The 72,089-nt window shown below is 38.6% G+C and overlaps 4 long non-coding RNA genes across 7 annotated transcripts; 2 read left to right on the top strand and 2 right to left on the bottom strand.

Moving 5' to 3' along the window:
- Positions 1 to 27,104: 27,104 nt before the first annotated feature.
- LOC138896427 (uncharacterized) lies at positions 27,105 to 49,499 on the top strand. The gene is made up of 2 exons (XR_011409525.1): positions 27,105 to 27,322; positions 49,324 to 49,499. It is a non-coding gene; the product is annotated as an uncharacterized lncRNA (long non-coding RNA).
- LOC108945094 (uncharacterized) lies at positions 27,330 to 37,763 on the top strand. The gene is made up of 2 exons (XR_001969228.3): positions 27,330 to 27,690; positions 37,362 to 37,763. It is a non-coding gene; the product is annotated as an uncharacterized lncRNA (long non-coding RNA).
- Positions 38,376 to 48,334, bottom strand: LOC138896428 (uncharacterized). The gene is made up of 2 exons (XR_011409526.1): positions 48,205 to 48,334; positions 38,376 to 38,604 (listed from the first exon to the last, which is right to left on the bottom strand). It is a non-coding gene; the product is annotated as an uncharacterized lncRNA (long non-coding RNA).
- Positions 49,500 to 60,283: 10,784 nt separating the features above from the next.
- Positions 60,284 to 64,760, bottom strand: LOC138896426 (uncharacterized). Of its 4 annotated transcripts, none has more exons than XR_011409522.1 (3): positions 64,074 to 64,760; positions 62,644 to 62,954; positions 60,284 to 60,554 (listed from the first exon to the last, which is right to left on the bottom strand). It is a non-coding gene; the product is annotated as an uncharacterized lncRNA (long non-coding RNA). The 4 variants fall into 4 exon arrangements; XR_011409523.1 differs by lacking the exon at positions 60,284 to 60,554 and adding an exon at positions 61,511 to 62,187; XR_011409524.1 differs by lacking the exon at positions 60,284 to 60,554 and having other exon boundaries at positions 61,511 to 62,954; positions 64,068 to 64,760.
- Between the last annotated feature and the right edge of the window lie 7,329 nt (positions 64,761 to 72,089).

The raw sequence follows: 72,089 nt of genomic DNA, 5'->3' as shown, positions 1-72,089 counted from the left end.
ATAATTATGTGGTCTTGTACATTGTTCATTATTGTGATGGCATCGCTGGAAACTAATAAAAGTTTCTTTTAGTTTTGCTAAGCATGACCGCATCAAGTGGTGTGATCAAGCCAATGGAAATTTGAATGGAAGCTTTGACCGTCGCATAACTTCTCCAGTGAATGTGTTTTCATCCGATGATACACACAAATAAATTTTCATCTGTGTTCGAAGGTTAGTAGAACTAGTACTACTAACACCGATTCGTAGAAGCAAGGATGACGGTTCCTTTTCTGATACACGAAAACTGTGAGAGAAAGGCCCATAGCGGAGAAAGGAATTAAGAAATTCTTCCTTTATCAATCCATTGACATGCTGGATAGAAATATGGCAACTAGTTGTATTGCTTTCTGCCAAATAATGTGAGATTTGGACCAATTAAAGGATCGATGTTGTGACTTCTATGGTGGTTGACCAGTGAAAGTGTAATCAAATTATGCAAGTTTATTGTTAAAAAACTTGAGAAATTATAGAACATGCTTCAGTGCTGTAGTTGCACTCCACGACCAACACCGCCACCTCAATACACAGATTTATACGGACAACGAAGTAGCCAAGATCTGTGCTATAAAGAGAAATTGGCTTTGTCCAGTTTTGGTCCATAAGAGTAAGGCTGATCACTCTCTTTTCCCCAAGGTTTGGTTTTGAGAATTAAAGAAAGGATACATTTGCTCTAAAAGAAAAAGAAAAGGAACAGAAATTGCTCTCGGACTCTCGGATTCGGTAAACGCAATGGGCATGGGGTCTTCATTGGCTCCTATCTGCCCAAAGAATGCTCCTTACGAATGACGGTCGTGCTCGTCTTGGACTTGGCCGTGGCCTTTGGGTCGGCCATGCTCATGCGGTGCCGACGTCAATGAGGAATGCTACCTGGTTGATCCTGCCAGTAGTCATATGCTTGTCTCAAAGATTAAGCCATGCATGTGTAATGTCATGGGCGGCTTTCCAGCCATGCCCCATGATCCCTTGGACGCGCCCCGTGGCGTCCTGGCCAGCCTCCCAACGCCCGTCGCCACGGTCGGCCCCGTGGTCTCGGCAGCTCCAAGTGACAAGCGCGCATGTGCCTCTGTCGCCCCACCGATAGCCATCGCCAGCGCCCAGCCACAGGCAAAAGCCAACAGCGCCGCGCGCGCAGACAATGCCGCGCGCGCAGACCCTGATGCTAAAGACAAAGTTGCTGCCAACGGACTTGCTGCTGCTTTGTAAAAGACTAAGTCCTTTTCATTGTAAATATAGAGTAGTTTTGCTGCATTTTCTTTAAGTGTGATTTTCCAGCTTTCATAGGTCTAGTCATGTAACTTTGGTTTATTTTTTTTAAGCATTATTAAGGGGGACCAAGCAATCAAAACTTTCAAGCAAGCAAACAATTCTCTGTACTGGTGTCTCTCCCCCCCGACACCGTCTTGTTTTCTGTAATAGTTTTCATTCAATGCAATCAAGCTTTCTTTCATTCTCAATTCTCTTTTCTGCTCTCTTTCAATTGCTCATGACATTGGTTTTCCCGTACGGCACTGACAATCTAGTCTAGCGTACGGAGGGGACCTCAGTTGGCGGACAGCAACCGTACTGACATCGGTTGCCTAGCCTTACGTCGCCCTTCCAAGGAACTTCAGGAAGGCGCCGCGTAACAGTATACGTGGCCGTCAAGTAATATAGTAGTGAGTAGAGTATCGTTCCCACGAAAACTTATGATTAACTTTTGACTAACTCAAACTCAAGTAACTTATCGATTCAAGCGATTTCTCACAAAATAGATAATTTTCTAATTTGCTACCTAAAAACTATCAAGTAATGAAATACTAAAGATCAACCACGACACTTAAATGATTTCGAATAACAATCAATAGGAGATAATATTCCAGGGTCACGGGTTATCTAACAATCATGTTGCATTCTTAGCTTAAAATAACTAATTGATTTATCTGGATTGTTGATTGATAGGGTTGATATTACTCATAAGAATTTGTCGAGTTCTTACTCGCCTATTCAAGCTAACTTAATGCCTATATGTCTATAGAATTAAGATTAACAAGAATGCATTTACACATCCTGTATTTCAACCAAGCAAGACAATTAGGTATATTTCTATCCTAATTGCGAATTCGTTCCCCGATGCCCGGGTTCAAGAACTTGCTTTATTTAGTTCTATATACAATCTAGAATTCTCACTTTCGAGTTCAACTCTAGATTCGTAGATAGTAATTCACGGTTAGCTACTCAACAAATTAATTAAAAACAGAATTAAATAAACAACCCAATATGATAAAATCAACTTTGTCAAATTAAACTTCAAACATCAACATTCAGGTATCGCCCATGACCCTAGAATAATAGGGTTCTTAGCCACTCATGTTCATGCAATCATCAAATAATTCACAAGAGTGCATAAGAATCAATAAAAGAAGGAAAAATAAGAACTCAAGATGAATTCCGTGGTTCCCCAGCTTTGTCGTGGCTTTTTTTCCCTTCCCAATATGTTAGATGATCTAAAAGAGGCGTTTTTGGTCTATATATTGCGTACAAAAGTCGTGGGACAAAGTTCTCCTATTTCTAATCCAACTCAGCTTCAGGGATTGATGCTGGGGTGGATGCGTCGCATCCACCTCGTCCTCCACTTCTCAGCTTCGCATGCTAGGGTGGATGCTTCTCATCCACCCTTTGTTCCTCCATCTCAGCTTTTCCCAGGTGCGGATGCTAAGGCGGATGCTATGGGCCGACTTCACTGCTAAGGGTGCACGAAATCTGATTTTTTATTAGATTGGATGCGTCGCATCCAACCCCTCTTCCTCTAGCTAGAGCACCTTTTCTTCATATTTTTGCACTCCAAACACCTTAAATCATCACACACAACTCAATTTATCATAAAACCAATAATTAAACTATGTTGGGCATTTTAAAGATCAAATAGCATCAAAAAGCGGTTAAAATATGGGTAAAGTAACATCAACACATATCGAAATATGCCCAATATCACCACCCCATACTTAAACCTTTGTTCGTCCTCGAACAAACCATCATTATAGTAGACGAAACAAAATTAAGCTCTTATCATTCAAAGCACACTACACCTATGGCCATGGTTATTTGTTACAATTAGGCTCTAGAATATGCATCACATACACTTCCCTTTACTTATGTCATTCTTTAAAAATATTCAAACAAAGACAACAAGCTCACAACAATCCTAACCTCAAAAACCGACTCAATGTCACAATGCACTCATGGCTTGAACACCCAACATCATAGAGAAGTCTAATAATGTTACCTATCCCTCGTGAAACCATGTGCCCTCACAACAAGAACAAGAGAGCGAGTTCAATCCACACATTCGAATCTCATGATCAAATATATTTTAATGACTCACATATATCAAAGAAAATTGCTCACTCTCACAAAGAAGTCACATGCATGCAATTGGTACCATAGGCTTGCCCTTAATGTAAATCTCTACTAATGTAAGCTCGCTCAATCTAAAATCAATTAGGACTTTTTCATGGTTGTAATGTGGGCTAAGGGACGGGTAGGATATATTTAAGGAACAGTGACTCACCCTCCTAAGCACTTTAATACATCACAAAATTACTTTAAGTGTATTTTCTTCAACACCACTTCAATTTCACAAACAATATCCCCCCCTCCCCCCTCCCTCCCCAAAACAGTCCATTCTTCTTTAAGCACTACTTTAGTTCATACCCACTAGCAAGAACAAGACAATAATTTATTCATTTCTATTTTTTCTTCTTTTTTTTTTTTAACTAGTGGTGTATTATTTTACAAAACAAGTGCACCTTTCTTTCTTTCATTGGTTCCACTCAAAAGTCACCCCACACTTAGTCCCTTCTTACTTCTTTTAGCGCTCATCTAACAATTAAAGTGCTTTAAGAGGTAAAATGATCAAAATAATGTCAATTAAGAATAAAAAGGGTATAGGCTTGTAATGTGGGTACCAAATAACAGGTCTACAGGCCCAAAAGAGTTAACTAGGGATTAGATTTTATTTGTGATAAGCAATTAAGCTCAAAAAGATCAAAGAAAGCCTAAAATCAATTCTCAAACCGAGCATCACCTAAAATTTTGCTTCAACTTACATACCGGACAAGTTCTAGACACAAGTACAATACATGGACTACACAAAAATCTCACCACACATGGCACATGACTCACTAAGGACGATCACATTCCGACTCTCAAACAATGTAAGTATTCACGGAGCCACGAGATATTAAGCATTAAGCGCAAAGTGAACACAAGTCAAGAAAACGAGAAATAGTCGTCACAAAACATGCTATCCAATATATAAAGGCATCAAGATTAATATCAAAATATATGGGAGATACTACACATGCCAAAGCATAAATATGCTACTATGAAACAAGTCAAGGGCGCTTAGGTTCATCATTCTTCCTCCTTTTATTTCCTAAATTCCTAATCTACTCGGAAAGAAAAAAAGCTACCCAGTTCAAACTACATCCCATGGAAAAGAACCGAGGCATAAAGAAAAATCACAGGGGATTAGTACTACCTAAAGAAAGCTAAAAGACATATTTTTGGATTTTTGTTTAGACTTTAATCCCTCAAGAAAACTGTCTAGGAGATCAATCGTCGGGAAAAGTCCAATTTTTCTACTTTTTTCGTTTTTTTTTCACAAAAGCTACTACACTTAAGAATGAGTACTACAACTAAGCTAAAATAGCACAGAAACTCATCCAAATGATCTCCTCACCCCACACTTAAAATTTTGCAATGTCCTCAATGCACACTATAAATAATAAGAGGGTAAACGAGACTCCCTGGTAGGCCAAAGGCCAAAGCAATAGCGGCTCACGAGGTACTCAGACTTCCCCCAGGCATCGTCCTTTGTGTGGGTACCCCACACTTAGTCCTCACCATCTAGCTCGCTTTTGCACTCTTCTAATGTCTTTGCTTCCTATGCTCATAATTCTACAAAACAAAAATAAATACTACAAAATAATAAAAATAAAATAAAATAAAAGTAAACAAAAATAAAAGAAAGCAGTAAAGCTGGGTTGCCTCCCAACAAGCGCCTGATTTAACGTCGCGGCACGACGTAACACGTTCTTCACGCCTCCACCAAATCCATCGAGATCTAGTGACGTGCAATGTCACCACCCCAATAGTGTTTTACTCTTTAGCCATTTACCAAGAATGTCGCATTGGAACTCGTATCACGTAATTCCACCGCCCCATGAGGTTTCACACTAATCACTTCAAACGGACCCGACCATCAAGATTTAAGCGTTCCGGGAAAAAGCTTTAGCCTCGAATTAAACAAGAGAACTTCTTAACCTGGCTCAAACTCACGATGTTGGATGTGCTTATCATGCCACCTCTTTGTCTTTTCTTTATACAATTTGGCATTTTCATACGCATGCAATCGAAATTCATCAAGCTCGTTGAGTTGTAGCAATCTCTTCTCACCGGCCAAGTCCATCTCCATATTTAGCTTTTTAATCGCCCAATAGGCTTTGTGTTCAAGCTCAACGGGCAAGTGGCACGCCTTCCCATAAACCAACCTGTACGGAGAAGTACCTATGGGGGTCTTGTATGCAGTGCGATATGCCCATAATGTATCATCCAGCTTTCCGGCCCAGTCCTTTCTATTCCTACTTACTGTTTTCTCCAAAATCTGCTTTACCTCTCTATTGGAAACTTCTACTTGACCACTCGTTTGGGGATGATAGGCACTGGAAACCTTATGCTTAACTCCATACTTTTCAAGAACATTATTCAGCAATTTGTTACAAAAGTGAGTTCCCCCGTCGCTTATCAACAATCTTGGAGTCCCAAAACGTGTGAAGATGTGCTTCTTTACAAAGCTTACCACTACCTTTGCGTCATAAGTAGGAAGAGCAATGGCTTCCACCCACTTGAAAACATAGTCGACCGCTACCAAGATGTACCTGTGCCCATTAGAATATAGGAACGGTCCCATGAAATCAATCCCCCAAACATCAAAAAGCTCTACTGCCAGAATATTTTGCAAGGGCATCTCGTGCTTCCTTATGATAGTTCCGGTTCTTTGGCATCTGTCACAATTTTTAACAAAGACATGTGCATCCTTAAATAATTTTGGCCAATAGAAACCTGATTGTAGCACTTTTTAGGCGGTTCTATCCCCGCCGTGATGACCTCCATATGACGAAGCATGGCAGTCATGCAGTATAGCTTTCATCTCTTCCTCAGGAACACACCTTCGCACCAACTGATCTGCGCACTGCCTATATAAGAATGGCGCATCCCACATCTAGAGCCTCACATCATGTAAGAATCTTCTTCTATTATCAGGTGTCAATTCTAGTGACGTCACCCCACTTGCAATAAAATTCACATAATCTGCATACCATGGGGCTTTACCTGAGGTGACTGCTAATAACTGCTTATCAGAAAATGTTTCTTTGATTGACCCTCCTTCAGCTACATGGTTCCGACTTTCTAATCTGGACAAGTGATCAGCCACTTGATTTTCTGTCCCTTTTCGATCTCGGATCTCTAAGTCAAATTCTTGCAAGAGGAGGACCCAACGAATCAGCCTTGGCTTGGCATCTTTCTTTTCAAACAAGTATCTGATAGCTGAATGATCTGTGTAAATGATGACTTTGTCAAACGCCCACACCACTGTAAGCAACTCCTTTTCAGTAACTGTATAATTCATCTGAGCTGGATTCATAGTTTTGCTCACATAATAAATGGAGTGAAAGATTTTATCCCTCCTTTGCCCCAAAATAGCTCTGATTGCTATGTCACTTTCATCGCACATCAACTCAAATGATTGCGCCGAATTTGGGCCAATGAAAATTGGTGCAGTCACCAACCTTCCCTTCAGCTCCTCAAATGCTTTTAGACAGGCATCATCAAACTTGAAGGGCACATATTTCTCAAGAAGCCTGCACAAAGGAGAAGAAATTTTTGAAAAATCTTTAATGAAACGACGATAAAAACCTGCATGGCCCAAGAAACTGCTAATGCCTTTGACGGATGTTGGTGGGGGCAATTTTTCAATCGCCTCCACCTTCGCTTTGTCCACCTGCAAACCACTTTTGGACACCTTGTTCCCCAAAACTATACCTTCACGTACCATGAAATGGCACTTTTCCCAGTTTAGCACCAAGTTCGTCTCTTCACACCTAGCAAGCACTTTATCAAGGTTCATTAAACAATTATCAAAAGAACATCCAAACACAGAAAAATCATCCATGAACACTTCTACAAATCTTTCAACCATATCAGTAAAAATAGTCGTCATACACCTTTGAAAAGTCGCAGGTGCATTACAAAGACCAAAGGTCATTCTTTTGAATGCATACGTGCCATAAGGACACGTAAATGTCATTTTCTCTTGGTCATCTGGGGCTATAGCAATCTGATTATACCCCGAATAACCATCCAGGAAATAGTAGTATTCCTGGCCAGCTAACCTATCAAGAATTTGGTCAATAAAGGGGAGGGGAAAGTGGTCTTTCCGGGTGGCATTGTTCAATTTTCTATAATCTATGCAAATTCTCCATCCAGTGACAGTTCTTGTAGGAATTAAGTCATTATTTTCATTAACTACTACAGTCATCCCCCATTTATTCGGCACACATTGAACGGGGCTTACCTATTTGCTATCAGAGATTGGAAATACAATACCTGCATCAAGCCACTTAATCACTTCTTTTCTTACCACCTCTTTCATGATTGGATTTAGTCGGCGTTGTTGCTCTACACTTGGCTTGTGTCCGTCCTCCATGAGGATTTTATGCATGCAGAAAGCTGGACTAATGCCTTTAATGTCAGACATTGTCCACCCAATTGCTCATTTGTGCTCACGTAGCACCCTCAATAGCTTTTCTTCTTGCAATTTAGACAAGTGAGAAGAAACAATAACATGTAAAGTGTCAGAACTACCCAAATAAGCATATTGAAGGTGAGGGGGTAGGGGTTTAAGCTCCAATTTTGGAGCTTCTTCAATTGATGGCTTTGGAGGGGGACCACTTGGCCTATTCAGGGGCTCAAACGGATATATTCCTTGCATGTAAGCACATGATGCATCTAGGATATGCATCATCTCCTCAACCTCATCATCAATCATCAAGCTATCAAACAACATGAGTATTTTTTCTAGAGAGTCGTCTAGATATACACTCGTGTCAAGAAGTTTCTCATCCACCTCCACAACAGATATCATAGAGAGCTCCTCCTAGTGGCGGGGAAGTTGGATTGCTTTGTAGACATTAAAGACTGCTTCCTCATTGTCCACCCTCATAATCATTTTCCCTTCTCTCACTTTAATTATTGAATCACCAGTAGCCAAGAGAGGTCGTCCCAATATGATTGGAACTTGTTCATCAGCCTCAAAATCTAGAATAATGAAGTCAGTTGGGAAGATAAATTTCCCAATTTGCAGCAGCACATCTTCAATCACTCCTTCAGGGTAGGCTATGGACCTATCAGCTAATTGCAATATCACAGTGGTTGGTCTTGGAGCTCCCAGACCCAATTGCTTAAACAAGGACAATGGCATCAGATTTATGCTCGCCCCCAAATCACAAAGAGTATGACCCATATCAATATTACCGATTCGCACTGGAATAGTGAAGCTGCCAGGATCCTTAAGCTTTTGAGGAAGCTTGTTTTGGACCTTTGAAGTGCACTCCTCAGTAAGTGCAACTGTCTCAAACTCAGTCAATTTCCTCTTGTGAGCCACTATATCTTTTATGTACTTAGCATACTTTGGAATTTCACGAAGTACATCCACCAATGGAATATTTAATTGAACCTGACTCAACATAGAGAGAAATTTGTTGAACATACGATCATCATTCTTTTTCTGCAATCTCTGGGGGAAAGGTGGTGGTGGCCTTGCAGCCTCCACTGGCTCTGAACTTGCATCATTTTTCTTTGACTCGTGTATTGCCTTAGGGGTCAGCTCCCCCTCAGGTATAGGTTTGTCCTTTCTTTTCTTTGGCACTTCCTCTAGTTCCCTCCCGTTTCTGTGTGTAACTGCATTAACTTGAGGGTTCTTCTCTGTATCACTAGGAAGAGAGCCTGTAGGTCTAGTATTTTGATATGCTGCTAACTGTCCCATTTGCCTCTCAAGATTTCTGAAATCGGTCCTGAGCTGTTGATTGTCAAGTAACAACTTTTTTAGCAAGTCATTCGTACTCTCTTCTGCTTGTTGGTGTGGCTTCTGAGGCTGATTGAAATTTCCTTGAGGCCTATACTAATTCTAATTCTGTTGATTTTCGCTCCATGAGAAGTTAGGATGATTCCTCCAATTTAGATTGTAAGTGTTCCCATATTATGCATGCTGATTCATCGGACCTCTATTTTGTTGCCCCACATAGTATATAGATTCAGGATTCGTGGGGAACATGTCACTCATATGACTGTCACCACATAGTTCGCAGCAAATAGACATTTGATGTGCATGTTGCATCTGTTGTGTTTGTTGCATTGCCATTCTGTTCATCTGATTTGCCAGCTTTGCAATATCTGCTCTCATGGCTGAGAAGTCATCAAGATCAATCACCCCGGCTGCCTTCTGTTTAATTGCTCTTCTTGTGTCCCCATCTCCTTGCCAATTATGGTCATTAGCAGTGAAGCTATTTAGCAAGAGTTGTATTTCACTATACGGCCTCGCCATACAACTACCCCCACAAGCTGAATCAAGATTCATCTTTGATGCCTCGTCTAGCCCATCAACAAAAGTGTGACCCAATAACTCATCAGTCTGACAATGATGCGGGCAGTCTCTGAGTAGCTTCTTGTATCTTTCCCAAGCTTGACGAAGTGTCTCGCCATCCCATTGTTGGAACCCAATAATTTGGTTCCTCAGCGATTTTATCTTCTTAGTAGGGAAAAACTTGATTAGGAATTTCCTTGCTAAATCATCCCAAGTGTGGATTGAGTTCGCGGGCTCCTTTTGCAACCATTCCTTAGCTTCCCCCAACAATGAAAAGGGAAATAGTGTCATCCTAACATAGTCCTTGGAAACGTTCGGATAATTGTAAGTGTCCGTAATTTCCAAGAAGTTCTGAATGTGCCTCTGCGGGTCTTCATGAGATAGACCCACATATTGCCCTGTGGACTGAATCAGCTGTACCATTTACTGTTTGAGTTCAAAATGCCCCGTGATATCAGGCTTCATGATAGCCTGAGTCATATTAGCAAGATTGGGCCTTGCGGCTTCTATCACCGGACGCTCCTCATTACCTGCCATCTCTATTAGCTGTGGTTGAACTACGATGTCCAACTCTCTTTCTATTCTCGTTCTAGCTTCGACTTCCCTCCTCACTCTATGAAGTGTTCGTTCAATTTCTGGATCAAAAGGAAGGAGGTTGTTTGCACTTCTACTCCTCTGCATTCAAGAGAAGATCCTGCGTTAACACAAACAAGGCAAATTGAAAATTAAAACTTGAACAAATAAGTAATAAAATCTTAACTCAGTCAAGTAGCTAATTTCTAGGTCCCCGACAACGGCGCCAAAAACTTATTGCGACCAAACACACTCACGCAAGTATACGTGGCTGTCAAGTAATATAGTAGTGAGTAGAGTATCGTTCCCACTAAGACTTATGATTAACTTTTGACTAACTCAAACTCAAATAAATTATCGATTCAAGCGATTTCTCACAAAATAGATAATTTTCTAATTTGCTACCTAAAAACTATCAAGTAATAAAATACTAAAGATCAACCACAATACTTAAATGATTTCGAATAATAATCAATAGGAGATAATATTCCAGGGCCACGGGTTATCTAACAATCATGTTGCATTCTTAGTTTAAAATAACTAATTAATTTATCTGGATTGTTGATTGATAGGGTTGATATTACTCATAAGAATTTGTCGAGTTCTTACTCGCCTATTCAAGCTAACTTAATGCCTATATGTCTATGGAATTAAGATTAACAAGAATACATTTACACATCCTATATTTCAACCAAGCAAGACAATTAGGTATATTTTTATCCTAATTGCGAATTCGTTCCCCGATGCCCGGGTTCAAGAACTTGCTTTATTTAATTCTATATACAATCTAGAATTCCCACTTTCGAGTTCAACTCTAGATTCATAGATAGTAATTCACTGTTAGCTACTCAGCAAATTAATTAAAACAGAATTAAATAAACAACTCAATATGATAAAATAAACTTTGTCAAATTAAACTTCAAACATCAACATTCATGTATCGCCCATGACCCTAGAATAATAGGGTTCTTAGCCACTCATGTTCATGCAATCATCAAATAATTCACAAGAGTGCATAAGAATCAATAAAAGAAGGAAAAATAAGAACTCAAGATGAATTCCGTGGTTCTCCAGCTTTGTCGTGGCTTTTTTCCCTTCCCAATATGTTAGATGACCTAAAAGAGGCGATTTTGGCTTATATATTGCGTATAAAAGTCGTGGGCCAAAGTTCTCCTATTTCTAATCCAACTCAGCTTCAGGGATTGATGCTGGGGTAGATGCATCGCATCCACCTCGTCCTCCACTTCTCAGCTTCGCATAGCATCTACCCTTTGTACCTCCATCTCAGCTTTTCCCATGTGCGGATGCTAAGGCGGATGCTATGGGCTGACTTCACTGCTAAGGGTGCACGAAATCTGATTTTTTTCTAGATTGGATACGACGCATCCAACCCCTCTTTCTCTAGCTAGAGCACCTTTTCTTCATATTCTTGCACTCCAAACACCTTAAATCATCACACACAACTCAATTAGTCATAAAACTAATAATTAAACTATGTTGGGCATTTTAAAGATCAAATAGCATCAAAAAGCGGTTAAAATATGGGTAAAGTAACATCAACACATATCAAAATATGCCCAACATCAGCCTCAACGACATGTTCGCTCTAATTTGTACATGATATATGTCGATTAAGGCCTATCTGAAAACTTTTGGACATTTACAATAAGTTTCATAGAGTTCTTATTGGAGTTCTCAAGTTTGTTGAAAGCAAGTAATAGGCCACAGCTATAAAAGATCAGGCGAATTGAATCTGATTTATAATTCCATGATTGAAGAAAGGTTGCGGCAGTGGCTTTTGGCTTTGACTTTGATAATGTAAAAGTGATCAAATCAATGCTATTGATAAGACGAAAGTTGAATTTTCGTGATTTTCTACTCCCGTTATGGAGACTAAAATTTTTGTGATTTTCTATTCCTGTTTCGAGATTTGATGAATAATCTCAGACCTAGCTTTAAGTTTGAGGTCTGAGATTTGAATGCATTTCAAATTAAGGGGCCGTTTGGTCATACAAAAATTCACTTTTTTCAAAAAAACAAAATTATTTTTTTTCGAAATCAGCGTTCGGCCATGAAATTTTCAATTTTTATTTGAAGATGAATTTCGAAATTTTTCGAAAATTGAAATAGCCCAAAATTGTATTCATGTTCAAACGCAACTCTAACTTTCAAATACCATTTTCACTTGAAAAAGAATTTCACTCTTTTTCGGAATTTTACAATTCTTATGTCTAAACGCCCACTAAGACCGTTGGACAGAAGTTAAGCCTTTGGTTTTTTTTTATAACAATGTGAATATTATCATTGATCAACCAAATGATTACACCTAGAGAGCACTTTATATCATAATCAAACAGATTATGAATATTGAGCCTCTAAACAAGAAAACTATACATTAGTAATCCTGCTCAAGAACTCCCTAACTCTATGTGTCTTTTAATTTTGACATATGTGTTGAAATAAATCTTTCTATTGTTTCTTTCTTTATCTAATCCACCATCTCATTTGTATTTACAGTAACTCCTTTAAAAATATTCCAGTTTCTCGCTTTCCATGTATGGTAGAACACAACTCCAACAGTTGTTGCCACTGCTTCTTTCTTCATCTGTTTCCAGTATTTCTCTTTGATGCCCACTAAGGTTTCCTCTATATCGCCTTCTTGTATATGCACATCAAGCCAACCCAGGATCTCTAAACGAACAGTCTTTAGCTATTGGCAATCCATAAATAAGTGCTGGTGTGTTTCATTTACTTGATCCACACATAGGCAGCAGTTTACATTTTTCACATACACCTGTAACTTGAGCAACCTCTCTGGAAACCCAAATCCAGTCAATACCTCCTCTAAGAATCTTCAATCCACCATGTCATAAGCCTTTCTAAGATCAATCTTCATAAGACATCTAGAAGAAGTCTTTCTATTGTAATACCTCAGGAGATCATGACAAATTAGCACATTGTGCATCATGGACCTCCCCAGCATAAATGCTGCTTGGTTATCTGCCAGAATGTAGTTAATGCGGTGCTTCAATCTCTAGCAAATTATTTTGGAGATACACTTATATAGAACATTACAACATAATATTGGCCTGTATTGGCTAGCATATTCAGGCCTCTCTACTTTAGGAATCAGTTGTAGCATTCTGTTGTTTTAGAAGTTTGCCATGCCAAAAAAACTCCAGAATAGTTGTTGTTCTGTCTGCTCCCACAATGCTCCAGGCTGATCTAAAAACCTCACTACCATAGCCATCAGGTCCTGGGCTTTTATTCTTGTCAATTTGAAATATTGCCTCTTTGACTTCCTTTCTCATGTATAGCCTTATCAGGTCCAATTGTTATTCAATTGACAGCACAGGCCCTTGTTTCAAAAAGCTAGTGAAATCTTTGACACTAGAGGAGGTAGACCTACCCATAAGGTCTTCATAATAGTAAACAAAGACTTAAGCAATTTGATCAGGATCAGTCTGCTAAGTGCCATGTTCATCCTTTATCTGTGTAGTTGCTTGTTTCAGCCTTCTATGTTTAATCCCTCTATAAAAATATTTTGTATTGTCATCTCCCAGCTTTATTCAAGTTGCTTTGCTCTTCTGCTGTAAATACATTTCTGCCATGTAAGAAGACCTCCTGAATAGTTGATATACTTCAACCTCATTATGTTGTAACTCCATGTTTTGTGGATCTATCTGCAATTATTCCTGAATTCTCCTTCGCTCTTCCCTATACATGTCTGCTTCATTAACTATATCCTTGAAATACTTAGGGTTCAACTGTTTCAGGCTCCTCTTCAACAACTTCAGTTTTTTTTACTATTGTCAGCATTTTGCACCTATCTATTTTCACCTCCCAGCCAGCTTTACTGTATCAACAATATGAGGATGTTGATCTCATACATAACAATAGAGAAAAGACTTCTTCTTTCTTACTCTTTCGCGCTCTAGTATTAACTAAATAGGACAATGATCACTTATTCCTTCAGGGAGGAATTTGGCCTGACAAGTAGGCATTATGTCTAGCCATTTGTTATTAATAAATGCCCAGTCAATTTTGGAAAACACTCCTTGATCAGAGTGTTTATCATTCCATGTGTATTTATGACCCTGATTTGGGAGTTCAATTAAGCCACAAGTGTCAACACAGTATCTAAACTCCACCACTTCTGCCCATGTTATTTGATATCCTCCTATTCTATCCTCCTCTGATAGAACTGAATTGAAGTTCCCTATGACCAACCATGGTATGGCACAGACTTCATTCTATTGCATAATGCATTCCCACAACCCTCTTTTTCCTCTCTAGTGTTGAAAGCATACACCATAGATACCAAGAATGTTAGCTGTAGTGGGATATAGGTCACCTCACAAGTTACTACCCGAGTATTGATACAAATAGGTACTACATTATAGTAATCCTTCCTCCGCGATAGCCAGATTCGACCATTATAGTGTGATTCCAGGTTAGTAATATAATCTCAACCTCCAATTATACTGCCTGCTATTTATCTATTCTCTCATTTTTTTATCTTTGTTTCTAGTAAGCCTACTAGCCCAGCTTTAACTTCATTACAGAGGATCTTAATTTCCTTCTTCTTATTTGGGGAATTCAAGCCCCTAACATTCCAACAAAGAAGGTTAACCATCCCCAATGTGAGGTATGGTTCCCTCTCCCCCATTTCCTACTATGACACTTGATCCTGTGGCCTTGATCATACTGTCATCCCCAGGCTTATCTACTGCTTAGTAAGTGTTAGATTGAACTAACTGTTGAGTCTGCATAAGTGTACTCCTGCCAGTTCTCAGAGGAGTAATCCAACTAGGACTATCAATTGCTTATTTTTGGACCTCTGTTTTCTGTCCCTTCCACATTATATTCTCTCCTTATATTGTAGCTTCTTGTTGCTCTTTTTATTGTGGTTGTTGCATTATTGGAGCAGCTTTACCTTGTTGACCAGCTGGCTTTTTCTTGTTGTTGCATACCTCTTCTTCATGCCCATATGAGTGGCAATAAGTGCACAAAGTTGGCTTCCAGCTGTAGCTTATTCTTTGCTCAATAAGCTGTCCTTTTTCATAAAAGAACAGTATCAGGCAGTTTTGCATCCAATTCTACCTCCACCAGTATCCTGGCAAATTGTAGTCCCACTTTCCTTTCTGCATTTAGATCCACCATAAGAGGTCGACTAACCAAGCTGCCTATCTTACCGAGTCCTTTACAACTCCAGTACTTGAAATCAAGGCCTGGAAACTTCACCCAAAGTGGCACAGTAAGTAATTCCTTTCTAGTGAACTCTAAGTCGGGGATCCACGCTTTGACAATGAAAGGTTTATTGTTAAAATGGTAGATCCCTACATTCAGCATTTCCTGCTTAGCTGCTTCCGTATCAAACCTGAGTAATATCACTCCATTTTTTAGTATTGAGATTTTATTTATGCCATGTTTAGCCCACAATTTCTGGACATATCCTTGAATTACAACAAAAAGTGGGCGCACACCTAGTACATAACATACTATTGCATTTTTTCAGTATTCGATCTCACTAGTTATGTCATCTATTTCGATTGCACCTACTCGAGACTCACCTTGCACCTTGGATTGGACATATTCTAGCTTGAATCCAGCATTAGAGAGCTTTGCGATATCAAATTTATCCCAAATTGAAGTTTTCTTCCCCTGTTGCCCTAGTTCCTCATACACTTCACCCGCCCATGATTTCCTTCCATTGCTTAGAGAATTGACCTTCCCTTCACTTCTAGGGTTCTGAATTACTTTATTCCACATATTCATCGCTTGCTTTAGCTTCGATTTCTCTCCATTAGCATTATTCAATATTGTTTCATTGGTTACTGTTTGATTGGGAGAGTTAACACCAGAGGAATTGGATTTACCCTGCGTCGAGCTAGTATTAGCATTTGTTCCTATTTGAAATTTGGCTTGTGACAAAGCCGTCATTGCCATTAACGCCTTCTGAGATAGTACACGAGCTCTCCTTCCCATGGTTGGCGAACTTTTAGTCTAACTTGAGCCAAGAGAGAATCATTCCTCCATCAATTGTTATAAGCCTTCAAATTGGTTTTGACAGTTCAAATATTAGGTATTTACGCCTTAAAATATTCGTCAAAAGAACAAGGAGGAGGAGAAGAGGTACAAAGTTTGCCAAATTTGGGTAAATTTTAAATGAGTTTTAAAAATTAATTAAACTCTAAATAAGGGTCCTAAAAGTGGCTACCTAATACTATTTCTGTACAAAAACCTCATGTTGGCCAAGATAAGGCTAATGGGCTGTTGGGCGGCCCGGCTTAGAGCTTTAAATGGGAAATGGGCCTTAGCTGATTCAGATTTTTAACAGGGAATGATACTAGATAGATATTTTTTAAATTATTATTTATATGATTATGTTAAGAAATGTTATAGGGGATTAGGTGCATCAGAATTGTAAAGCACACTGGTCAGAATTTTGAAGCAACAAGAATCCTGATGATCACCAAAACTTTCAGCCACAACGCAAAAGAATTCTGGTGATCGTCAGAATTTTTAGGTTAATTACACAAAAATATGGTAACCGCTAGAATTTTATGATGATCACCATAATTTAGAAAATAATGGCAATCGTTAGAATTCAGTCGAATTACCATAAGACTTGCCCAAGAAATTTTGACCAGAATGGTTTAAAATTCTAATTGGAAACTATTTTTTTTATTATTTTTCTTACCGGGTTCAAAATTTAATCGGTGACACTAAATAATCCTATTTATGTCATTATCCAGATCTTCAACATGTTCTGTCGTGTCCATTACATTGTTAGGCACTATATGTAGGACCGATCTGATAAGAATTTTAAAATTAAAAAAATTAAATTTTGACCCATTAAATGAATTTGAGCGGGCACCAAGTATTCACTTGGATGAGATGCATCTAGTAGTTTGGCATTTAACAAGTGTTTTCTCTTCTTCTTTTTTTTCACTTTATGTGAATATTGGATATTTGTTTGCTTGTGTTTGCATGATGCCTTAATCAAACAATTTGGAAATTTAATTAAAATTAGTGTTTGACCAAAAAATATATATTTTGGTTCAAATAATTAAATTTATGTAGTTAAGGGTTAATCTTAGTTAACAATAATATCTCTAGGTAGAGTTTTCAAAGAAGCAATAAATATTAGATGGGTTCAATCGTACAATGGCAACAACGGTACTCGAACTTGACCTTGTCCCTTGATGGCACCTCGACTATGGCCCTTGTTGATGATGGCCCTTGTTGACTACGGTTCTTGTTGACTCTTCGACCATAGACTTCGCTGCTTCTTGGGCCATCTCGACAAATGGCGACTTGTGATTTCTTTTCTTAGTATTATCTTGGATTAAATATTTCAAAGACAGATTTTGACCCATACAGTTAGTCCCTCCGCTTATTGAGGCCGACTTCAGTCGGGTTCGATGAGTGGTTTTTTTTATTTGTCATGGTCAGAACAATCGAGCGAGCTGTGCGAGTTGTAGTGGTTAAGGTGATCTGGTGACGTGGACCACTTATTTCAGACTTTTTGATTTTCCCGGTTGTTTTGTTGGAGTTATTCTGTCCACGAATTAGGGTGACGTCATGACGTTATGCATCGTTATGACGCATATTCCTGATGCGTTACTTTGTTTCGCGTGTGACCCATGATTGAACCTACCGCTTCGGTTCCGATGCCAGGTAATAATGAACCGACTTTGGTTCTGGAGCCAAGATCCTTATAAATAGGGATGTTAGGGTATGATTTTGAAGTTTCAAGTTTTCTATATCAAAACCCTGCATTATTCCCTTGCCCTAAACCTCTTCCTTCTGTTCCAATGATTTGCACTCATTCTCAGTTCTTCACTGTTCGATATTTCTTTTAAAACATTTCTAACATGCCTTCCAAGTCTAGCGAGGGGAGTGAAGTGATCCCTTTCACGACAATGTTTGCTCCTCGCGAGGAAAACATTCCTATTGCCGTCGATGATGGAAGTTTCCCGTTGGTGGAGGAGATAGTTCCTCGCAACCATGATGCTAGGTCTGACTTCTCTAAATTACCCGATACTGACGTTAGAGCCTTTCGGTCTGTGATGACGGAGAAAGAATTAGGAGAACTTAGGTCTAAGTTCGGCCTTCCCGACCACGTCGAATTGATTCTGCCGGATGGGATATTATACAGGTCCACCACCGTCCCGGGTACTGCGCCTTCTACACCTATCCCTTCCAAGTCGGCTACACTCTTCCTTTTCTTCCGTTGGCAGAGGAATTCTGCCTTTATTACGGCATTTTCCCATCTCAGGTTGCGCCGTATGTCTATTAGCTTATAATGATGCTTACCAAGTTTGCCGAGCTGGCCGAGGTCGAACTGACTCTTTGGAATTTAATACATTTGTTCGCTCCCATCTTTTATAGAGGGACGATGCTGAACCTTCAGTATCGAGGAGGCAAGTGCCTAGTGGTGAAGATGGATGACAAAGCTAACCGCCAATTCTAGCTCAACTTCTTCTTTGATAGAACCGAGGAAGTGGTGGCCAATGTAGAGGGTTTCCTTGAAACTTGGAATTATACTCGTAAATACCTAATTTCCTTGCATGTAGGTACTTGATTTGTTTTTTTTGGTCGTGGACTCTGACCTCTTGTCCTTTTCTCATGTAGCCAAGACTTTGCCTCCTCCTTTGGTCGAGGACATTTCTGATTAGTTTGGTCGACTCCTCCCTCACATAGTAGGGATTCATCAGTGGTCGGGTTTCTTTAAGAGGTTTGGGCCTGCTCTCCCTTCAACCGATAAGTGCTTTTTATCATTGTAGCCTTAGTTCTTTTTCTTCTTGTTTGCCTCTGTTGAGCTTTTCCTTTCCCTTTGTTTTTCTTAGCTTCAGATAGGGGATCTTCGAGGAGGTCGAGAGCTTCCACGCCTTTGTTATGAAAGAGGAAAGCTACTGCGTCCTCGACTCCTGTCCCTTCTTCCGCTGTGGCTATTTCTGTTCGTGCCTCGGTCCCTTCTTCGACGGCGACTACTTATGTTCATGCCCCGGTCCCTCCAGTGGTTGTACCTTCTTCGGCCATGGAGGTTGCGACCGTAGAAACCTTCGCCTCTCTGTTGTACTGCCTTATTAATAAGGACGAGGAGCCTTTGCCTGGTGATGGGGATCCGATGCCTCGTAAGAGGAGGGCGGGAGAGGTTGGTGGCTATCGATGTGGGAGACTATGGTTTCTTCCTTCGGGAAATGGCTACAGTGCATATTAGGGAGTTCCCGAAGGCTAGTACCGAAACCATTTGTTTGGAAGATGTGGATGTTCGACCTGAGGGGGCTACGGTCAAAGGCGTGGTAGGCAATGACTCTGTGCTTCCAGGACGTGAAGAGGCCTCATCTTTCGGTGTTGCGGTGGATCCTACTCCTTTGATTGATGATAAAAGTAAGGTTGTTGCTGAAGAGGATGTTGGATCTTATTTCGACATGGATACAGACGAGTTGAGGATTATCGACGAGGGGCTTACTCAGCTCGAAGTGAGGTTGGAGGGGGGTTCGAGGACTATTACGATCCCGATGAACCGTAATAGAGGGAACGACCCTCAAGGATATGAATGATAGGGACCTGTCGAACAATATTGCTGGCCTCGCCCTTCGGGTAAATACATTCGTTGTTAGTTATTTTTCTTTTGATTTTGTTTCTTCATAGTCTCTAACTTCTTTTGTTAATTTTGTATATGGTCGTCTTAGAAATTAAGAGCGCTCGTAGGGAGCAAAGGAGCAAAGACATTTACATGAAATTAGAGGATAAGTATTTCAGAGTTCTTGAGATGTACCGGGAGCTTCGGCATCAGCTTTGTGAGGGCGGCAGTCTGCACTGACTGAGGGAGGATTTGAAGGCCCGAGACAAAGAGCCGGTGCCGATGGTGGAGAAGTGCAGCGTCTTTGAGGGGACGTTGAGGAGCAAATATGAAGAACTTGAGCTCAAAAAGGGGGTCGAAGCCCAGTGTAGTGATCTCCAAGCTCAAGTGGTTTCCCTACGTGCCCAGCTTGAGGAGTGTCAATTCAGGGTGTAGGCTCTAAGTGGCGAGGTCACCGAGAAGGTAGAGGGTTTGGAGAAGGCAGAGTCCGCTAGGTCTGAGGCTTTGAGGAGGCCAGACTCTCTTGAGGTGGTGATTCAGACTCTTCGTTCCAAGCGGTAGAATGACTTAGCAACAATGAATCTTAAAGAGGAGCTCCTAGATAAGAGGACTCGAGAGTTGGAGAAAGAGACTTCTGATCTCTGCAATCGAGTCGTTGCTTTGGAGGCTGAGAAAGCTCAATTGTTGGCACAGATGTCTTCTTCCCATACTTCAGACTTTCCTAATATTCCTCGGGAATTGTACAAGGAGTAGATTCATGTTGAGCCCCAGTTAGATGTGTTTTGAGATCTGCATAAGGCGGGATCTATCTCTAAAGTTGCCCTCGAAGATGTTCGTGTTAAGGGTCGTGAAGCTCGAGTAGGGTATAACCCCACTACGCCTGAGGCCGGTGATGATGAGGGGGATGAGGGTGTGTACCGGCTCTAGGAGAATGCCTGGTATGATGCTACATATCCTGAGGGCGAAGGTGCTGATGGCCAAGGAGGTGATGTTGTTGAGGACCAAGTCGTCGGGCACGTTGAAGGCCATGATGGTGGTGACCAATAGTTCTCTTTTGATTTTTTTATGAATGTTTCTGCTCGCGTCTTCATGAGCCTATTGTAAACAATTTTTCTAAGTATATGAAATGTTATAGTGTTTCCTTGCATCTTCTTCTCTTCCTGCAGTTTATTTTCTATACTTGTGTATATTTTTGTTTATTTGTTGGAGTGTCATCGAGGGCCAATAGGAGTTTGTTCGAGCGAGGTCGAACATAATTTTTGATTAAATTACGGCCGAGGGCTGGTAGGTGTTTGTTCGAGTGGGTTCAACTATAACCTTTTGTTAGATTGCGGTCGAGGGTCGATAGGTGTTTGTTCGAGCAAGGTCGAATATAACCTTTCATTAAATTGCGGCCGAGGGCCAGTAGGTGTTTGTTCGAGCGGGGTCAAACATAACCTTTCATTAAACTACGATTGAGGGACGGTAGGTGTTTATACGAGCGAGGTCGAACATAAACTTTCATTAATCTGCGGACGAGGTCTAGTAGGTGTTTGTTCGAGCGAAATCTAACATAACCTTTCATTAACTTGCGGCCGAGGGCCGATAGGTGTTTGTTCGAGCGAGGTCAAACATAACCTTTCATTAACTTGCGGCCGAGGGCCTGTAGGTGTTTGTTCGAGCAGGGTCGAACATAACCTAAATGCAAGAAAGATGTGCTGATAAGCGTAAAGTTTATTGCCTTGACATTATTTCTTTAGTTATATATTTGGAGAAATTTACAGATTTTTGGGTGTTGGCTGGCGTTCCAGTCCTAGCCTCGGCCCTACCTTCGCATACTTCGACTCGAAACGTTCCCTTCGCCACCTCGTTAAAAACCTCCTTGAGAAAACATAAATGGGACAAAAGTCAAGTGACGGAAAAAAGAGTACGACTTGGGGGACGCTTTTTCTCTCAGAGGTTGAAGTATTTGAGGTGGCTGATATTCCAATTGTTTGGTAGTAGTTTTCCTTCCATTGTCTCTAATTGGAACAAACCCTTATTTGCTTCGCCTATGATTTTATATGGATCATCCCAATTTGTTCCCAGCTTGCCTTCTCTGGGATTGAGTTTTAGATTTCAGTATGTAGTCCGCGACTTTGAGCGGCCTGAACTTTGCTTTCTTTTTGTAATAGTGTTCTGCTTGTTGTTTTTGGGCGACCATTCTTATGTAGGCCATATCTCTTCATTCGTCGACTTCGTCGAGTTCCTGCCTTCTACTCTCATCGTTACTCATGCCGCTCTTATGGGAGTACCTTAGGATAGGTTCTTCGACCTTGACTGGTATTAGTGCCTCAATCCTGTAGACCAAAGAGTAGGGCGTCTCTCTTGTGCTAGTTTTCAGAGTTGTTCGGTAGGCCCACAATACTTCTGGTAGTATTTCCGGCCACGGTCCCTTGGCATCTTTGAGCTTCTTATTCATGATATTTAGTATTGACTTATTGGAGGACTCTGCTTGTCCATTACCAGCGGGGTGATACGGGGTCGAAAGTATCCTCTTGATATCCCATTTCTCGAAGAATTTGGTAGTTTTCTTTCCTGTGAACTGGGGTCCGTTATCACAGCTGATTTCTTTGGGAAGGCTGAATGAGCAGATAATGTTTCTCCATATAAAGGTGATTACTTCATGTTCCCATATTTGGACGAATGCTCGTACTTCCACCCACTTAGAGAAATAATCAGTTAAAACCAAAAGGAATCGTACATTACCTCGCCTTGCTGGTAGGGGCCACGATGTCCATTCCCCATTTGATGAACGGCCAAGGGGATGTGACTGAGTGGAGATGTTCGCCTACTTGGTAAATCATTGGGGCATAATTTTGGCACTGTTTGCATCTCTTTACGAAGTCTGTGGCATCCTTTTTCATGGTGGGCCAGTAGTATCATGCCCGTATGAGGCATCTGACTAGTGCCTGGTTGCCGGAGTGAGCCCCGCAATGGCCTTCGTGAACTTCTTTAAGGACGCGCTGAGTTTGGTTCGGGCCTAAGCACTTCGCCAGAGGGCCATCGTAGGTCCTCTTGTACAGATCATTATGTAGGATATTGTACCTAGCTGCTTGCATTCTTAATTTCTTGGCTTACTTTTTGTCATTGGGGAGTGTGTCATCCTACAGGTATGCGATAATATGATTACGCCAGTCCCAAGTTAAGTTTCTGGTTCTTATCTCAACTTGGTCTAGTGACACGTTGAGGAGAAGGACCATGTTTTTATCTCCGATTGTGATGATTTTGGTAGCTGCGGCTAGTTTGGCGAGGCCATCTGCCTCGACATTCTGTGCTCGTGAGATTTGGTCAAGCTGACATTCGTCGAACTTAGGCAGCATCTTGCAGATTTCAGTCTGGTATTTTCGCAATGTTTGTTCCTTGATTTGAAAGTCTATGTGAATTGATTGACTATGAGCTAGGAATCGCAGCGTCGTTTCAATCGTTTTGCTCCATATTTGAGTGCTAGTCTTAGACCTACAATTACGGCCTCATACTCGGCCTCATTGTTAGTCATACACGGTCATCTTATGGACTGGCGAATCACTTCGCCTATTGGGACTTCGAGTACGAGTCCCAGTCCGGACCCCAATGCATTGGATGTGCCATAAGTGTATAGGACCTAGAGGTATTGTGTTTGGAGAGAGGTTTGGACGTCTTCCCTTTCGGCTTCAGGCATTATCTTTGCGCTGAAGTCGGCTACGAAGTCGGCGAGCACTTGTGACTTTATTGTTGTTCCCGGCTGATACGTGATATGGTGATCACTCAGCTCGATGGCCCATCTGGCCAGCCTTCTCGATAGTTCGGGTTTATGTAAAATACTTTTGACGGGAAAGGTCGTGACGACCAAGATAGGGTGATATTGGAAATATGGTCTAAGCTTCCGTGAAGCTACGACTAAGGCCAGAGCCAATTTTTCGAGGTGTGGGTATCTCGTCTCGGCGTCGATGATTATTTTGCTAATGTAATATATGGGAGATTGCGTACCTTTATTTTCTCGAATTAAGACTACGCTTACAGCTACCTCGAATACGGCCAGATAGACGAGGAGAAGATCCCCAGTCTCGGGTTTTGAAATCAAGAGCGGAGATGATATGTACGCCTTTAGTTCTCACAGGGCTTGAACGCATTCGGAAGTCCATTTGATGTTGTTATCTTTCTTCAGTAGGGCAAAGAATTTATGGCACCTATCCGACGACCACGAGATGAACCTTGATAGACAGCGACGCGATCGATCAACCTTTGGACTTGTTTCTTAGTGGTCAAGAGTTCTGGTATCCCTTCAATGGCTTTGATTTGGTCTAGGTTGACCTCGATCCTCCGCTGTGATACCAGAAAACCCAAAAACTTTCCTGAGGCTACACCAAATATGCATTTCTCCGGATTCAACTTCATTCCGCACTGTCTGAGTATGTCGAAAGTTTCTTTCAAATGATCGATGTGATCTTCTCCCCTTTTGGACTTGACCAGCATGTCGTCTATATATTCCTCCATTGTTTTCACGAGCTGGTCTTTGAACATCTTTGTCACCAACCTTTGATAAGTGGCTCCTGCGTTCTTTAGTCCAAAAGGCATGACCCTATAGCAATACGTTCCTTGGTGGGTGATGAACGTGGTTTTTTCCGATCTTTTTCTTCTATAAGGATCTGATTATAGCCTGAGTAAGCGTCCAAGAAGCTTAGTAGCTCATGTCTGGCCGTTGCGTCGATGAGTTAGTTGATATGTGGCAATGGGAATGAATTCTTAGGGCATGCTTTGTTCCCATTCTTATTTTTTACCATCACTACGTTAGCGACCCACTTGGGGTACTTTGATTCCCTGATTAAACCATTTTCTAGCAGTTTTTTCACCTCCTCACGCATTGCATCATTAATTTTGGAGTTAAATTTACGTCTGATCTGTCTCACTGGGGATGGAGTGGGTCGACGTTTAATTTGTGCATGGCGATATCCTTTGGGATGCCGGGCATATCTACATAGTTGAAAGCAAACAAATATGCATTAGTTGTTAAGAATTGACTGAATTTACCTGGTTCCCGAAGCTTGCAGCTGATATAGGCCTTCTAGTTGTGGTCATTGAGATCCAACTAAACGGGGTCAAGATCTTCTATGGTCGACCCATCGGCTTTGACCATATCAGGGTCCTTGATGACATCCTCTATCTTATCTTGCTCCGACCTCGACCATGTTGATTGTTATGCCTCTTTTTCTTTGTCTTTTCTCTGTTGGGTAGTCGTGCTGTCTAAGGCAACTCGGTAGCATTCCCATGATGTGCGTTGTTCTCTGCGTATGCTGAAAATCTCCCATGGAGTTGGGAATTTAATCACTTGGTATAAGCTGGAGGGGACAACTTTCATGGGATGTATCCATGGTCGTCCCACTATCACGTTGTACATAGTGGCTTGGTCCATGATGTGGAACATTGTCTCTAGAGTTACGCCATCGGACAAAACCGAGAGTGTAATTCCCCCGGATGTCCGTTCAACTGCATTGTTAAAACCAGTTAGGGTGATACAACGTGACACTATATTATCTTTGAGTCTCATTTGGGTAATTACTCGGGGATGGATAATGAATGCGCCGCTCCCGTCATCAACCACAATGCATTTAACATCGGTATTTAAAATTTGTAAAGTAATAACGAGAGCGTCATTATGAGGAAAAGTCAAGCCGTTGGTATCCGATTTATCGAAGATGATACTTTCTTCCAGTTCGTCGTACTGTTCGCGGGTGATAGATCGCTTGAGTTTATGGGTAGTGGTGAACTTCACGCTATTTATAGAGGCATCATCGCCACCACCGATAATCATATTGATGGTGTGAGCAGGTGAGGGTGGCTTTGGCAATCCTTGGTGTTCGCGTCCTCTAGAAAAACTGGTTCTTCCCCTGTCACTTAGCAGTTCTTTTAGGTTCCCTTGTCGCAACATGTTTAAGACTTCTTGCCTAAGGATGATGCAATCTTCGGTTCTGTGCCCTCGTTCCTGGTGGAACTCACAGAGGGCGTCAAATTTCTTGGTGTTCGGGTCCGATCTCATCTTCGGCGGCCATTTCACTTTCAATCCGAGCTTCTCCAGGGCGTAGACTATCTCTGTAGGTGACACACAAAAATTGTGAGTAGATACTAAGGGAGGCATACCTCTTTCGTTCCAATGAGTTCTCGTCCTTGGCCTGGATGGGCCTTCTTCATGGTGGGGGGAAGGCGCAACGGCCATCCTCATATACGGTTAATGGTGTTCGATGTTAGGTCGCGGAATTAGATGAACTCTTCTGGCGCTATCTCTTCGATCTTTTCTGGACTCAGCTTGCTCTGAGGTTAGTCGGTGAGTTGGCTTGTTAAGGTCGTCCTCGTTTGCACGGACCTCGGCACAATAGGCATTGTGGATTTTGTCCCAAGTGGTTGGGGGATACTTCAGCAGCCGACTCAATTTTCCGGTTGCTCTCGAACCATCTCTACTCAACCAGTTCTGAAAGGTTGCGACTGCCATCCCTTTGGATACATTTGGTAGAGTTATCCTTACTCGGTTGAACCGGGCGAGGAAGTCCCTCTCCCAAGGACTGCCTGACGGCAAATTTGTCGTTTACTCTTGCCTCGGCCTTCTTGGCTCCGGCATAAGCGCTTACAAATTTATCATCTATTTCTTCGAAGGTTTCTATGAAGAGAGCTGGTAGCTGTGAATACCATGTTAATGCTCCTCCCGTGAGGGTTTCGCCAAACTTTTTCAGCAAAATGGAGGCACTACTACAAAAAGGGCCTTTGACGGCAATTATTTAGCGGCAATAAGGCAATTACCGCTAATAGATTCTTTAAGCTGAAATATTAGCGGCACATGACCATTAGCCAGTAAAAAGTATCCTTTTACCGACAACAAAAATAAATTGCCACTAAAAATTACTAATTAAAATCAAAATTTTTATTATTTTAACTTTCCCTCCCCATCCGAAAAATAATAATCTTTCCCTCCAATGTTTGTGGACAACAATGAATTATTCCCTCCAATTAGAAAATAATAGGAAAACCTATTCCCTTTATTGAATGGATATAGAATCGTGCCCTAGCCTACATCAAACGACAGGATTAACGAAGTCACGATAACTCCTCTGCAAGCTTACATCGAACAGGTCTCCGGCAACTTTTTCCAGAGATAAATCCTCTTCTTCCCCAGGTATAACTTCTCTTCTTACCCAGCAAGTGTGATTTACAATTGAGTTCTTACCCGGCAAGTGTGATTTACAATTGAGCTCTTACCCGGCAAGTGTGATTTACAATTGAGTTTGGATTGGTGCTGCTCGATTATGCTCAATCTTCGTTGTCCGTATTCTCCCTTTCATCCGTCGCCAACTTCTCTTTTCGTGTAGGTTCAAGATTGTAGCAGAAATCATTCTTCTCCTTCACTTTCTTGTCTTTATCGGCAAAAAAATTCTGCTTACCAGGTACAAATTTGTAATTTTAGATATCCAACTATTGTGTTTTGTGATTTATGAAAGTATAGCTTTTCTACATATGTTAAGTCGTTTGTGATAACCGACTGCTATTAAATTGATATGTAATTGATTGAGTTTATTCCTCTTCTACTGTTTTATGAATTGGTTCCTCTGTATGTTTTCTAAGGCTACTGTTATTCTTGTAATTGTTCAAAAATTTTCTACATATTGTGCTTCAATTTCGTACTGGTTTCATCGCCCCTTCGTCGGGTGTATTTGGAAGAGGAGTTTTGGTCGAAGATGCTTGGGAAATAGCAAAGAGATACTTGTCCTCTTACTTCTTGATAGATATTCTTGCAATTCTTCCTCTACCACAGGTTAGAGTGATTTCTCGTATTCTTTTTTTTTGGTTGATAATATCAACTTAAGGTGTAGCACAAAAGGCATGTGCTATTGATGGTCAGTCTAAAAAATCTAGTATAATAAACTATGTTGCTTAACCAACAATATCTGTTGTCCTGAGTGACCATTAGTCCATGGTGATACATTGCCTAATTGGAAGGTCACGTCCTCACTGTCTGTCTATTTAGGCTCACTCAACCTTCTTGCTTTGTTTGACATTGCCTTCTTCAGCAACTTAGGTCTTTCTCTTAAAAATGTTGTTGAAGTGTTAATTTAATAAATATTCTTATTTATTGGATAACACATGGTTGGTCGACTGTGCAAGATTTATGTTGCTTCAAACAAACAATGTATCCATCTGTCATGGAGAATGTAGATTTTCATGATATGCAGACCTTTTGGCATTAAATGATTTTCTAAACTTCTATTTTTTCATGCGCTTCATGATATTAAGGATTTAGTATGTTGTTAAGCTAGACTCTCAGCTCTGAAAGAGATTGTACAACGACTAGGTTGTAACGACCCAATCGGTTGTTTTGAGCTCTAGCGCGTCATTCAGCAGTTTGAGGCCATGAGCAACTTCACTTTAGGTATTATAACTGGTACGCGTGGTCGGAATTGAAATTTCGGAAGTTCAGAGTTGATTTGAAAAGAAAATTCTTATTTAGGAAGCTTTAAGTTGGAAGAATTGACTAAGGTTGGATTTTTGAGTAAACGATCTCGGAATCGAGATTTGAAGGTTCCAACAGGTCCGTATGATGAATTCGGACTTGGGCTTATATCCGGATCGGGTTTTGGATGACCTGGGAGCGTTTCTGCGCCTATTGTGGAAGTTGGCATTTTGGAAGAATTTTATAAATTTGGGTTGAAGTGTGTTTCAATGTTATCAATGTCTGTTTGGGATTCCGAGTCTGGGAATAGCTCTGTATGGTGGTTCTGGTGTTGGGAGCATGTCCGGAAGTGGATTCGGAGGTCCGTAGGTCATTTTGGAGTCATTTGGCTAAAGCTAGAGATTTGAAGGTTTTTGAGAAGTTTGACCGGAAGTGGACTTTTTGATATCGGGGTCGAAATCCGATTCCTGAAGTTGGAGTAGGTCTATAATGTCAAATGTGGCTTGTGTGCAAAATTTGAAACAATCGGACGAGATTTGATAGGTTTCGGCATCAATTGTAGAAGTTGAAGTTTCAAAGTTCATTAAGTTTGAATTGGGGTGTGATTCATGATTTCGATGTTGTTTGATGTGATTTGAGGTCTTGAGCGAGTCTGTATTATGTTATAGGACTGGTTGGTATGATTGGACAGGGTCCCGGGGGCCTCGGATGTGTTTTGGGTTGGTTTCGGATCAATTTTCCCATGTTTTTCTGCTGCTGATGCTGGTTCTGGTATCCTTCATCGCGAATGGGGGGAGGAGATTGCATTCGCGAATAAAGATTTGTGGGCTGGAAGAAATTACTCATCACGAACGCGAGGTGTAGGTCGCGAACGCGGATAGGTTGATTGAGGAAACTACGCCAACGCGAAGGGGCAATCGCGAACGCGTAGAAGAAATGATGAGCTGGGCCTAAGACCTTTTAGCCAACGCGAACGCGTAGAGGGTAACGCGAACGCGAGGGGTCTGGGCAGCTGGCCTTCGCGAACGCGATCGGAATGACGCGAACGCGAAGAGTAAATTTGGGTTAGGAACCTTTGGCCTTCGCGAACGCGATCCTTTGGTTGCGAACGCGAAGAAGGGCGGACCTGGGCTGGGCAGAATGTTTTTAAGCAGGGTTTGAGTTCATTTCACCCATTTTTCACACGGCTTGGGGCAAGTTTTGGAGGTTTGAAGAGGGAATTTCATCATCAAGTATGAGGTAAATAATTTCTACTAGTTGTGAGTTACATACAAGGATTATACACGGATTTAGACATGAAAATTTGTAAAACTTTGGGATTTTGAAGAAAAACCTAGAATTTGGTATTTTGGATTTTGACCACGAATTTGGCCATGGAATTGGGAATAAATAATATATCTAAGTTTATAAGGTTATGGGTAATGATTATCTTCAAAAAATTTTGAAATCCGGTCACGTGGGCCTGAGGGTGATTTTATCGACTTTTCGAACGGAGTTGGGAATGGTTGTAAATTGAATTATAATAAGTATTAGTGTATATATTTATGGATTTTCTCATTTATTGACTAGTTTTGGAGCGCTGGGCATCGATTTGAGTTGATTGAATGGCTTGGGAGCCGGTTCAGAGCGAGGTAAGTCTCTTTTCTAACCTTATAAGAGGGAATTAACCCCATAAGTGAATTAAACAAAGGTTTGTATCTAATTGTGGGGGCTACGTACGTACGAGGTGACGAGAGTCCGTACGTATCTACTATTATGCTATTGTTCGGGTAGTCTAGGACCCAAAAGCATGCTTTACCTGTAATATTTGCAGTCTTGTTGTCAATTGAAATGCCTAAATCATATCGAACTTGGTAAATAAACTTTCTAAAAAGCTAAACATCATTTCTTGACTGTTAAAAGAACAATTGCCATTTCCTTGGAAAATTTTCCCTTGATGAAGTCTTGATTGACTGTTTGAGTGTGTTTATCTTTGTGGAATGGGCCGAACGCCTCGGTAGATTAAATAGATGCATCTATAGTCCGCGTCATTCGACCCCCTAGCAGTGTACAAGTTAAATATTTGTTTGATCGGGTCGTACGATCTCTGCATGATTTGCGCATGCTTGTATTGCTTGCCTTGAAATTTATAAATAATGATATTGCCTCCTCGGCCTGAGTTAAATTATTAAATAATGGGAGATAAATGGGGAGATTTCTTAATTATGAAAGAACTGCTTACTTACTTCAAAATATTGAACTTGCAACCGTTCATATGATCCATACTTAATTATATCATTGATATCCCATATATAGCCCATAGTAAGTGTCGAAGTTGACCCCTTGTCACTACTTCTTTGAGGTTAGGGGGGATACTTACTGGGTACGCGTTGATTTATGTACTCATACTACACTTGCTTCACGTTTTGTGCAGGTACATATATGACTAGTGACCTTGTGGGCGTAGAGGCGGATCGTTACGGGGACTTAGGTGAGCTGCAGCTTGTGTACAACCCACAGCCAGCAGAGCCTCCTTTAGAGTATTGTATTGTCTTCTTGTCCAAAGTTGTATTCCGGACAGTTATTGTATTTTATTTTAAATTTCTAGAAAATGCTCATGCACTTGTGACACCGGGTTCTGGGATGAGTATGGGGTGTTCAGCATTAAAATTTGGAAAACATTGTTAACTATTCTGTAAAATTCATCTTTTACTAGTTAAATTGAAGTAAATTTACAATTTCAAAAATATTAAAATGAGGATTTAATTAACTATTTAGTGTTGGCTTGCCTGACAGTGGAGTCCGGCGCTATCACGACCTTTAACGGATTTTGAGTCGTGACAATATGGTATCAGAGCACTAGGTTCACTTAGGTCTCACGAGTCATGAGCGAGTCTAGTAGAGTCTTGCGAATCGGTACGGAGACGTCTGTACTTATCTTCGAGAGGCTATAGGGCTGTTAGGAGCACTTCTCTTCTTGATTACTCATCGTACGATTTGATTCTTTTGAGGCTTATTCTTTCATCTCTTTCTCATTCAATCTTATGCGACGTGAAGCGCTGGTTATAAATCGGGAATTGAGGAATTATAATGGTACTACAGATGTGGTGCGGGGTGTTTCTCCCTACGTAGTTGATTGGGCTATTGTCGTCGCCTTGTGGAAGGATATTCTGTCATTTCAGCCCAGTAGATGTACTTCTGAGAGCTTTGAGGTTATGCATAGGTTGCTATGATGCTCATGAGTTATTATCGCACAGTATTGATGTGAAGGTAGGATGCTTGCCTATGTCTCGGGACAGTGAATGACTTAAAAGGAGGTTTACTCAGTGCATGATTCAGATTCAGTATTTTACTTCCAACGAAGGAAAGGCAATCGAACTAAGAATGTTCAGACTTGGGTTGATGGAGTAGCGGGACTCGATATTTTTGAGTGTGGCGGAATCTTCGCCTGTGATGTGGCGTCATCGTCCTTGATTGGTTATAATGTGTTAAGTTGGCCGGTGTTATGGTTTCCTTCAATTCGCCTTGGGGCAGAGTGTTATAAATGATACCGAGAAAGCGGTTGTCGGAGTTCGCAGTGCGTAAGGGTTCAGGATTGAATCGGCATTCCTGGTATTGGACTAGGTCTACGGACTTAATTTGGAATATTGGCTGCTATATTGAGAAATATTGGGTGTGACAGGAGGGAGTTGCTTGATATGAAGAAGGATACAACATGACTTTGGATTGGAATGTATTGTCGCACCTTTAGTTGATGTCCATGAGGAGTGAACGGACCTGTACAACTGGTGAATGAGCACGGGCTCAGGATGGGTTAATGATTTCGTAGTTACTGTACCTAGTGCAACGGCATTGGATGATGTCGGCATGGAATTTTCACAGGTGAGTTATCTCCTGTGAGCAGGTTAGCAGTTGCGTGGTGTTGATGGGGCTATCACAAAAGAATTCTACTGGTTATCTAGCAAGAGGTCGAATATGTGAATGTGGTTAGTGATTCAGAGTGTTCATGAAAGGTCAAATGGAAGGATTTCGAGGAATTTGGCGAGTTGGTTGTGCAAGATCAGTTCAACAATGAAGAAAGAATCTTGGCGGGTTCTAGAGTTATGCAATAGTAGCTTCAAGCTAAGTGGGAGAGTCCCACCGCCTACAGTTGGATTTCATGGTCGTCTATTTGTAAGATATCTGGTTATTGGCATATTGATGGGTTATTACGACTAAGGAAAGAGAACATCAGTGGTAATCTGAGCAAGCGATTTGAGGAATGTGTGCTATAGTTGGCCTTATCGATTCATGCTCAGGCTTTGGGAAGATTCAGGATTTATGCTTCGTGTAAAGGCGAGTTACAAGGAAGATGATTCGACCAGGTGCTTCCTTGAGAGGGTACTCATGTGCTAGCGGAGCCTTGGAGTTGATTATATTCGGGACCAAGTTAGAGCGGGTGACTCTCAATAACGGTCCTAGTGGATTCAAAAGTTAAGGTGGGTGCCTAAGGATTTCGAGCTTGTAGTATGGTTGAATATCGAGCTTCTACAGTGGATTATGATAAAGGAGCTTGGAGTATTGTACGTTATCTTCGGGTTGTGGTGTAGCATTGGAGGAATGGAAAGGAAATAACTTTAGATCCATAGAGGGATTTTCTAGAATAGGTGTACCAGTTGAAGATGCGAACATGCACAGAAGGAGGGTATGAGATGGTTCGTGGGATTTGAGACAGCGTGGTCTCGTGAAATAAGGTCACTCGGGATGAGTGCGGAAGTAGGTTCGTGATGTAATGATTGGAGCTATTATTATTTCTAAGGCAAGTTAAGAATAAATTGGGAAAGGACGGGTCGGCTAACAATGGTTGAATTGGCATAATGATGGCAATGATCAGCTCCTTCAGTGTGTTGGGTTATTCATGTGATTTGTGACGGTACGTGCGAGGTTTGACGATCGCCGTAACCGATCTTATTTGGAGGCTTTCGAGTATTATGGCCTGTTATGTACAGATGGATCTTGGAGGGGTTATGGTGGTTTAGACCACTACCTGAGGTTGGTATTTTCTGCGGATATGAGGATTCAGTCACGTGTTGCGATGGTTCTCTTGGAATGAGTTAAGTAAAAGGTTTCTATGTGATGAAGTGTTTACCCTATTAATAATTCAGAAGTTAAGATGAAATTATTGCACACTTGCGCATTGACATGATTAAGTGTAGTGATCGGCATGGGATTCGAAAGTTGAGGATCAAGGTTAAGAATGTCAAGAGCTCAGATGAGCGGGAAAGGATTCATAAGGTTAGAGTAAGTTGTTATTGTCTTTAGCGTCACCTGAGATCGGTGTTCTGTGCAAGAGGCTTTGAGTAGTGATTTCGGATTTTGATTTGCTTTACAACATTTGTGCGGCTGGTGGTATAAATGTGCAAACATGTTATCTAGTGCGGAAGGTAGTGGGAGCACGTTCCACGGGAAGATTGTATAAGTGTGACATGTAGTCACTTGATTGATCGAAGATTGGAACCAAGTATGGAGATTGCGGTACTATTGTTCATGTGAGAATTTATGCTTGGAGGGCGCTCGGTTCACTTAGTTGTGGACTGTGGAAGTTTTTTCTGGTTATGATGGTTATTCTTGTGTGTTATGGGAAAAAGGGTTATTATGGATCCTTGAAAGGTTATTAGCCTAGTGTGGTGCGATCAGAATCATCTTGAGGTCTGTGGATGGATTTAAATGTGAATGTGGGCTCTATGTCAGGCCGGATGTGATCATTTCAGCATAGCGTTCCTTATGGAGGAGTATTCGGACGTTGGATGTTATCTCGTCGTCGGCTATTTCATGTAATACTATATTGTGTCGTGTGAGTTGTGAAATGACTTGATAAATTTCCTATATGTTGAGGTTCCTCGTAGCGATGATGTTATGTGAGCAGGATGGCTCTCGAGATTCAGATCATATGTCGCACCTTAGTTGTGCTTGCGTTTTGTAACATATGGCGTTGTCGGTCCTCCCAGGGATGGTATGATGCACTTAGCGTGCTTGTGTCCGATATTCGGATATTTTGTAGTAATGAGCATTCTAGCTCGGTAAGTAATTCCTTATAGATTCTTTTTGTGCGGATCGGATGGCACGCCGCCACGGGTATGTTGTTTGGATCGGGTTGCACACCGCAACAGAGTGATGTTGAGTACAGTTCCCTATATTCTATTTTGCGTGTTTTGTGTCCCATTTTCTGAGGAAAGGTTCATGAAACCTTTTCGGTTGTCTAATTAGTTACGTGGGTTGAGTAATCCCTTCCAGAGTTCATTTTCCTTATGTATCACGTTCGAGTTGGTAGCTTGTTGGCCCATTGTGGCATCGTATGAGACTTTTGATCATGCCTGAGGTGGCTTGTTACCTGAGCAGCTTATACTGGGTGAGACGAGATTTTTGGATTTGGGATCAGTGCGATCGGATTATATGAAGTATATTAAAGAGCAAATATCATTATTTGGTTCATAATGAGGTGATGATTCTAGTTAAGAGGAGAGGTTCAATGGTTTATTGACTCGGCAGTTGGTTATGAATTTCTACACATCTCTTCCGTCGTGACGGTATTGCCAGAGTTGAAACAAGACTTATATATGTCATGAGGTAAATTGTGAGCATCGAATTCGTGATATTTCATCTATTATGATCATAAAATGTTATTATGATCATGTGAATGTTGCGGTGCATGGTGTGAATTCAGCAAAGGTATGCAGTCATGTTCTGGTACATCGTGTGGTGATTGATATGGTGTTCGTATGTGGTAAGTCGGCCTGGCAGAGAATTTCGGATGTTGGAACTAGGCTCTAAGGCTTATTTGCCTAAATAAAAGAGAATATCTTTAGATTTGATAGAGCTAATGTGCTCAACTGAGTTGTGGCAGCACGGGTAAGTGTACGAGGTATTAAACAGTGATTTCGGACAACCCCAGAGCAGTTCTTAGCACGTTCGAGGACGAACGTATGTTTAAGTGGGAGAGAATGTAACGACCCGACCGGTCGTTTTGATCTCTAACGCGTCGTTCAGCAGTTTGAGGCCATGAGCAACTTCACTTCAGGTATTATGACTAGTACGCGTGGTCGGAATTGAAATTTCCGAAGTTCAGAGTTGATTTGAAAAGAAAATTCTCATTTCGGAAACTTTGAGTTGAAAGAATTAACTAAGGCTAGATTTTTGAGTAAACGATCTCAGAATCGGGATTTGAAGGTTCCAACAGGTTCGTATGATGAATTCGTACTTGGACGTATGTCCGGATCGGGTTTTGGATGACCCGGGAGCATTTCGGCGCCTAATGTGGAAGTTGCATTTTGGAAGAATTTCATAAATTTGGGTTGAAGTGTATTTCAATGTTATCAATGTCCGTTTGGGATTCCGAGTCTGGGAATAGCTCCATATGGTAATTCTGGTATTGGGAGCGCGTCCGGAAGTGGATTCGGAGGTCCGTTTTGGGATTTTGAATAAAAACCTAGAATTTGGTGTTTTGGATTTTGACCACGAATTTGGGCATGGAATTGGGAATAAATCATATATCTGAGTTTATAAGGTTATGGGTAATGATTATCTTCAAAATATTTTAGAATCCGGGCACGTGGGCCCGAGGATGATTTTATCGACTTTTCGAACAGAGTTGGGAATGGTTGTAAATTGAATTATAATGAGTATTAGAGTATATATTTATGGATTTGTGTATTTATTGACTAGTTTTGGAGCGTTGGGCATCGATTTGAATTGATTGGATGGCTTGGGAGCCAGTTATGAACTTCGGAGCGAGGTAAGTCTCCTTTCTAACCTTGTGAGAGGGAATTAACCCCATAGGTGAATTAAACAAAGGTTTGTATCTAATTGTGGGGGCTACTTACGTACGAGGTAGCGAGAGTCCGTACGTAGCTACTATTATGCTATTGTTCGGGTAGTCTAGGACCCAGAAGCATGCTTTACTTGTAATATTTGCAGTCTTGTTGTCAATTGAAATGCCTAAATCATATCGAACTTGGTAAATAAACTTTTTAAAAAGCTAAACATCATTTCTTCACTGTTAAAAGAACAATTGCCATTTCCTTGGAAAATTTCCCCTTGATGAAGTCTTGATTGACTGTTTGAGTGTGTTTATCTTTGTGGAATGGGCTGAACGCCTCGGTAGATTAAATAGATGCATCTATGATTCGCGCCATTCGACCCCCTAGCAGTGCACAATTTAAATATTTGTTGGATCGGGTCATACGATCTCTGCATGATTTGCGCATGCTTGTATTGCTTGCCTTGAAATTTATAAATAATGATAGTGCCTCCTCGGCCTGAGTTAAATTGTTAAATAATGGGAGATAAATTTGGAAATTTCTTAATTATGAAAGAACTGCTTACTTACTTCAAAACATTGAGCTTGCAACTGTTCATATGATCCATACTTAATTATATTATTGATATCCCATTTATAGACCATAGTAAGTGTCGAAGTCAACCCCTTGTCACTACTTCTTTGAGGTTAGGCGGGATACTTACTGGATACGCGTTGATTTATGTACTCATACTACACTTGTTGTACGTTTTGTGCAGGTACATATATTACTAATAGCCTTGTGGGCGTAGAGGCGCGGTCGTTACGGGGACTTAGGTGAGTTGCAGCTTATGTACGACCCGCAGCCAGCAGAGTCTCCTTCAGAGTATTGTATTGTCTTCCTGTCCAAAATTATATTCCGGACAGTTATTGTATTTTATTTTAAATTCCTAGAAAATGCTCATGCACTTATGACACCGGGTTCTGGGATAAGTATGAGGTGTTCAGCATTGAAATTTGGAAAAAATTCTAACTATTCTATAAAATTCATCTTTTACTAGTTAAATTGAAGTAAATTTACGATTTCAAAAGTATTAAAATGAGGATTTAATTAACTATTTAGTGTTGGCTTGCCTGACAGTGAAGTCCGGCACCATCACGACCTTTAACGGATTTTGGATCGTGACAAGGTTGCTAACCATAATCATGCTAGCTCATTTCTATGCAAATACAAATTCTAGATTTATTGTTTTTACTCATGTCGTTTTTCCTGTCTTTTCAGGTTGTAATTTTAATTGTAATTCCTAAATTGCGGGGTGCTAGATTTTTAAACACAAAGAATTTGCTGAAATTTGTTGTCTTCTTCCATATATTCCGAGGCTCCTTCGAGTTTATCCTTTATATAAGGAAGTCACTAGAACTTCCGGCATACTCACTGATACAGCATGGGCTGGTGCTGCGTTCAATCTCTTTCTTTATATGCTTGCTAGTCATGTAAGTTTGTAATAACTAATAAGCTTGGTTATAAAAGGCTATCATACTATGCACTCAGATAGTTTAAACTAATGTGTTAGAAAATTACTTTCGGGATGGCACCTAAGGTCTGGCATGTGATCAAAGAAGTGGGTGCAAACTTTGGCGACTAGGGTTCAAATCTCAACGTATACAAAATGTTACCCGGTGATTTCTTTTCATTTATATCGGTGAGAAAATTTACCATATACCTTTGCTAGTGGGAGGGTGGAATAGTTTAGGCGCGCACAAGTTAGCCATGACACAACTGTTATAAAAAGAAAATTGGGATGGTTGTATTAAAAGGTGTCTTTTTAAGCCTTGATTTTATTTTTGGTCCCAATTGAGGTATGCTTGTTATATTTGCTTGAGTTTTGCATATTCAACTACATGTTTGTTGTTGATATTTGCTTGAGTTTTGCAAACCAATAATGCATCAGGCTGAGAGGATTTTCTCTTTCTCATGTTGTCTCACTCCTGCTATATACAATAAATTGTTGTCCAGATTAGCTTTAAGCCCCGATACAACTAGCGAGTGATTAAAAGCTTGGAATTTGAGAACTAATCCAAATTAGAGTGTCTTTGAAGGTCATATGTACATTCACTATTTTATTGAAGATAAACAATTACTTGTTGGCATATAGTTAGTGTTGAAACATATAAGTTATTGAAGGTAACTCGATTTTATAAGTTATGGACATTATTAATGAAGTTTTAATCCTATAAAAGTATTGTTATCTAATGTGTTAATATTTATCAGGTCCCTGACGCCAATAATGGCCATGAATCTAATTTCATGTAAACTTACAAGAGTTAGCATAAACACCAAAATCTTGCAGCTTTCACTTATTGATATTATAACAGTAACTTCACTTGCCTAAATAAACCTCGAGGGTACAATTTTGCATGTAACAAACACTACTTTTTAAGATGGTTGTTGTTGTTCTTGTCACTACTTATAATTTCAGAATACACTCTTTTCTTCTCATGTTTCTCTAATTTCTCCTGGAAGTCTTGTCACGCCCCAAAACAGAGGAGCGTGACCGGCGCTCAACCGATAGAACCCGGCCGAGCAAGCATGTTAGATTAACTTCTACCCAAACTCATCCATGAATAAAGAGGAGATATACTCCATTAATCAACACTGAAAAGATTTTATTAATAACTTCCATTTCATTCCCATTAGCAGCTTCATTCATAATTTTTAAAATATTACGCGTGTATAGAATTAATAAAAAAATAATTTTTAAATACCAACATTTCTAGTTCAATTTCCAACATCAACCACAACCCACAACTTGTCTACAGAGCCTCTAAGTACAATAGAAGAGTAATATGAAAATGCCGGCAATAAGGCCCCGGCTATACCTCAAAACACAATACATGAGAAACAAAAGATACATGACCCAAAAATGAAGTGGGGCTCACCAAATCAGCTGAAAAGAGTGTACTGCTATCACTGAACAATGCCGCCAACTGTAGAACCACCTGCATCCATTAAATATGCAGCGCCCCCAGCAAAAGGGACGTTAGTACTGTCGAATAGCACTAGTATGCGTAGCTTAAAGTCCTCTTTCAAAATAGAATGCCCATATAAGAAAAGGCAACACATAGAAACAACAAATCTCAATCAATAATATCCAAATGTCCAATTAAAACATAATAATCTTCAAAATAAAAACTTCATATACAATTTTTGGTTGGGAGATCATTAGCACCGATATTCCACCGTCTTTGTTAGCACGGAGTCCGATCACGCCCGATCGGCTAGGCCATCTCCCCACGGACAATGTGGTTTGACAAGTGATGCGAAAGAAAGTTGTTACCAAGAGTAGTACCACCATGTGAGCAATATGGAGTCCGATCTCCACCCGATCAGCTAGGCCGTCTTCCCACATATGTCGTATGTGTTGACTTTTTCATTCCACAATTATTACCAGCTCATCCCAATTAAGGGGAATAATATCATAATTTCATCCCAAATAAGGGGAATAACCACAATCCACCCCTACACTGGCACGTGTAGTTTCAGGTGTGGGCCTTATGACTCACCCTTCCTCGGTTTTTCTGATGATACTCCCAAAAATATTTTTGATTTGATTTGCACACAGAGGTAACATAAATACAATTGTACTCACCTCAACATCTTTCACATTGTACAAATTCTTATTAGTATTTCCAGTCATTCACAACGATAATATGTCCTTGGCTCATTTGGCCATTCACAAGATTCTTTATTCCTGGCACGATGGCCGTATTTCATATTTCACATGTTTACCCCTTACAATTTCAAAGATCACCATCAAATATCAACATGTAGAAAATTACATAATCATATACTTCAAATCCATTTGGAATGGGAACTTCAAACACAAATGGTTTCTTCCCAAAGAATGAGGCATACCAACCAACAATAGAAACATGCATGAAAAATCATAAACAATCAATACACCATTTACGCTTGCAATACTCTTCCCCAGAAATGACAATGTACAATTTCAACACATGAGTATATAGAACTCAAATCACACTGGATATACTTATAAAACAAAACATTAGTTAAAGAAGCCACTAATGGGCATGAATTGAGTACAAAAGCTGTTAGGCAAATTCTATTTTCCAAATCACTTTTAACACCGTTGAGTCGAGGATCATTTCACATTCTTTATCGCAGTTTCTCAAATCATTTGCACTACTAGCCACAATCATAACTTAAATTCTTGGCACGTTGGCCATACACTATATCCCCAATTCAATTATTTCCTTTCCAACCACCTTTATAGGTTATCAACAATACGATATTTCCAATCAAGACTTTAGCTACATATATGAGCAATTAAGAGTCTTAAGAATATTGAGATTTCCTCACACGATTTGGCATACTAGCTTTCATTTGAAATACGATTCAAAGCCACAACATTTTAATACGCAACCCATACTTTGAACATCTATCTTTCGATATAAGGCTCATTCCGGATAATCAAATTTATAGGGAATAACCCAGAATATAGAAGTTAGGAATCTTGAGCCAATCATACTTGATCTTACGGAAACATTATGGAATTCGATTCTAAGAGAGAAAGTTTATCCAACATACCTTGATGGAATTCTTTAACGATATTAAAACCACCAACTATTCTTACAACTTCAATCTACATCAATATAATTCAATTGGACCAATATTAGTAAATATTTCCAGGTTTTTGGTCATTTTGGCATTTTATCAAACACCTAGAGTGCATAGCATTCAACTACCTCTAGTAATGGTATTTCTTCCTCCAGCAATACCTCCTTACCACCAACAAGATATACTACAACATCCTTTGTCCACTAACTACCTTCTTAGCACCATTATAATCATCAATGAACTCACATCTACCAAATTTTACTAATTAACTCATTACAAAATCTCTACCACACCCAATAATCTAGTTTAAGTATTTATGGCTTCCAATCACCACCTCATAAGTGCTAGTACTTATTCCTTGCTCATTTATTCACTAACAATCCATGCATGTAGGTTTAAGGGTGAAAGATTACCTCTTGTAGGCCAAATCTTGAAAGTCAACTTTTAGGGTGCTCTTGAGATTTTGAAGAAATCCTATGGAATCCAATACAAAACCTTGTTATAACTAGTGATTGAGAAGTGAAATCATCATAAAAACACACTTAAAAACTCACCTTAGATGTGTATTTGAAGCCTTGGCCGGATGGGTGGTTGAGAGAAAGTTCTAGTCTTGAAGAAATGACTTAGCCCCTCTCTATACCCGTCCTTGGGGTTATTTAAAGAGTTCCTACATCCGCGGCCGCGCACCTGGGCAACTGGCCGCGCATCTGGCCGCGCACCTGAGGCAGAAACTCTCAAAAATGTGCGGATGCGCATCTGGGCGCGCATATGACACAGGTCCAGTAAAATGGCCATAACTTTCTCTATACATATCCAAATGACGAACGATATAATGCGTTGGAATCTAGACTCAAAGTTATTTAATTTTATAGGTATATCACCACCTAAGTCATTATATTGAGGGAGTTCTATTCATTTGAAGTCGGGTCTTGTGCCAATTGAAATATCTTTTCTACTTAATGTGTCCAACTTGTTCCAGACAAGTTCTTACCATTTCAAAACTCCTTAGTATGTTCCAACACACCATAAACATACATTATCAATTCAAAATTATTTAGGTCTATCCCATATGTCTCCTTTAATACTCAAATATGTTATTCCCAAATACCGTTGGCGCACTTTAAAAACTTAAATCATTAGGAAATTTTTTTGGGGCCTTACATTCTCCCCTACTTAGGATCATTCGTCCTCGAATGAGGAGTAGAGTTCGTCCCAAAACACTTAACATAACTCGACTCTTCTTTCAAACATTTCAATCCCTCAAATTTGACTAACTCCAAAACTTTTCAGAAATTTCGGCAGAGTCTCCCCTGTAATTGGGCCTAACCACCTGCCAGAGAATCACCAAAACTACCCTAACAACATATCAATAACTCAACAAAGCATCACAGTATATATCAACAACACTGATCTCAACATTAAGGGCATTACATTAACAGAAGTGGTATCTAGACATGAGTTGCACATATTTAAATCATAACATATAACTAGTACCCTTTTGAATCACAACCATTTGGTTATACAAGCAAGTGAGAATACTTCCTTTACTTTGACGGAGGCAGATCTCAATTTCCAGACTTATGTAACAGGGATGACAACTAGATACCTCTTATAAGCCAATTACCCATTAACTTCACCTTCAATAGTTTCCACCGGAATGATAGGCAAAGGATTTCCAACAACCTTCTGGAACCTAGATACATGATGCATCGCGTGCATGGAGGACAACAATGGAAAAATACCATACTCATAGTTTGACCTATTTCCTTCAATATTTCATAAGTCCTAATGTGACTACACTTACTTTACCTTCCTTAGCAATTGACCCAATATATTCATAGAAAAAAAAATCTTGAGAATAACCCGTTCACTTTCTTCAACTCTAAATCCCTACACCGAACACCCAAAGTAAACCTTTGGTGACCTCCAATAATTACTCTAAGATGTGCTAGCATAAATATGACTTACTACCAATAGCACTGACATGGTTAATCATTGTGATGACATCATTGATTTGACAAATGAGGCATAGAGTTGCCTAGTATGTATTGATAATGCGGGGACCATGTTCATGATTCTGAAATTTAAAATAAATAAGTCATGAAAAGGACAACAACAATTATTTCATTTCATATGTGCCTTGTTCGGCAATAGTAGGCCTCAAAGTGCGATAACCAAGTATGTGACACTAGTCGCCTCTTGGAATATAGAAAAAATAAGTCTATCTCGAAATAAGAATATTCTACCAGCCTGAATGTGATATGGGTTTCAAAATACATGAAATTGCATTATGCTCTTAACGGTAACTAGCACAAGGGGTCTATGCCACAAGCCCATGAGGTTGAAAAGAAGTTGAACACTTGTGAGACTATTATCATTACCCTTCACAATAGCTGATCCTATATTAGAGGACTAGAGATACAACAAACTTGTCTTTCGATTCAATATGCTCATCATAAGGCTGCTTAACTTTCAACCTCACACAAGTGAAATCATGTAGCTAGGACATCTTAATGTTGGGATGAAATCATGTATTGGTTAGAGAAAATGAACACTTTGCTGTGAGCTAGACATGTTTTTGCCATAACAACTCTCAAGCTGTAATACTAGGCCAATTCATGGGCAACTACAATGCTAGGAACAATGTGAGTTACTCACGGAGGCATGATCTTGGTGGACATGAAAGTCATACTGAGATGGGTGAACAAAAAGATCTTCATGTGACGAATTTGTGAAAATCTCAAATTTTTCCGAAACTTTATGCGGACAAGTGACCCCTTTCAATTGAAAGATACACATATGATAGGTGCTGAGATATGCTCTCATGTTACTAGATAGTGAAAAAGATTCATGATAATATTCAAAAAGGAGTGAAGTGATTGTTCAAACCATAGGAGCAACATACACCGGAGAGAAAAAGAGTGGCTTAAGAAAGACCTCAACACTAGGCTGCTTTACATTAGATTTGATACCACATAGGTAAATATTATGATAGTGCATGCATAGGCACAAGTGAGCAGATGTTATCCATTTGAATCAAAAGTTTCTGTAAGAAATTCATCAGGTATAGTCCCTTATTGAGAATTTAGGGAATCAAGTGGGAAGTATTACTCCTAGAGTTATAACTCATTTCAAGGACATAATTATATAGCTCAATTCCATAAGAGGTTGTAAATAAGAGAATTTGTGATAGAGTGGATTCACGAATAATGTGTCTCGTACAGAGAGTAGGTACATGCAATCTTTTATGATTCAACGTTTTGGTTAAGACCATATTTATGTAGGCCCTTTCAATATGGATGTACATATACAACAAGGAAAATAATGTGGTGTTCATAATGATGTACTAAGGAGTGACTTACTTGATGACTTTAAATTGATAGGGCAGTACCTTAATTGAAGCCCCTCTACTCCACATCCAAAACATACATTAGTACCATAGTGACATACCCCCGAATGACATCTCCTATACTTCACACAACGAGGATGAGGCCCGATAAAATGACTCACCCCACTAACCAGACTTTTACCCTTTTTGCATACATTATAAACATTCCTCCTATCCTTCCTCCAGGACCCCGTAATGGGATTAACAATCTCTACAACAGCTCGTTGTATGGACTTTTGGAATTGTCCAAATCTACCACCCCTAACACACTTCTGAGCATACTCACAACATGACTCCAAATATTCCTTCCTGCATATCGGGCAGACCGGGATGGGTATACCCAACCTAGGGCATTTGTTCTTCTTGTGCCCCCTCTTTCCACAACCATAACATATTTCAAGAGTGACCCAACATAAACCCGAGTGGCTCTTCTTTCATATCAAACATTCTGGCTCATTGATGCCAATAATCCTCTTTTATTTCTTAGGTGCTCTCACCACATAATCTGGTGGCGTGCTGACATTAAATACTTCCCCTAGTAATTGGTTCTTTTATTCCCTCCTTGATGCCTCAAACTCGTAGGTTACTCATATGAAAAATGAGACATGACAAGGAAATTAGCTTCCTATCTTGAGTTCTATCGCACGATTTGGAGTATCAAAGAAGTGAGAAATTTCTAAATATCCGAGTAGCCTCCTCATTATAGATGTGGTCGACAACACATCGATAAGAAGGACTCTACTAGACACGGCTCCGAGACATCCTAGGACACTTTAAAAAAATAGGCTCTGATACCAAGTTTGTCATGCCCCAAAACCGAGGAGCGCGACCGGCGCTCAACCGAGAGAACCCGGTCGAGCAAGCCTGTTAGATTCTACCCAAACTCATCCATGAATAAAGAGGAGATACACTCCATTAATCAACACTGAAAAGATTTCATTAATAACTTCCATTTCATTCCCATTAGCAGCTTCATTCATAATTTTCAAAATATTATGCGTTTATAGAATTAATGAAAAACATGATTTTTAAATACCAACATTTTTAATTCAATTCCCAACATACACTACAACCCATAACCTGTCTACGGAGCATCTAAGTACAATAGAAGAGCAATATGGAAATGCCGGCAACAAGGCCCTGGCTATACCTCAAAACACAGTACATGAAAAACAAAAGATACATGACTCCTAAATGAAGTGGGGCTCACCAAATCAGCTGAAAAGAGTGTACTGCTATCACTGATCAATGCCGCCTGCTGTAGAACCACCTGCATCCATTAAAGATGCAGCGTCCCTGGCAAAAGGGACGTTAGTACTGTCGAATAGCACTAGTATGTATAGCTAAAAGTCCTCTTTCAAAATAGAATGCCCATATAAGAAAAGGCAACACATAGAAACAACAAATCTCAATCAACAATACCCAAATGTCCATTTAAAACATAATAATTTTTTAAAATACAAACTTCATGTACAATTTTTGGTTGGAAGATCATTATCACCGATATTCCACCGTCTTTGTTAGCACGGAGTCCAATCACGCCCGATCGGCTAGGCCATCTCCCCACGGACAATGTGGTTTGACAGGTGATGTGAAAGAAAGTTGTTACCAAGAGTAGTACCACCATGTACGCAATATGGAGTCCGATCTCCACCCGATCAGCTAGGTCGTCTTCCCACATATGCCGTGTGGGTTGACTTTTGCATTCCACAATTATTACCAGTTCATCCCAATTAAGGGGAACAATATCACAATTTCATCCCGAATAAGGGGAATAACCACAATCCACCCCTATAGCGGCACGTATAGTTTCAGGTGTGGGCCTTATGACCCACCCTTCCTCTGTTTTGCTAATGATGCTCCCAAAAATATTTTTGATTTTTGATTTGATTTGCACATAGAGGTAACATAAATACAATTGTACTCACCTCAATATCTTTCACATTGTACAAATTCTTATTAGTATTTCCAGTCATTCACAACGACAATATGTCCTTGGCTCATTTGGCCATTCACAAGATTCTTTATTCCTGGCACGATGGCCGTATTTCATATTCCACACTTTTACCCTTTTCAATTTCAAAGATCACCATCAAATATCAACATATAGAAAATTTCATAATCATATACTTCAAATCCATTTGGAATGAGAACTTCAAACACAAATGGTTTCTTCCCAAAGAATGAGGCATACCAACTAACAATAGAAACACACATGAAAAATCATAAACAATCAATACATCATTTACTCTTGCAATACTCTTCCCCATAAATGACAATGTACAATTTCAACATATGAGTATATAGAACTCGAATCACACCGGATATATTTATAAAATAAAATATTAGTTAAAGCAGCCACTAATGGGCATGAATTGAGTACAAAAGCTCTTAGGCAAATTCTATTTTCCAAATCACTTTTAACACCGTTGAGTCGAGGATCATTTCACATTGTTTATCGCAGTCTCTCAAATTATTTGCACTACTAGCCACAATCATAACTTAAATTCTTGGCACGTTGATCACACACTATATCCCCAATTCAATTATTTCATTTCCAACCACCTTTATAGGTTATCAACAATAAGACATTTTCAATTAAGACTTTAGGTACACATATGAGCAATTAAGAGTCTTAAGAATATTGAGATTTCCTCACACGATTTGGCATACTAGCTTTCATTTGAAATACGATTCAAAGCCACAATATTTTAATACGCAACCCATACTTTGAACATCTATCTTTCGATATAAGGCTCATTCGGGATAATCAAATTTATAGGGAATAACCCGGAATATAGAAGTTAGGAATCTTGAGCCAATCATACTTTATCTTACGGAAACATTATGGAATTCGATTCTAAGAGAGAAAGTTTAGCCAACATATCTTGATGGAGTTCTTTAGCGATATTAAAACCACCAACTACTCTTACAACTTCAATCTACATCAACATAATTCAATTGGACCAATATTAGTAAATATTTCCAGGTTTTTGGTCATTTTGGCATTTTATCAAACACCTAGAGTGCGTAGCATTCAACTACCTCTAGTAATAGTGTTTCTTCCTCCAACAATACCTCCTTACCACCAACAAGAGATACTACAACATCCTTTGTCCACTAACTACCTTCTTAGAACCATTATAATCATCAATGAACTCACATCTGCCAAATTTTACTAATTAACTCATTACAAAATCTCTACCACACCCAATAATTTAGTTTAAGTATTTATGGCTTCCAATCACCACCTCATAAGTGTTAGTACTTATTCCTTGCTCATTTATTCACTAACAATCGATGTATGTAGGTTTAAGGGTGAAAGATTACCTCTTATAGACCAAATCTTGAAAGTCAACTTTTGGGGTATTCTTGCGATTTTGAAGAAATCCTATAGAATCCAATACAAAACCTTGTTGTAACTAGTGATTGAGAAGTGAAATCATCATAAAAATACAATTAAAAACTCACATTAGATGTGTATTTGAAGCCTTGGCCGGATGGGTGTCGGAGAGAAAGCCCTAGTCTTGAAGAAATGACTTAGCCCCTCTCTAAACCCGTCCTTGGGGTTATTTAATGAGTTCCTACATCCGCGGCTGCGCATCTGGGTAAGTGGCCGCGTATCTGGCCGCGCACCTGAGGCAGAAACTCTCAAAAATGCGCGGCCGCGCATCTAGGCGCGCATATGACACAGGTCCAGTAAAATGGCCATAACTTTCTCTATACATATCCAAATGACGAACGATATAATGTGTTGGAAACTAGACTCAAAGAGCTTTAATTTTATAGGTATATCACCACCTAATTCATTATATTGAGGGAGTTCTATTCATTTGAAGTCGGGTCTTGTGCCAATTGAAATATCCTTTCCACTTAATGTGTCCAACTTGTTCCAGACAAGTTCTTACCATTCCCAAAATTCCTTAGTATGTTCCAACACACCATAAACATATATTATCAATTCAAAATTATGTAGCTCTATCCCATAGGTCTCCTTTAATACTCAAATATGTTATTCTCAAATACCGTTGGCGCACTTTAAAATCTTAAATCAATAGAAAATTTTTACGGGGGCTTACAAGTCTGATCCATTACAACCCTTAGTGTGGCATCCCTCGGTGGCTGCAAGATTTTTGTGTTCTTTTAGGCATGGAAAGTCCATGAACTTGTGCAGATTGGTATTTAACATGTAGTTGGTTCGCAGCTGTGATAATTTATCTTTTCACTGTCCGGATGGTTGGTCTGATGGTGTTGTGCATTAGACAGTGTACATGGTTTTGCCGTCTAAATTGGTATGATCATCTCTGTCTTGCATTCCTCTTATATTTAGTGTTGCGCTAGTAGGAGAAGAAGATTTTCTTGCTTATGTGTATATCTAAAGTGCATCGCAAACCTTCTTAGTTGTGTTTAACTGATTGTATGCATACCTCACTCTCCTTTTATCTGATTTCTCGTCGTTAAGGTTTGTTTTGTTAGGTTTCTCATGACACCTTGTCATTTCAACCCCAACATACGTATGGCTAGTGAAATAAATTAATGGCGAATTTTGCTCTATTTGTCATTCAATCTCTCTATTCAATGGAAGTACAAACTGTACAAAATGAAAATAAAAGATTGGCCAACAAAGATAAATAACAGCTCGATCATTTGTTTACCCCTTGTTTTTGGTTTTTTTCTGCTTTCATTTACCTATAAGAAGGATCAAGAAATCGAGATTCTATTACGTTATAGCCACTTCGTTCTATCAAGAAACTAAATGAATCATGTTACTGGAAGTCTTTTGATACACATTTGTCTTCAGGACGAGAAAATAGTATTTTGTAAACATCTCTGCACCAAGTTTTAGGGGGTAAAGTTCTTAGATAATGACTTCTGACCTTTTCTGGAAAGATGGAAATAGTATTTTGTAAACATCTCTGTATACTCTTTTCCTTTCTTTTCCTAATGTTCTGTGATCCATGCTCATATTACCTAAAGCACATATTAACTTACATACACTTTCTTTATCTAATCTATTTAGTATTATGAGTAGATTAAAGTGACATGCTTCACTATTATCGCAGTTTCTCTTCCCAACATTGCATAAGCATTGTGTGTTCTCTTTTACTATATGGAACAATTGACTTATCTAGTCACAATTTCAAGCAAGCTTTAACTTAGCCTGGAATTGAGGATTATTATATTTCATCTATTGACATAGTTATTTTATAATTTCAGATCATACAGTCTGATGTTCGATAATTTAGCGGGTGAAAGATTTCAATATAACAAAGAGTTGCAGAAATTATTTGAAGATTGTTATTCGTTAAGATTAGTTATATAATGACATTAGCTATTTACTTCAAACAATATAAGTTTATCTTTTAAGTTACTGTGATATTAATATTTTGGATTAGTACTTCCTTTTGTTTGTTAAGATTTAACGTGATATATTATGGTTTTATGAATTAATATTAATATGTTTTGTTATTTGCATTATTTTTTGGTCAATAATAGCTATTATTAATGGTGGCTAAACTTTCCGTAATAGCTTGTGACTTTTAGTGCCAATTTAACAGGATATACCGGCTATAAAAATGGATGATAAAAGGACAAATTAAGATGTTTATACATTAGTATTAAAGATGACTTTTAGCGGCAAATTAGTTGACTTTATTAGCCATTAAAATGGATGCTAAAGGGGCATCCTAATACGTTTTTATAAGAGATATTGTTGCCACTCTAATTGCCATAAAACAATTACAACTAAAGGTATGGACTTTTAGCGACAAATATTTTAAATTTAACGGCTATAAAAATGGTCGTTAAAGGAGCATTATTAGCCGTTTTTAGAGTTGGTTTAGAAGCCATAATAATTGCCGCAAATATTTGCCATTAAAGCAAATTAGTTTTAGCGGCAATCAGTCATACCTTTTTCCAGCTTTTGTCAGAAACGCCGCTAAAGGCTTTACCGACCCCAGTTTCAGCGGCGAAACACCAATTGCCGGTAAATGATATAGTCGCTATTGTAATTGCCACCAATGCTATTTTTTTATTACTGCTAAAGTCCCTTTTTGTTGTAGTGAGGACACTTGTTCTTTGGCGAGGTCGTTGCCTTTCACGGCGGTGACATAATGAGTTACGTGATCTTCACGATCGGTCGTGCCGTCGTATATCCTGAGGTAGGGCGGGATTTTGAAGGTCTTTGGTATGGCATGCGGGGATGCGTCGTCACTATACGGCTGCTCGATGAACCGGCCGGCGTCCCTTTTTAGCAACAGCTTAGGAGCGTCCGATATTTTGTCAACCCGTTCTTGATGTTCTTTTATCTGGTCTCGAAGCGCCTTGTTTTTACTTTTCATTTCTACCATACTTTTTAGAATAGCGGCGGGGGCATTGTCACATGTACTATCAATGACATTGTGATTTATACCTGCCGTTGGAGGGAGGGGTTGGTTGCACTGCTCGTCTGTTTGTTGTATCGTGCAAGTCCTTGCGATTTCTGCAGTCGTGCATGGAGCATGTTTGTTAAGGACGCTTGTTAACGTGTCAGTTAGCCATGCCTCGAGGAGTTTTTTCACACCTGGGGGTATCCCTTCCTTTGCAGATGTGGAGGCTCTGTTACCACGGGATTTTGTTATGCTGCAGTGTGGGGGTGGTGACCCATCTCGTCTAGGGGACGCACTGGGCGTCGTGCCCTCATATGCCGTTTCACAGCTTTCGTTGATGACATTCATGAGGTTGGTTGGGAGGTCAGCTATTATCCTCGTCCTTTTTTTCTCGGTTACCTGCCATGTAGGGTTTTGTATACACAAAGAAAGGAGGTCTTGGTTTTTTTTACGTTAGTGACCTGTGTTAGTTGTAGATCTAGAGAACACTAAAATTTTAACTAAGAAATTCTCACAGACGGCGCCAAATTGTTTGACCAAAAAATGCATATCTTGGTTCAAATAATTAAATTTATGTAGTTAAGGGCTAATCTTAATTAACAATAATATCCCTAGGTAGATTTTTCAAAGAAGCAATAATATTAGATGGGTTCAATCAATGGCAACAACATGTAATAATTGTTCTAGAAAGCAAGAGCAATAATGTAGCATTCAATAACAATGAATAGCAATAAATGACATTTAAGTAAATAGGAGGAATGATTCACCCAATAAAGGATGGAATAGGTGGATGTTCCTCCTCACAATGATAAATGACAGACAAATCTTTGAATATTCGAGTTATTCTCAGATATGATGGAAAAGTATGGACAAAAATCTTAGTGAAAATGTAGTGTTTGTATCTTAGAAAGAGAGAGAGACGAATCCTTTAGTCAAAGTGTGTTCTTTACAAATGAATCTCACATGCCCCTATCATTGTCTTTTTTTCTATTTATATGGGATATATTCCTAAGAAACCTTAATAGAACAAGTGCAGAGAATATCCACTAAAATATTCTCTTTAATGTCCTATCTCGAAAACTAGTCATTACAGCTCTGTCAACGGTACTCGACCTCGACTTCGTCCCTTGTTGGCACCTCGACTATGGCTCTTGTTGATGACGGCCCTTGTTGACTACGACTCTTGTTGACTACGGCTTATGTTGACTATTCGACCACAGACTTTGCTGCTTCTTGGGCCATCTCGACAAATGACGACTTGAGAATTCTTTTCTTAGTATTATCTTGACTTAAATATTTCAAAGAGAGATTTTGACCCATACAATTAGACCTAGACAAAACAATTAAGGAATACATAATATCTTTCCCTTGACCAAATGAAACTCTCAACTCGGAACTTAGGTTAGCACATCTACAAAAGTATAGGTGAAAATTCAATGAGAAACATATGTTTATATCATATCTAAATTGTTTTCGAACCATTGAGAACCTGATCCAAAGCAATCAATGTTGTTGGTCACCATTTGCCGACTCCACTGTCGGATTCCAATCATATACTAGGAAAACTTTTCGCCTTTCGCGCGATTATACAAAATTCACTAATTTAAAAGTTATTTATTACAAAATTTTAGTAAATGGGAAGAGATAAAATTCTTTATATATGCATACAATATATAATACATATTGATGTAATCACAAATTTAGTATTTCTTTTTATTACAACTACAGTTCTGATGAGCTGCATCTTTTATCCAACTTTCTTCTAAAAAGTGCTAAAGAATTATTTTTTTTAAAGAAAAACCTATATAGAGAGAGAGATTACTAGAGAGAGATGAGAGCCATTAGCCGAAGTCTGTCCCTAACAAAAGAATTGAGACACTTATATAATGGATCTGTCTAAAAACAAACAAAGACTAAACAGTAAAATGGCCGACAGAAATTATATTATGGCCGACAAAGAAAAAGCTAAAAGAAAATAGAAACGGACAATTAACTTTATAAAAGTAGATTCCTCACGACCTCTCATAGTGGGATCAAATATTTTATTAAAGTTTTTGTCTCTATTACCATAATTATTAAATAACACAATTATTAAATGGTGGGGCCTTCAGTGTCTTTTAGGCTTTACCTTTTCCTTTATCATTTTTGACAAAAAATTCTTCCACTCCTTTCTTCATTTTCTTTAAAAATTCTTTAATTTTATTTAGATTGACCTGTTCTTGTTGGCTTTCTTAGGCTTCTCCTGTCAAACAGGTTTCTTCATCTGTAGTATTTTCTATTGAAGCCATTGAAACATCATCTGACATTTTAATTTTAAAATTTCTTACTAGATCTCTTTTTATTTCTTCAAAGTAAGAAGTGTTGCGGCCAAACGCACACGCAACTATACGCGGTCGTCAAGTAATAAAGTGACTAGAAGTCGGATGTCGGACCCACGAGGACTTGTGATTAACTATTAACTAAATTAGATTATCACAATTATCTAAACAAGAATTAAACCCAGAAGTATTTGACTCTAAACTAATTAAAATAAAGGAAAAACAAATAGTGAACGTTAACAAAAGAAGAGCGAATTTTTATGTTATCAATGAGATGAAAATGATCTAGGGTTATGGGCTATCTAACATTCCTATTATATTTTTCAATTGAATTGACTAACTAATTCATGTAGTTCATTGGTTGGCAGGGTTAATATTGCTCGCAAGAATCTGTCGAGTATTTACTCGCTTATTCAAACTAACCTAATGCATATATGTTTATGCAATTAGAACTAACAAGAACACATTCATAATTCATGTACATCAACCAAGCAAGGCAATTAGGTATATGTCTATCCTAACCGTGAATCCATTCCCCGATGCCAAGGGTCAAGAAATTGCTCTACTCAATCCTATGTGCAATCTAGAATTCTCACTTTCGAGTTCAATTCTAGATTCGTAGATAGTATTCAATTGATGATCAAGCAATCAAATAATTAAGCGCAAGATCGAATAAATAAACCAATGCGATAAACTAAGAAATCAAAATCAATATTCGAATAACAATAGTCATGAAAGAACCACAATCCTAGAACGTGAAGTTTATCTTCACATGGACATGGTAGCCAAACAACAAATCATATAAATAAACATAAAAATTACTAAATTTGGTAGAAGGAAGATGAAACCCGGCCTCCACGGCGGCTTTGTGCTCTCCTCTTGTCAAAAGTTACTCTAAAAAACGTTCTCCTCTCCAAAATAGGTTTAGAACCCCTTTTATACAAGTTGAGATCGTGTATAACCAAAATAACCTTGACCCAAACGAAATAAGAAAAATTCCGCACGTAGGTCCAGCCCAGCACCTGGCCCTGGCGCTAAAACCAGAAACGTTTCACGTCTGCTTGGGCGTTCTTTTTAATTGCTGCCTAACTTCTGCTTCGTTTCTCATTCTTTTTCTTAACTTTTCAATTCTTTGCATTTGTTTCTTTTGTCTTCTTTTGTAATGTCAGCCTTTAATCATTATATATTCAATAATTAAATAATTATGAATCTATTCTTGTAGTGTATAAAATACATATAAAATTTTTACTTTGCTTTCAATTTTATCTCCAAAGTACCTACACATAAAATAAACTCAATTAAACACAAATATAGTACAATTTAGCATTAAAATACCAAAATGTAAGGTAAGTAATGTAAAAAATATAAAATTATAGCGAGACATCACTACCCCACACTTAAACGTTGCTCGTCCTCGAGTCAACCAATAATTTATACATAATTATAGAAGCACACTATATCAATGACTATGGTTATTAGCAACAATTAGACCTTAGCATATCCATTCAAAACACACCTCCCTTTTACTTATGCAATACTTCCAAAATATTCAAATAAAGACAACGTGCTCATAACCATCCAAGCCTCAAAAACCGACTCAATGTCACAGTGCACTCATGGCTTGAACACCCAACATCATCCATCCTAGCTTTAAAAATCGACTCAATGTCACAGTGTACTCATGGCTTGAACACCCAACATCATAGAGAAGTCTAATAGCGTTACCTATCCCTCGTGAAACCATGTGCCCTCACAATAAGAATAAGAGAGTAAGTTGAATCCACACCTTCAAATCACATGCTCAATATATTTTAAGGACTCGCATATATCAAAGAAAATTGTTCACTCTCACAAAGAAGCCACATGCCTGTAATTGGTACCATAAGCTTGCCCATAATGTAAATCTCTATTAATGTAGGCTCGCTCGATCTAAAATCAATTAGGACTTTTTTATGGTTGTAATGTGGGTTAAGGGACGAGTATGATATATTTAGGAATAGTGACTCATCCTCCTAAGCATTTTAACGCATCACAAAATTACTTTAACCGCAAATTCTTCAATCCCAACTTCAATTTCACACACAAGATCACCCCAAAAAATGTTCCCTTTTTCTTTAAGCACTATCATTCTTTACACTCCGCTAGCAAAAATAAGATATTTATTTATCTATATTTTTTTTCTCAGTTTTTTTTTTCTTCCTTTTATTGGTTTCACTCAAAAGTCACCCCACACTTGGTCCTTTCTTACTTCTTTTAGCGCTCATTTTACAATTAAAGTGTTTTAAGAGGTAAAAGGATCAAAACAATGTCAATTAAGAACAAAAAGGGTATAGGCTTGTAACGTGGGTGCTAAATAAAAGTCTATAGGCTCAAAAGAGTTAACTAGGGATAAATTTTATTAATGGTAAGTAATAAAGCTCAAAAAAGATCAAAGAAAACCTAAAATCATTTTTCAAACCGTGCATCGCCTAAAAGTTCGCTTCGACTCACATACCGGGCAAGTTCTAGACACAAGTACAATATTTGGACTACATAAAAACCTCACCAAACATGGCACATGACTCACTAAGGACGGTCTCATTCGAACTTCTAACTAATGCAAGTATTCACGGAGCCACAAGATATTAAGCATTAAGCACAAAGTGAACATAAGTCAAGTAAATGAGACGTAGGCGTCACAAGACATGCTATCCAATTTAACAAGGCATCATGGACAATTTCAAGACATAGGGAAGATACTACACATGCCAAAAGCCTAAATATGTTACTATCCAATTTAATTTGTCTTTTCCTTTTTATTCATAACCTGTCATATTCCCCATCCCCTAAAATAAGCTACTGTTCCAGAAAAGTCACATTATTTCCCTTTTTCTTCCTTTTTTTCTCACATTACTTCTTTATGATTCTTTTCCTCTTGTTCTCATTTTGCTCCCTCTTTTCTATTCACAAAATTCATCAAAATGGAACTGTAAAATATTTTTCTACCCTAGGAAGGTCGGGAAAAATAAGAGAAAGAAGAAAAATCATCTCACGAATACTCATAAAACATACTTTGACAATTTGGACATTGAATGCCAAATACTAAAGAAAGCAAATAAGAGAGACATCACAGAGAATGTCTTCTATTTGTTCTCCGCTAATTCTAATATATATTGAAGTTTTTTATGCGAAATGTCATGTATAAAGTTCATTAATCTAGTCATAAGTTTCTTAGATTCCGCCATTCTCTTGCAATAAGTTGAGGTTCAACAATTAGTATGAAAGCACAGTTAGTGTCAAAAATTGATCAAAAGAAAAATTCAAGGGCAAAAGCTGTAACAAAAGACTAACTCTGAGAAATGACAGTCTTTGCTTAGAGGCAGCACTTCTTTTGCCTCCTAACAAAATAATACAAAAAAAGTTAGAAGTATCACAATATTTGTAGAAAAATCAAACTTCATAAGGAAAACAGAATAGTTCTCTTCAGAATATTTGCACTGATTATTTGTATCGGAGCCAGCAAAACAAAAAGTAAATAATAGGCAACACAATTCAGTGAAGAAAATGAAACATAGATTCAAAAGAGGTAATAGCATTATCACAAAATATATCTCTAGAAGAATCAAAAAACATAAAGATAACATAATTCTTTAAGTTTAAAAATATTTTTATCCTATCATAAGGAAAAATATTGCTTTGTCCTACAAATAATATGTAGTTGACCCAAAGAAGAAGATGAAACACAAATTCAATACTGACATAGATTAATCACAAGTAACAATAAAGCAGAAAGTAATTTGTATTATAGAAGAAATAAACATGTTGCTGGTTCAAAAAAAACTCTTTGCTGGATATACTTATGTTCATTGGAGTAAGGTATATGAAGAGGAAAATGGGTGAAACATCAGTTGTGAAGAGGAAGATTTGTATATTGCTTTATTTACTACTTTAATCCACAATTATATTGATAATTATTGTAACAGTTCATAGTCTGGCATCCTTAGAAATTGCACTTATTAGTATTAAATGATTGATGTAACCGTTGCAAAAATTTTGGAAGAACGTTGTCACGACCCAAAATTCGCTATAGGTCGTGATGACGCCTAACATCGCCGTCAAGCAAGCCAACAGTGACTAATCGACTTAATTACTCATTTTATTATTTTCGAAATCATGAATCCTATTATATAAGTAGAGTAAAACCTGATACTCGTAGAAAATCCGTAATTTTATTTTCTAATTTCCGTATAAAATATAAATTACAAGGTGAAATGGTAATAATTACGTGAACTACAATAATAAACATCCAGTAGGAACCCTCAAAACCCGGTGTCACAAGTGCATGAGCATCTACCAAGAAATATAATAAAATACAACATCTGCCTTGAATACAAGTTAGACAGGAGAATGTAAATAACTCTGATGGAGACTCTGTATACTGTGGATCGTAACATGGAATGCAACTCACCATAAAGTCCCTGCAATAGCCGCGCCGCTGCGCCCAAAAGACCACCAGGAATATATATATATATATATATATATATATATATATATATATATATATATATATATATATTATTATAAAAGCATGAATACAATGTCGATTTATAAAAATAACCTTATAATATTAAACATAATAACTCATGATAAAAGGACATAACCGGAATACTAGATATTAGCCTTATAATACTATTAGTTTTAGGATATAATACTACACATTAGGAATCCTACATAATTACCTTTAGGAATCCTATTAGTATAATAACTCTCGGGCTGTCTAATTTATATAAAATTGAACAAGTAAATATCTTTAGTCATGTAATCCTATTACTTTTAGGATATACTTCTTAAAAAATTTTATTAATAATTTAATTTGAAAACGTGTTATAATGTCCTATTACTAATTTAATTTGAGAATGTATTATATTGTCCAAATTCATTTAGAAAAAACGAGAGCCTATATTATTATAAAATCATAAATACAATATTAATATATCAGAATAGCCCTAAAATATAAAACAGAAGAACTCATAGGGAAAGGACATTACTGTAATAACCTATTTTTTGGACTATAATACCTTCTATGCTAATTTTTAATATTTAAAATTTTAAATTAATAAAACTTTGTCTATTAAATTCTTATTAAAAATATGTAGGAAGTTTTAATAAAATCAATTTCATAAGAATCCTTCATATTGGCAATACATTACCACTACATAATGTCCAATATAAATAAAAAATAAAAGTAATATTAAATAGACCGCATAAATAGTTGAAATTGTAAAAACAATATCCCCATGATAATATATTTTATTTTATATTTGAACTATTTTTCTACTCAAATAATATTTTTTAATCAATTTTTTCATGTAATATTAAAAAATACTCAATTATTAAACAACAACTAAGAAAATATTTAAGAATATAAATGTGCGAGAAAGAGAAAAAAAAGGTTGGTAAGAGTCAATACCACTAATGATTCTACAATCATAAAGATCTAAAAGTGAAATATCGTATCAATCTTTTACTCTTTGAAAATAAAATTTATGGTGGATAAAATTATAATTAAGATTAAATATTCAAAACAAGAGATGAACTAATATTAAGATCTGAATCAACATAGAATAAATTATTTTTTATGTTAAAACTAAATAATTAAATCTTTTAATTAAATATTTAGCAAAAGAATCCAATTCAATTATATCTTAAATTCATCATATGAGTAAAATTCTTATTCAAGTTAAAAAAAATCTTAGGGTATATAAATTTATTCCATAAAAAGAGCGTTAGAACACAAAGTGAAAAGGTAGTATATTATTAAGAATTAAAATACCATACAAGTGTCTGAGGAAGCACAATCAAAGCTATATCCTAAACAAGAACAAGCTTTCAAGACTATATTACAAAGAGTCGACTCTGGTATAACGGAATTATTCTTTGTAGATGCCTCCGGCAGAATCGAAATAATATTTCAATGTCATGAATTACTTCCTCAAGAGGCATGACACTGTTAGCAATAATAGCAAGTGATGTACCAACGGTGATTTTATTGTGAGGCCACCCACTTTAGATTTGATATACCTCTTCAAACAACTTAAATAACCATCACAAATATATCAAAGCAGAGCAATTGTGCTAAATTTATAAGGAAAGCAAAATCGATAATATGGGATAAAGCACTTATGGCTAAGTGTCAAACGATCGAAATAATTGCCCGGAGTTCTAGAGATATATTGGATATTAATGAACCATTTGTGAAAAATTAATGGTTTGGGAGGTGATTTTTATCAAGTAGTACCAGTAGTTCCAAAATCGACAAAAGCCAAGACTTTAAAAACTAGCTTGTCAAAGTTATACTCTGCCCTCAAACGAAAAAGATTCAACTGACAAGAAATATAAAGTAAGAACAGATCCAGTATCCAGTGTCTTCTTGCTTCGTGTCCGAAATGAAGAAGAGCATCCAATAAAATATGTTACTTTAATACCAAATGGTATTCTACCATACATATTTGTTGTCAAGTTTCTTATTTCTTACGTATGTTAGAGTCACTGTATATATAATAGACTAAGTTAAAATTAATCTTCGATTGTATATAGGTTAATTTTTAAGAAAAAATATGTCTGTCATGCTACTGAAAAACTTAGATACGCTGAATAGCTTATGTAATAGCACACATATGGTATATAGAAGTTTTGACAATAACGTCATAGATGCTAAAATTATGATATTGGCTAATGTGTTACTAAGTATATTCGTATCCCTCAATTTAACTTTCGTCTTACGAAACTAAAGAATATTATTTTTAATTTGTGTGAAAATAATTTTTAGTATGTTTATGTTTTGCACTAATAAATAAAGCATAAGGACAAACATCATAAATATTGTACTACATTTACCGCAATACATTTTTTTGCACGAACAACTGTATGTTACACTTTCAAGAGGGATATCAAGATCGACAACAAGACTTCTGGTTAAGACAGAGTAACTAACGCATTAGGAGGAAACATACACAAAAAATTATTGTCCACAAAAACGTGTTCGTTAAGATACCATCATATTAAATACTTTTAAACTATAATATATAATTATCTAACTTACTTGACAAAATTGATCGTTTGTGTAAGTTTTGATGATGTCCTTTTTGTTTTAAAGTCATGTATTATGCTAATGTAATAATGTTTTTCGATATTTAAATGATTGTTGTTTTATTATACATAAAATTTCTCTCATTAATTAAATGTTATTGTTCCTTCATATAAATAAATGTTTAAATCATCACGTGTCATTATTAACGTGCAACGCACGTTCATAGATACTAGTATATATATAATTATATATATTAAGTTAGCAAGAGCGATAAATATATATATATACTAGTCATGGGCAAAGCCTGTGCTAAGCACGAGCCCGAGCCCAACTTAAATACACTGATTGTGCTTATTCCATCGTAAGTAGTTTCGTGCTAGTTGCTTATCCTTCTTACATCATAACATTATGACCCTTTCCTCTCATTCAATGCCTTTTTTTTCGCATTCAACCAGTAAGTATAATAGCAGTATATTGTTATGCAACAAAGAGTAATCAATGAAAATTCCAGCGCCAAAATATTTTCAGGTCCAAATTTTGAATGCACACTGATACAATTTATTCTAAATCTTTCCGCCGCCATCTCTCCACAAAATTTGAGCAGTGCTCCACAAGTATGGACAAAGATTCAAACAGATCAAAGCAAAGATATCATTTCTCCATGCAAACAAAGAGCTTGGAAAGAAACAGAATCTGCAATAAGCAAAACTGATTAGAAGAGGGATATTATTAGTGCAAATATATGTAATTCATTTCAATGACCTTAAAATAATTTATTTTCCCTACTTTTGAAGGTCAAGAACTCTTTCCAGTAGGTAAGAGTTGTGTAAAGGCCAACTCTTTACATTGGTTAGTATTCGAATTTGAAGCATTGGAGATCGAGTGATAGAAACGAAATTCAGCAAGAACAAATGAAATGGCAGCCAAAGTCAATCTGACCAATCCATGCATAAACAAGAAGTGTATAACGTTCTTCACCAAACGATGTCTTAAATTCTCTCCTATGATACACCTATTGGGTACTTGATGGAAGACTGTAAGGAATGGAGACAAAGAGGGTGTAAGAGAATCGCCAAAATAGCTCTACTGGCAGTTATCCATTTATTATAAAGAGTCCTGATCTCTGTGTAACGGTCATTAACCTTATCCAGCACATAAATTGGAATTACCTAAAACTGCAGAAGCCCAGTAGGCAAGAAAATTACTTCAAATGGATGTACCTTCCTTCCTTGCTAATAGCAAAAAGTAACATCATATATCTACCAGAGTTTCGTTGTTCCTTCGAATTTATTTGCTAATAAATATATTCTCATTTTATCCTTATTTCTGTTCTTCTTTTGTTTTCTTTCCTCTTGCAGCTCCTCAAGAATATCACTTATTAGCAGATGTCGACTTACCTTCTTGGTCATCTCAACATGCAACTTATCAAAATCAGAGTTGCCTCTAACAGCCCTAGCTAGAGCGTCTGGGATTTCCGAATGACCGTACCGAGGAATTCTACTGTACTCCGTGCAACTATAATTATTGATCTTGCATAGTCTATCCAAAGGTTCAAGCCAGATATACTAACTCCATGAACAACCAAATTGAGCAATAATTCAGTAGAACAAGAAAGAATTGCAGTAGCCATGATGGCAGTACTATACCAATTTTCAGATCTCAAGAATATTCTCTCACCATAAAAAAACAAGTAGTAGTAGTAGTAAAAAACAGCTAATTCTCACACTCTCCTCGTCCTTCCTCCCTACTGCGCTTTGAGAACTCTCTCGGGCAATAAGAAAAAGCTTTGCTTTCGGCACCTCCTATTCATCACTATCACCATCAACACTTTTCTCTACCTCCCACCACATACGATCTCGCGCACTTTAATCACAAAGGCTTTTATAAAAACAAATACAAAATATTTTGATTTTAATTTCTAAATAAATATTCCCCAGTTTGCTAGAAAAACAATGAAGTTTAATCATTAAAAAGACATGAAAGAGTGACATATTTCCATTCTATTAGACGTAGTGAAGATCCAATAAATTAGAAATTGAAAATATTAGTCGATTCCAAATTTCAACTATTAATTTTCTCGAGTCAATTATTCTTAGCATGTCAGTCCTAACCGTTGTTTTGCAAGAAAAATAAAACACAAAAAACATGGTTACTTCAAACCCTTCAATAAAATTTACTTTTTCTGATAAAGTTCCTTCACAGAAAATTATGACAAAAATTTATTTAAAAGCTTCATGTCTCAACGAAAGCATATAAATCAGAAAATTGATCATCTTCATATAACTAATCAACATCCTTCTAGCTAGAAACCAGCTTCTAAATTCACCTGGAAAATTAGTTTTATGATTACTTCCGAAACTAATTCAACATCTTTCTGAAAAAATGAAATTAATGCCACAAATGATTTTGCTAACCGAATGGGTAATTTTAGTAACACAAATGATATTTTTTGAGAAGATCACGAATTATTTTATTCTACAATGTGGACATAATAATATGTATGGACACCAATTCCCCCTCCCCCTCCCCCAAACTCCCACCCCAATGCCCAAACTTCATATGTGAAATTCACATAAGCACATGGGAGGATGTAGCATTGTGAAGGAAGATTAACACCCAAGTAATTGTATCAAAGAACATAATGGCAAAAAGAATGGACACACACACCTCATACCAAAGGTCTCATCCAGGTAAACATCAAAAGTTATGCAGTTTTATAATTTCAGCTAATTATGACACCAAATGCTGAATTTGTTGATATGCAGTGTAACAGCAACTATACCTCAATCCGAAGTTACTTGTGGTCTGATTCTGCAATTTATCAAGTAAAAAGATGCTACAACTTTTCACGTCAAAGTTGAAATAGAAGGTTACCTGCTGAGAAAAAATACAAAAATGTGGAGATAACATGTACTCCGAGTGAGAAAGTTTTGAACTTTTAACTAACCTGAGCTCTCATTATGACAAAGTTTTAATCGTTTATCATTTAGTCGAATATATGCAGTGGAGACTTCACTTTCCTTTTTCCTTAAATGTTGAAGCAGTAGCCCACTTGAAGTAACTACAGTTTGATTCAGAATTTGATGTAGGTCCCTGGAAGAGAATATAGATTTTAAAGAGAATTTAGCAAGATAGAAGGATTAAAATACAACTTCCTATTAGAGACAAATTCTACCATTTTGGGGGCTGCTACATGAAAAGACTTGATAAGACAACCACTCATTCATATTGCGGAAAACATAATGAGTGCAAGCCATAGAAAATATAGTTTTTAAATAAAAAGATGATATCCAGTTAAACAAATTGGAAAAAAATGCAAGTCTCGGAATCAGCTCAAGAGTATTTTCCTATGAAACAGAACGAAACACCAAAATTATTATACTGAGAAAAGCCCTCATCCTTTTCATTTTGATAAGTAAAGAAGTAACTTTAGTCAACAGTACCGAGAAAGTGCAAAAATAATTCTTTTCTTTACAACGATGAGAGAGCAAGAAATTACACTGAAACTCCTGTAGCTAAGTAAAGAAGTCCTTATACAAGTATCCAGATTATGTCCGTTATATAATTTATCTATTAACCCAAATATTGTGAATATCCCTCGTCAGGCACAAGCGCTATCTTTTGCATTAATAGTAAATATTGACTGGGAGAAGGGGATTGATCCTGTAGTCAAAGCAACAACGCACGGACAAGCTAAATGAACTCTCTTAATTATAGTGCAGCGTATGCCAATGCTATTTTCAATTGGAATCCAGGAAACAATTGTACACATATTTTGTCTTTTTTATTTCAGAATACTGATATTTCACTCGGCGCGCTAGTAAGAAATTAGATATAGTAAATTAAATCTCTAAACTAATCTCAACAAACACCCCAACATGTTATGTAGTCATTGAACAACTTAGAACTCAAGAAACAGGAAGCAATGTAGTTTTATGATAATTTAGCATTCAAGTCACAACTTTAAAAAACACCAACTAACAAAACAAGTATGATGACTATGTCGTACCAATATAACTAAAGACTTACCATACTTACCAATAGAAAAGAAGGATAAAACCCCTATAGGTAGGACGACAAAGAGGTCATAGAGAAGTGAACGGATCCTTATAGTAATATTAAGGTGAAATTGGTCGTAAATTTGAAGATATAAGAACCAAACATGACTTGTAAAGAAAATGGAAGCTACAGACCGGAAAAACTCGCACTTACTGTTGGATAGTCCAATTGTTCCCTAATAGTAATTCCACTTTGCAATGCCTTAAAAAACTTTAATTGTTGCACATCAATTTTCGTCTTCTTCTTTTTTCACACGAAGCAGGGGTTGAATCAGTCGTCGTGGTCACCAATCTTTCTTCAGTTCAAGAGTTACGCCAGTAGCGAAATTGGACTCCAAATCATTTAAACAAAACTTATAAGAACTGAGCTCAGAGAAGAAAACCAATAACCCAAAATCCAGATTTAATGAAACTAAACGGTAAAGGAAGAAAATGAAGGGAGAATAAACAGCTCTCGCTTAGAGCTAGTAAGGTGCATTTCCAAAGAAAGAACAACATTACCTCAAGCAAAAACTTTTCATCCTTGTAGGGAAACCTAGGCTTGAAGTGTCACCTAAATATCATAATTTGACACATACTAATGGTCAGAAAAAAGGATTTTGATACTTCAACGTTCTCTAGAACAGATTAATTTTGCAGTAATTAGTTTGTACCAAAAGAGAACACTGACAAAATGCCATGAGAGGATTTTGGTCAATAATTTTCTCAAGCAAACGTCATTAGAGAAATAATCAGAAGAGACATCAAATAACAATTGACCCAAATACTGTCACATATGTAAGAATCTAGCAAAATTTTAGCCTCAGATAATTGAAGTAAGAAAAGATTACTTGGAGAAAAAACTTACCACAACAGAGAGCTAAACTTGAGACAAATTAGACGAAATAAACAAAGAGTCCGTTTGGATTAGCAGATTGTAAATAGCTGATATGCTTCTAGTGCTGAAAAGTTTTTTTAAATGCTGAAACTGATTTTTAAAATAAGCATTTACGTGTTTGGATAGAAGTGTTGAAACTGATAATAAGCAGTTGATGTGTTTGATTAAAAAATGCTGATAAGCTATTCTTTTGTTAAAATGACTAAAATACCCTAGAATCTTTTTCAAAAGATTATAAATTAAAAATTTCTTTGTAAAGAAAAGAATTAATAATGAATATGGAATGAAAAGAAAGTTAAGAAATTTATTTTGAAAAAAGTATTTTGTGAATTAGAAAATATTATTAAGGATAAACTAGTAAAAGTGTTGGTCAAACTAAAAGTGCTTATAAGTTGAAAAGCCATAAGTTGGCTTATGACTTATGGCTGATTTTAGCTTATAAGCACTTGGCTTATAAACACTTTGAGTGTTTACCAAACGCGTAGATAAATCAAAAAGTGCTTATAAGTCAGTTTTACCAACTTACCCTCAAAATCTTAATCTACAAATTGAATAAACTTTGAACAGAATCCAGTATTCCCTAATCTAGTGATGGAAACTTGGATATAGGAGAAAAGAAGGTGAATTTGGGTAAAAGAGTGGGACTTGTAGTGAGAGACACGTGTTTGGTTTTCAGGTCTGAAAGACACGCTTTGAATTTAGCCATAAAGATGTTTATATCTACTGAAATGCCCTTTCACTTATTATACAGGGTAAATACGTGCCCAAAAAGTGCATCAAGTGTAGCATGAGTACGTAAATCAACGCGTACCCAGTAAGTATCTAACGTAACTCCAGAGAAGTAGTGACGAGGGGTCGACATCAACACTTACTAGTGGTCCAATACATCAAGTACAACCGAAAGTAAACAAGTATGAGGCATGGTAAAAATAGCGTAAACAAAGTTAAGCACGTGGTACGATCCTCCTCTAAACAGTAAACGCAAGCCCTCAATTATCGGTCACCTCCTCAACCGGAGTATATATGGAAAATGGTACCCACCAGATGGATCGTCACTAACTCAAATCAGAAAAACTCACGGATATAATGGCTTCTTGCCAAATATTACGCACGATGCTGCCGAGGCGAACGACCCGATCCCATAAGAGTATTTATAGAAATGCCGAGGCGTACGTCCCGATCACATAATGATATGTGCACTACCGAGGGTCGAACGACACAAACCATAGATGCATCTATTATACTGCCGAGGTGAACGACCCGCTCCCATGAGAATATGAAGCTTTAATGGGTCCTTGACCCCACTCACGAAGATACGTGTGAGTTATGAAATGAAAAGAAGCTTTTAAATGAAAATGCACAACGCGCGAGAATTTCGTAAGGGAAAACACAATTATTTCGCGGATAATCAAGTAGCTCGTCAAATCTTTACAATGGCGAGTCTATCACTCTACGCAAGCCTAGTCTCAGGTCGCAACGCGAAATAAGGGAATTATATAGGCAAAGATAACTCAAATAATACAATTAAAGCATGACGTGAACCTAAGTCTACCCGGACATAATCAGGAACTCTAGCATACGCACGGACACTCGTCACCTCATACGTGCGCAGCTCCCACAACATGTAGCATACAACAAGAACATCACTTACAGGGTAAATTCCCCCTCACATGGTTAAACAGGAGACTTACCTCGCTCTGAAGTTCCATAACCGGCTCCAACACCATTCTAACACCTCAAATCGATGCCCTTCACTCCAAAGCTAGTCAAACAATGTGCAAACCAATAAAAATATACTTTAATACTCATAATAAATCAATTTATAATAATTCCCAACTTTGCTCGAAAAGTCAATAAAATCAACCCTTGGGCCCACATGCCCCGATTCTGAAAATTTCGAAGATAAACTTTACCCATAACACCACGAACTCAAATATATAATTTATTCCAAATTTCATGTCCAATTTCGTGGTCAAAATCCAAAAATATAAAATTCTAGGTTTCTTTTAAAATCCCACAATTTCCATAAATTTTTATGTATAAATTCATATATAACTCATGTATTTAACTCACAATAGATGGGAATAGCTTACCTCACAATTAATGACAAAAATATCCTTTTCAAGAACCCCAAAAATCGTCCAACCAAGTGAAAAATGAGTGAAATGGGCAAAAACCCTACTTAAAACCATTCTGCCCAGGCCCGTTCTTCTTCGCGATCGCGAAAATCCCCTCGCGATCGCGAAAGCCAACAACTAGCTTCCCAAAATTCTCAATCGCGGGCGCGAACATCCACACGCGATCGCGAAGCTTTACCTCCCAAAACTACGTGTTCGCGAACCAAAAGTCGCGTTCGCATAAGGCAAAATTCCTGGTCCATCATTCCTTCTCCGCGATCGCGGTTCCCAAGTCGTTATTCCGTATCACAAACCCGCAGACCCCCAAATTCCTTCTTCGCGATCATGTACTTAACCTCGCGATCGCGATGCACAACACCAGCACCATCAACCATGTAATGACCCGGTCAGTCATTTCAAGAGTTGTAGCCCCATTTCTCTATTTACTATACATTTCGTACTTTATAGTTGTTATGTGACTTGCCGGGGTAGTCGAGTACGGAGTAATTTCAGAATGAAATGAGACACTTAGTCTCAATGTTAGAAGCTTAAGTTGAAAAAGTTGATCGGATATTGACTTATGGGTAAATGACTCCGAAAATGGAGTTTTGATGGCTCTGTTAGCTCAGTTGGGTGATTTTGGACTTAGGAGCGTGTCCGGATTGTGATTTGGAGATCCGTAGTTGAATTAGGCTTGAAATGGCAAAAGTTAAAAATTTGGAAAGTTTGACCGGGGGTGGACTTTTTGATATCGGGATCATATTGGAATTCTGGAAGTTGGAGTAGGTCCGTAATGTCAAATGTGACTTGTGTGCAAAATTTGGGGTCAATCGGACGTGATTTGATAGGTTTCGACGTCGTTTTGTAGAAGTTGAATTTCTTTAGTTTCAATAGGCTTGAATTGGGGTGCGATTCGTGTTTTTGAAGTTGTTTGATGTAATTTGAGGGCTCGACTAAGTTCATATGAGATTTTAGGACTTGTTGGTATGATTTGTTGAGCTCTCGGGAGCCTCGGGTTGATTTCGGATGGTTAACGGATCAAAAATGGGACTTAGTGCATTGCTGAAGCTGGAGCTCTTCTGGTGTGATCGCACCTGCAAGAGGTTAGCCTCATGTGCGATATCGCAGAGGTGGCTGGATTTACGCAATAGCGGAGCTGGCCTGGGAAGGGCACAGGTGCGAGGGGTTAACCGCATCTGCGAGCCCGCAGGTGCGAGCGAGGCTCCGCATATGCGGAGTTGAGGGAAAGGTCTTTTCCGCAAAAATGGATAGAAGGCCGCAGAAGTGCCTACGCAGGTGCGGAACCTGGAGCGCATATGCTGGCCTGGATGATTTAAGTGACTTCCGCAGAAGCGGTTCTGCACGTGCGAAAAGCCTGGGCAAAATATTTAAAAACAAGGGTTCACGATTTTGGCTTCATTTTAACATTTTGAGCTCGGATTTTGGTGATTCTTGAGAGGATTTTCGAGGTGATTCTTGAGGTAAGTCCCTTGTGATCGTTTTTGATCAATAATCTTGTTTCCCCATTGATATTTTCCCCCTAGTTGGTGTGTATTTAAGGTGTAAATTGGGGGTTTGAGGCTAGGGATTTGGAGAGTTTGATTTGGGGATTTGGGTGACGATTTGGTGTAGAATTTTGATAAATTTGGTATTGTTGAACTCGTAGTTGAATGGGATTTCAGGTTTTATGATTTTTGTCATATTTCGAGACGTGGGCTCGGGGACAGAATTTGAGCCGAATTTTGACTTTTGATTAATAACTTCATATTTTCTTGTGGAATTGATTCCTTTAGCCTGTGTTGATTGTATTGTACTGCTTGTGGCTAGATTAGGATCATTTGGAGGCCGATTTGTGAGGCAAAGATGTATTGGAGTAGAGATTTGCTCGGATTGAGGTAAGTAACACTTCTAAACTTGGCTCTGAGGGTTAGAAGCCCCGAATTATGTGTTATATAATTGGTGTTGAGGTGACGCGAATGCCAAGTGACGGGCGTGCACCGTGAGAACTGTGACTTGGTCGATTCCATGAAACTGTATAGTGGATTTATCTTGTTGATATCCGTGTTTTCATCATGTGTTAAAGTAATTGAGCTATCAATCGTGCTAGAGATCATGTCTAGGCTATGTGATGATAGTGTTAGGGCCCATAGTGGTCATTTCTTGTTGTTGAGTTATTGATTTCATTGAAATTTCGTACTCAGTCATATTCATTTGTTACATGTCATATCTCAGTCTATGTTTCTATTCATTGATACATCATATCATTATTTTTGGGCTAGTTTCAAGGCATTGTGAGCCCGTGAGAGAGAGACCGGAGAGTTTGATGATTGGGTGAGGTCGTGGGCCTAATTATGAGTGACATTTATGGGATCGGGCTGCACGTCGCAATGAGTTTTACTGATTTATGAAAGCGCTTGGGGTGAAGGAGCCCCTCCAGAGTCTGCATACACCCCAGTGAGCGCGGTGGATTGATAATGAAGGATAGATCTTCCATGGACATGGATCTTGTCCGAAGCATTTATACCTAGGGATGAATCTTCCCCATGCGCTGGATTGACCCTACCGAATACTTAGTGATTGACTGTCAATTGATGTATATATATTTCCGGGATGGATCTTCCTTGGGCCGGATTGGCAATATATAGTACTAAGTGATTGAGCATTTCGAGAGCATGAGCATACGAGGCTTTCAGTATGGTGCATCACATACAACATGTGCATTGGCATGTAGAAGTAGAGAAGTTATATCCTTCATATCATTCAGAATTAATCTATTTTACTGGTATTGAGTTTAACTGTTGAATTTGAAAGCATATCTGCGTTTCTGCACTATTATTTCTATATTGAACTGTACCGGCTGAGTCCGTCACTACTTTCAGTCCAAAGGTTAGATTTGTTACTTATTGAGTTGGTTGTACTCACGCTACAGCATGCACCTCGTGTGCAAATTCAGGTGCTTCCGGCCATGGCGGCTGCTGAGTTGTGGAGTCAGGATTTTCGGAGATTATCGAGGTAGTTGTATGGCGTTCGCATACCTTGGCTCTCCTTCATTATCTTCATTTATATTTCATTCCTTATTCCCTAGACGTTGTATTAGACTATAACCTTGTATAGATGCTCATGTACTCGGTGACACCCCGTTTTTGGGAGTGATTTGTATTGAGTTGCGAATTTTATTCTGTTTTTAAAAGGTTTTCCTTAAATTTAACTGCTTCCGTATTTTTCAAAGCTTTTTTTGTGTTGAAATAGTTGAGTAGTTGGCTTGCCTAGTTCCACGATAGGCGCCATCACTACGGTTTGGTTTTGGGTCATGACAAGTTGCTATCAGAGCCTAGGTTACATAGATCTCACGAGTAATGAGCATGTGTAGTAGAGTCTTGCGGATCGATACGGAGATGTCTGTACTTATCTTCGAGAGGCTGCCGAACCCTTAGGAAACTTCATATGCTTGTATTTTTGTCATACGGATTTGTTAATTCTGGTAACTAAACTTCTGTATTCTATTCTCTCACAGATGGTGAGGACACGTGCTATTGGGCAGGACGGGCAGCCACCAGTACCACCAGCTAGGGCCGCAAGAGGCTGAGGTCACGGTAGGGGCAGAGGTGTAGCTCATACAGCAGCTAGGGCAGCACGTGTAGATCCGCCAATTGCTCCAACTCAGGAGCAGGTTCTAGATGTAGCTGAGCCGGTGGGGCTAGCTCAGGCACCAGTTGTGCCCATTGTGATTCCAGGCCTTCAGGAGACTTTGGCCCAGATATTGACTATTTGCACTGGCCTTGCTCAAGTGGTTTCGGCTCAGGCCACACCAGCCACTTCCCAGGAAGGGGGAGGTACTCATACCTCGCTGCCCGTACTCCAGATAAGGTGATGCAGGGACTTTAAATACCGGGGGAACTACCAGCCCAGCCGGTTGTAGCTGCTCAGGCCCATGTGGTCCCCGTTATGGCTGATGATGAGCAGCGGAGACTTGAGAGGTTTGGGAGGCTCCAGCCTCCATCTTTCAGTGGGGCAGAGTCGGAGGATGCCCAGGGTTTCTTGGATAATTGCTAACGGATGCTTCGCACAGCTGTTATTCTAGAGACCAGTGGGGTCTCGTTCACTACTTTTCAGTTCACTAGGGTTGCCTTCAGATGGTGGGAGGCTTATGAGAGACGCAGTCAGTCGATGCAGCACCACTTACATAGCAGGAGTTATCCGTTCTCTTCTTGGAGAAGTTCGTACCGCTGTCTCATAGAGAGGTGTTATGCAGACAGTTTGAGCAGCTATGTTAGGATGGCCTATCTGTGATGAAGTACGAGATGAGGTTTTCTAAGTTGGCCCGTCATGTAGTTTAGTTGATTCCTACTGATAGAGAGAGGATTAGGAGGTTCATTGAAGGCCTCACATATCAGTTGTGGTTGCTTATTGCTACGGAGAGGGTGTATGGTTCTACTTTTGATGAAGTTATTGATATTGCTCGGCAGATAAAGATTGTCTGCAGCTAGGAGCGGGGTTAGAGGGAGGACAAGAGGCCTCGTAGCTCGGGTGGTTTCAGTGGTGCTCCTTCTAGGGGTCAGTTTTACCATGGCAAGGGTCGTCCGTATAGGCACGCTCAGACAGCTCGTCCACTTCACCATGGTGCAGCATCTAGCCATGGTTCATACAGTTCTCATCAGGGTCAGTCATCTCTCAGTTCCCTTCCAGCTCAGAGTTTATCTCGTGCACCATCATCTCAGGGTTCATCTATGCCGGGTCCTTCTGATAGTTATTCTGGTTCTCGGGGTCCGTCTTAGTACTTTTTGCCATTCACATGGAGAGGTTGTTTTGAGTGTGGATATTTGGGTCACATCAAGAGGCATTGTCCCCGCCTTTCTGGAGGTCCATCTCAGCAAAGGAGTTAGGCTACGACTTCAACACCAGCTACTTCACCACCCGCCCAGCCAGCTCGGGTGGGGCTTAGGAAGCTAGGGGTCGCCCTAGAGAGGGAGGCCGATTAGGTGGAGGCCAAACCCAATCCTATGCTCTTCCTTCTAGACCAGATGTCATTGCTTCAGACACTGTGATCACATGTATTGTCTCAGTATGCCACAGGGATGCTTCTGTATTATTTGACCATGGTTCTACTTATTCGTATGTCTTATTGTATTTTGCTCATTATCTGGATATGCCCCGTGAGCCCTTAGTTTCATATGTT

Source organism: Nicotiana tomentosiformis, chromosome 7, assembly GCF_000390325.3.
Source record: "Nicotiana tomentosiformis chromosome 7, ASM39032v3, whole genome shotgun sequence".
Classification (NCBI taxonomy): Eukaryota; Viridiplantae; Streptophyta; class Magnoliopsida; order Solanales; family Solanaceae; genus Nicotiana; species Nicotiana tomentosiformis.
This window is presented reverse-complemented; position numbering and strand designations above follow the sequence as displayed.